Source organism: Eucyclogobius newberryi, unplaced genomic scaffold (assembly GCF_026437365.1).
Source record: "Eucyclogobius newberryi isolate DKJ021-1_F unplaced genomic scaffold, fEucNew1.0.hap1 SCAF_343, whole genome shotgun sequence".
NCBI lineage: Eukaryota > Metazoa > Chordata > Actinopteri > Gobiiformes > Gobiidae > Eucyclogobius > Eucyclogobius newberryi.
Genome location: NW_027315994.1, coordinates 16267 through 81601, shown reverse-complemented (window position 1 = coordinate 81601; position 65335 = coordinate 16267). Strand labels below are relative to the sequence as shown.

At 45.5% G+C, this 65335-nt stretch overlaps 1 protein-coding gene across 1 annotated transcript; it reads right to left on the bottom strand.

Annotated features, from left to right (window-relative positions):
* Window positions 1-4683: 4683 nt before the first annotated feature.
* On the bottom strand, window positions 4684-31165 carry LOC140375887 (MAM domain-containing glycosylphosphatidylinositol anchor protein 2-like; the record flags this gene model as incomplete). Its single annotated transcript, XM_072461931.1, has 12 exons — window positions 4684-4708; window positions 4786-4963; window positions 6743-6891; window positions 12077-12343; window positions 12800-12974; window positions 13371-13489; window positions 14132-14512; window positions 15205-15477; window positions 15799-15931; window positions 16350-16543; window positions 29885-30059; window positions 31026-31165. Coding segments are annotated over 12 exons (2209 nt in total), but the record flags the coding sequence as incomplete, so codon positions are not given.
* Between the last annotated feature and the right edge of the window lie 34170 nt (window positions 31166-65335).

Genomic DNA, 65335 nt, shown 5'->3' with positions numbered 1-65335 from the left:
AGTATAAAGTATAAAGTATAGAGTATAGAGTATAGAGTATAAAGTATAAAGTATAGAGTATAAAGTATAAAGTATAGAAGTATAAAGTATAAAGTATAGAGTATAGAGTATAGAGTATAAGTATAAAGTATAGAGTATAAGTAGAGTATAGAGTATAGAGTATAAAGTATAAAGTTAGAGTATAAAGTATAAGAGTATAGAGTATAGAGTATAGAGTATAAAGTATAAAGTATAGAGTATAGAGTATAGAGTATAGAAGTATAAGTATAAAGTATAAGTATAGAGTATAGAGTATAGAGTATAAAGTATAAAGTATAAAGTATAGAGTATAAGTATAGTATAAAGTATAAAGTATAAGAGTATATAGTATAGAGTATAGAGTATAAGTATAAAGTATAGAGTATAAAGTATAGAGTATAAAGTATAAAGTATAAAGTATAAAGTATAGAGTATAAGTATAAAGTATAGAGTATAGAGTATAAAGTATAAAGTATAAAGTATAAAGTATAGAGTGAGTATAAAGTATAGAGTATAGAGTATAAAGTATAGAGTATAGAGTATAGAGTATAAAGTATAGAGTATAGAGTATAAAGTATAAAGTATAAAGTATAAAGTATATAGTATAGAGTATAGAGTATAGAGTATAAGTATAGAGTATAAAGTATAAGAGTATAGAGTATAGAGTATAAAGTATAAAGTATAGAGTATAAAGTTTAGAGTATAGAGTATAAAGTATGGAGTATAGAGTATAGAGTATAAAGTATAAAGTATAGAGTATAAAGTATAGAGTATAAAGTATAAAGTATAGAGTATAAAGTATAGAGTATAGAGTATAAAGTATAAAGTATAGAGTATAAAGTATAGAGTATAGAGTATAAAGTATAGAGTATAAAGTATGGAGTATAGAGTATAAAGTATAGAGTATAAAGTATGGAGTATAGAGTATAGAGTATAAAGTATAAAGTATAGAGTATAAAGTATAGAGTATAGAGTATAAAGTATAGAGTATAGAGTATAGAGTATAGATTATAAAGTATAAAGTATAAAGTATAAAGTATAGAGTATAAAGTATAAAGTATAGAGTATAGAGTATAAAGTATAAAGTATAAAGTATAAAGTATAGAGTAGAGTATAAAGTATAGAGTATAGAGTATAAAGTATAGAGTATAGAGTATAGAGTATAAAGTATAGAGTATAGAGTAGAGTATAAAGTATAAAGTATAGAGTATAGAGTATAAAGTATAAAGTATAAAGTATAAAGTATAGAGTATAGAGTATAAAGTATGGAGTATAGAGTATAGAGTATAAAGTATAAAGTAGAGTATAAAGTATAGAGTATAGAGTATAGAGTATAGAGTATAAGTATAAAGTATAGAGTATAAAGTATAAAGTATAGAGTAGAGTATAAAGTATAAAGTATAGAGTATAGAGTATAAAGTATAAAGTATAAAGTATAAAGTATAGAGTATAAAGTATGGAGTATAGAGTATAGAGTATAAAGTATAAAGTAGAGTATAAAGTATAGAGTATAGAGTATAGAGTATAGAGTATAAAGTATAGAGTATAAAGTATAAAGTATAGAGTAGAGTATAAAGTATAAAGTATAGAGTATAGAGTATAAAGTATAAAGTATAAAGTATAAAGTATAGAGTATAAAGTATAAAGTATAAAGTATAGAGTAGAGTATAAAGTATAAAGTATAGAGTATAGAGTATAAAGTATAAAGTATAAAGTATAAAGTATAAAGTATAAAGTATAGAGTATAGAGTATAGAGTATAAAGTATAAAGTATAAAGTATAGAGTATAGAGTATAAAGTATAAAGTATAGAGTATAAAGTATAAAGTATAAAGTATAGAGTATAAAGTATAAAGTATAAAGTATAGAGTATAGAGTATAAAGTATAAAGTATAGAGTATAAAGTATAGAGTATAGAGTATAAAGTATAGAGTATAAAGTTTAGAGTATAGAGTATAAAGTATGGAGTATAGAGTATAGAGTATAAAGTATAAAGTATAGAGTATAAAGTATAGAGTATAAAGTATAAAGTATAGAGTATAAAGTATAGAGTATAGAGTATAAAGTATAAAGTATAGAGTATAAAGTATAGAGTATAGAGTATAAAGTATAGAGTATAAAGTATGGAGTATAGAGTATAAAGTATAGAGTATAAAGTATGGAGTATAGAGTATAGAGTATAAAGTATAAAGTATAGAGTATAAAGTATAGAGTATAGAGTATAAAGTATAGAGTATAGAGTATAGAGTATAGATTATAAAGTATAAAGTATAAAGTATAAAGTATAGAGTATAAAGTATAAAGTATAGAGTATAGAGTATAAAGTATAAAGTATAAAGTATAAAGTATAGAGTAGAGTATAAAGTATAGAGTATAGAGTATAAAGTATAGAGTATAGAGTATAGAGTATAAAGTATAGAGTATAGAGTAGAGTATAAAGTATAAAGTATAGAGTATAGAGTATAAAGTATAAAGTATAAAGTATAAAGTATAGAGTATAGAGTATAAAGTATGGAGTATAGAGTATAGAGTATAAAGTATAAAGTAGAGTATAAAGTATAGAGTATAGAGTATAGAGTATAGAGTATAAAGTATAAAGTATAGAGTATAAAGTATAAAGTATAGAGTAGAGTATAAAGTATAAAGTATAGAGTATAGAGTATAAAGTATAAAGTATAAAGTATAAAGTATAGAGTATAAAGTATGGAGTATAGAGTATAGAGTATAAAGTATAAAGTAGAGTATAAAGTATAGAGTATAGAGTATAGAGTATAGAGTATAAAGTATAGAGTATAAAGTATAAAGTATAGAGTAGAGTATAAAGTATAAAGTATAGAGTATAAAGTATAAAGTATAAAGTATAAAGTATAGAGTATAAAGTATAAAGTATAAAGTATAGAGTAGAGTATAAAGTATAAAGTATAGAGTATAGAGTATAAAGTATAAAGTATAAAGTATAAAGTATAAAGTATAAAGTATAGAGTATAGAGTATAGAGTATAAAGTATAAAGTATAAAGTATAGAGTATAGAGTATAAAGTATAAAGTATAGAGTATAAAGTATAAAGTATAAAGTATAGAGTATAAAGTATAAAGTATAAAGTATAGAGTATAGAGTATAAAGTATAAAGTATAGAGTATAAAGTATAGAGTATAGAGTATAAAGTATAGAGTATAGAGTATAGAGTATAGAGTATAAAGTATAAAGTATAGAGTATAAAGTATAGAGTATAGAGTATAGAGTAAAGAGTATAGAGTATAGAGTATAAAGTATAAAGTATAAAGTATAGAGTATAGAGTATAAAGTATAAAGTATAGAGTATAAAGTATAAAGTATAGAGTATAGAGTATAGAGTATAGAGTATAGAGTATAGAGTATAGAGTATAAAGTATAAAGTATAGAGTATAGAGTATAGAGTATAGAGTATAGAGTATAGAGTATAGAGTATAGAGTATAAAGTATAAAGTATAAAGTATAAAGTATAGAGTATAGAGTATAGAGTAAAGAGTATAGAGTATAGAGTATAAAGTATAAAGTATAAAGTATAGAGTATAGAGTATAAAGTATAAAGTATAGAGTATAAAGTATAAAGTATAGAGTATAGAGTATAGAGTATAGAGTATAGAGTATAGAGTATAAAGTATAGAGTATAGAGTATAGAGTATAGAGTATAGAGTATAGAGTATAGAGTATAAAGTATAAAGTATAAAGTATAAAGTATAAAGTATAGAGTATAGAGTATAGAGTATAGAGTATAGAGTATAGAGTATAGAGTATAGAGTATAGAGTATAGAGTATAAAGTATAAAGTATAGAGTATAGAGTATAAAGTATAAAGTATAAAGTATAAAGTATAAAGTATAGAGTATAGAGTATAGAGTAAAGAGTATAGAGTATAGAGTATAAAGTATAAAGTATAAAGTATAGAGTATAGAGTATAAAGTATAAAGTATAGAGTATAAAGTATAAAGTATAGAGTATAAAGTATAAAGTATAAAGTATAGAGTATAGAGTATAGAGTATAGAGTATAGAGTATAAAGTATAGAGTATAAAGTATAAAGTATAGAGTATAAAGTATAAAGTATAAAGTATAAAGTATAAAGTATGGAGTATAGAGTATAAAGTATAGAGTATAAAGTATAAAGTATAGAGTATAGAGTATAAAGTATAGAGTATAAAGTATAAAGTATAGAGTATAAAGTATAAAGTATAAAGTATAGAGTATAAAGTATAAAGTATAAAGTATAGAGTATAAAGTATAAAGTATAAAGTATAAAGTATAAAGTATAAAGTATAGAGTATAAAGTATAAAGTATAAAGTATAAAGTATAGAGTATAAAGTATAAAGTATAGAGTATAAAGTATAAAGTATAGAGTATAAAGTATAAAGTATAGAGTATAGAGTATAAAGTATAGAGTATAAAGTATAAAGTATAAAGTATAAAGTATAAAGTATAGAGTATAAAGTATAAAGTATAAAGTATAGAGTATAAAGTATAAAGTATAAAGTATAAAGTATAGAGTATAAAGTATAAAGTATAGAGTATAAAGTATAAAGTATAGAGTATAAAGTATAAAGTATAGAGTATAGAGTATAAAGTATAAAGTATAGAGTATAAAGTATAAAGTATAAAGTATAAAGTATAAAGTATAGAGTATAAAGTACTCACTGAGATGTGGATTGACTGGAGCTGAGGAAAAACACAAAACACGGTGAGATCCCAGACTCTGACCATGTGACCGTGAGCCGCGCTGTGATTGGCCGCACCTGTGTAGGCGATGATGCGCTCGGAGGCGTCGCCCTCACCGAAGCGTGTGATTGGTGTAAGTCTGACCAGGTACGACTCGGGTTTGACCAGCTCTGTCAGGTTATGGCTCAGCAGCGCCCCCTTCTGGATCACTGCCTCTATGGGGATCTCCTGCTCCCACCAGCGAGTCTGGGACAACTGAGGGGTCAGAGAGGGGTCAGACTGAGGTCAGACTGAGGTCAGACAGAGGTCAGAGAGTGGTCAGAGAGGGGTCAGACTGAGGTCAGACTGAGGTCAGACAGAGGTCAGAGAGTGGTCAGAGAGGGGTCAGACTGAGGTCAGACTGAGGTCAGAGAGTGGTCAGAGAGGGGTCAGACTGAGGTCAGACTGAGGTCAGACAGAGGTCAGAGAGTGGTCAGAGAGGGGTCAGACTGAGGTCAGACTGAGGTCAGAGAGGGGTCAGAGAGGGGTCAGACTGAGGTCAGACAGAGGTCAGACAGAGGTCAGACAGAGGTCAGAGAGGGGTCAGGCTGAGGTCAGACTGAGGTCAGACAGAGGTCAGACAGAGGTCAGAGAGTGGTCAGAGAGGGGTCGGACTGAGGTCAGACTGAGGTCAGAGAGGGGTCAGAGAGGGGTCAGACTCAGGTCAGACTGAGGTCAGACTGAGGTCAGAGAGGGGTCAGGCTGAGGTCAGACTGAGGTCAGACAGAGGTCAGACAGAGGTCAGAGAGTGGTCAGAGAGGGGTCAGACTGAGGTCAGACTGAGGTCAGAGAGGGGTCAGAGAGGGGTCAGACTGAGGTCAGACTGAGGTCAGACTGAGGGGTCAGAGAGGGGTCAGGCTGAGGTCAGACTGAGGTCAGACAGAGGTCAGACTGAGGTCAGAGAGGGGTCAGAGAGGGGTCAGACTGAGGTCAGACTGAGGTCAGACTGAGGTCAGACTCAGGTCAGACTGAGGTCAGACAGAGGTCAGAGAGGGGTCAGAGAGGGGTCAGACTGAGGTCAGAGAGGGGTCAGACTGAGGTCAGAGAGGGGTCAGGCTTAGGTCAGACAGGTCTGACTGAGGTCGGACAGAGTTCGGACAGAGGTCAGAGAGGGGTGAGACTGAGGTCAGAGAGGGGTCAGACTGAGGTCAGACTGAGGTCAGAGAGGGGTCAGACGGAGGTCAGACTGAGGTCAGACTGAGGGGTCAGAGAGGGGTCAGACTGAGGTCAGACCAGGACTAAACCAGGTGTATAAACTTTACGCTGCAGTTTTACATCAGAGTTTCCACGGCAACGATTCATCACCATCAGAAAAATAAGAATGTTTTATTTATACAACGAAAACACCTGAAGTGACTCAGCGTTTGTGAGGACAGAACGAGGACAGAACGAGGACAGACTGAGGACAGAACGAGGACAGAACGAAGACAGAACGAGGACAGAACGAGGACAGAACGAGGACAGAACGAGGACAGAACGAAGACAGAACGAGGACAGAACGAGGACAGAACGAAGACAGAACGAGGACAGAACGAGGACAGAATGAGGACAGAACGAGGACAGAACGAAGACAGAACGAGGACAGAACGAGGACAGAACGAGGACAGAACGAAGACAGAACGAGGACAGAACGAGGACAGAACGAGGACAGAACGAAGACAGAACGAGGACAGAATGAGGACAGAACGAGGACAGAACGAAGACAGAACGAGGACAGAACGAGGACAGAACGAAGACAGAACGAGGACAGAATGAGGACAGAACGAGGACAGAACGAGGACAGAACGAAGACAGAACGAGGACAGAACGAGGACAGAACGAAGACAGAACGAGGACAGAATGAGGACAGAACGAGGACAGAACGAGGACAGAACGAAGACAGAACGAGGACAGAACGAGGACAGAACGAGGACAGAACGAAGACAGAACGAGGACAGAACGAGGACAGAACGAGGACAGAGAAGTCCTGGTCCGGACCCGGTCCTTGTCCCTCACCTGTCTCAGGCCCAGTCTGTAGGCCAGGACCCGGTCCACAGAGTCGGGTTCTCGTTGGGTCCAGAGGAGCCTGAAGCCGTAAACTGAGGCTCGGTTCTGCCACAGACTCGAGTCCAAGTCGTAGTAAAACTCTGGAGCGAAGGCTTTTCCTGCAACACAAGAGTTAAGACACTTACAGAGGGTCAAGGGTCAAACAGAGGAGCCAGCACAACACGGACACTGGCACGACACGGACAATGACACGACATGGACACTGGCACAACACGGACACTGGTACGACATGGACAATGGCACGACACGGACACTGGCACGACATGGACAATGGCACGACACGGACACTGGCACAACACGGACACTGGCACGACACGGACGCCAGCACGACACGGACGCCAGCACGACATGGACACTGGCACGACACGGACACTGGCACAACACGGACACTGGCACGACACGGACGCCAGCACGACATGGACAATGACACGACATGGACACTGGCACAACACGGACACTGGTACGACATGGACAATGGCACGACACGGACACTGACACAACACGGACACTGGCACGACACGGACACTGGCACGACACGGACACTGGCACAACACGGACACTGGCACGACACGGACGCCAGCACGACATGGACACTGACACGATACGGACACTGGCACAACACGGACACTGGCACGACACGGACACTGGTACGACATGGACAATGGCACGACACGGACACTGGCACGACATGGACAATGGCACGACACGGACACTGGCACGACACGGACGCCAGCACGACATGGACAATGGCACGACATGGACACTGGCACGACACGGACACTGGCACAACACGGACACTGGCACGACACGGACGCCAGCACGACACAGACGCCAGCACGACATGGACACTGGCACGACATGGACACTGGCACGACACGGACACTGGCACAACACGGACACTGGCACGACACGGACGCCAGCACGACATGGACACTGACACGATACGGACACTGGCACAACACGGACACTGGCACGACACGGACGCCAGCACGACATGGACAATGGCACGACACGGACAATGGCACGACACGGACACTGGCACGACACGGACGCCAGCACGACATGGACACTGGCACGACACGGACACTGGCACAACACGGACACTGGCACGACACGGACGCCAGCACGACATGGACACTGGCACGATACGGACACTGGCACAACACGGACACTGGCACGACACGGACGCCAGCACGACATGGACAATGGCACGACACGGACAATGGCACGACACGGACACTGGCACGACACGGACGCCAGCACGACATGGACACTGGCACGACACGGACACTGGCACAACACGGACACTGGCACGACACGGACGCCAGCACGACATGGACACTGGCACGATACGGACACTGGCACAACACGGACACTGGCACGACACGGACGCCAGCACGACATGGACAATGACACGACATGGACACTGGCACAACACGGACACTGGTACGACATGGACAATGGCACGACACGGACACTGGCACGACATGGACAATGGCACGACACGGACACTGGCACGACACGGACGCCAGCACGACATGGACAATGGCACGACATGGACAATGGCACGACACGGACACTGGCACGACATGGACAATGGCACGACACGGACACTGGCACGACACGGACGCCAGCACGACATGGACAATGGCACGACATGGACACTGGCACGACACGGACACTGGCACAACACGGACACTGGCACGACACGGACGCCAGCACGACACGGACGCCAGCACGACATGGACACTGGCACGACATGGACACTGGCACGACACGGACACTGGCACAACACGGACACTGGCACGACACGGACGCCAGCACGACATGGACACTGGCACGACACGGACACTGGCACAACACGGACACTGGCACGACACGGACGCCAGCACGACATGGACACTGGCACGATACGGACACTGGCACAACACGGACACTGGCACGACACGGACGCCAGCACGACATGGACAATGGCACGACACGGACAATGGCACGACACGGACACTGGCACGACACGGACGCCAGCACGACATGGACACTGGCACGACACGGACACTGGCACAACACGGACACTGGCACGACACGGACGCCAGCACGACATGGACACTGGCACGATACGGACACTGGCACAACACGGACACTGGCACGACACGGACGCCAGCACGACATGGACAATGACACGACATGGACACTGGCACAACACGGACACTGGTACGACATGGACAATGGCACGACACGGACACTGGCACGACATGGACAATGGCACGACACGGACACTGGCACAACACGGACGCCAGCACGACATGGACAATGGCACGACATGGACAATGGCACGACACGGACACTGGCACGACATGGACAATGGCACGACACGGACACTGGCACGACACGGACGCCAGCACGACATGGACAATGGCACGACATGGACACTGGCACGACACGGACACTGGCACAACACGGACACTGGCACGACACGGACGCCAGCACGACACGGACGCCAGCACGACATGGACACTGGCACGACATGGACACTGGCACGACACGGACACTGGCACAACACGGACACTGGCACGACACGGACGCCAGCACGACATGGACACTGGCACGATACGGACACTGGCACAACACGGACACTGGCACGACACGGACGCCAGCACGACATGGACAATGGCACGACACGGACAATGGCACGACACGGACACTGGCACGACACGGACGCCAGCACGACATGGACACTGGCATGACACGGACACTGGCACAACACGGACACTGGCACGACACGGACGCCAGCACGACATGGACAATGGCACGACACAGACACTGGCACGACACGGACAATGGCACGACACGGACAATGGCACGACACGGACAATGGCACGACATGGACGCCAGCACGACATGGACACTGGCACGACACGGACACTGGCACGACATGGACAATGGCATGACACGGACACTGGCACGACACGGACGCCAGCACGACATGGACAATGGCACGACACGGACACTGGCACGACACGGACACTGGCACAACACGGACACTGGCACGACACGGACGTGAGCACGACATGGACACTGGCACGACACGGACAACGGCACGACACAGACACTGGCACGACACGGACACTGGCACAACACGGACACTGGCACAACACGGACGCCAGCACGACATGGACACTGGCACGACACGGACACTGGCACAACATGGACACTGGCACGACGCGGACAATGGCACGACACGGACACTGGCACGACACGGACGCCAGCACGACATGGACAATGGCACGACATGGACCCTGGCACGACACGGACAATGGCACGACATGGACCCTGGCACGACACGGACACTGGCACGACACGGACGCCAGCACGACACGGACACTGGCACAACACGGACACTGGCACAACACGGACGCCAGCACGACATGGACACTGGCACGACACGGACACTGGCACGACATGGACAATGGCACGACACGGACACTGGCACGACACGGACGCCAGCACGACATGGACAATGGCACGACATGGACACTGGCACGACACGGACACTGGCACAACACGGACACTGGCACGACACGGACGCCAGCACGACACGGACGCCAGCACGACATGGACACTGGCACGACATGGACACTGGCACGACACGGACACTGGCACAAAACGGACACTTGCACGACACGGACACTGGCACGACACGGACACTGGCACGACACGGACACTGGCACGACACGGACGCCAGCACGACATGGACAATGGCACGACATGGACACTGGCACGACACGGACAATGGCACGACACGGACACTGGCACGACACGGACGCCAGCACGACATGGACAATGGCACGACATGGACCCTGGCACGACACGGACAATGGCACGACACGGACACTGGCACGACACGGACACTGGCACGACACGGACACTGGCACGACACGGACGCCAGCACGACATGGACAATGGCACGACATGGACACTGGCACGACACGGACACTGGCACAAAACGGACACTTGCACGACACGGACACTGGCACGACACGGACACTGGCACGACACGGACACTGGCACGACACGGACGCCAGCACGACATGGACAATGGCACGACATGGACACTGGCACGACACGGACACTGGCACGACACGGACACTGGCACGACACGGACACTGGCACGACATGGACAATGGCACGACACGGACACTGGCACGACACGGACGCCAGCACGACATGGACAATGGCACGACATGGACACTGGCACGACACGGACACTGGCACAACACGGACACTGGCACGACACGGACGCCAGCACGACACGGACGCCAGCACGACATGGACACTGGCACGACATGGACACTGGCACGACACGGACACTGGCACAAAACGGACACTTGCATGACACGGACACTGGCACGACACGGACAATGGCACGACACGGACACTGGCACGACACGGACAATGGCATGACACGGACACTGGCACGACACGGACGCCAGCACGACATGGACACTGGCACGACACGGACACTGGCACAACACGGACACTGGCACGACACGGACGCGAGCACGACATGGACAATGGCACGACACGGACACTGGCACGACACGGACACTGGCACAACACGGACACTGGCACAACACGGACGCCAGCACGACATGGACACTGGCACGACACGGACACTGGCACGACACGGACACTGGCACAACACGGACACTGGCACGACACGGACGCGAGCACGACATGGACAATGGCACGACACGGACACTGGCACGACACGGACACTGGCACAACACGGACACTGGCACAACACGGACGCCAGCACGACATGGACACTGGCACGACACGGACACTGGCACAACACGGACACTGGCACGACACGGACGCCAGCACGACATGGACACTGGCACGACATGGACAATGGCACGACACGGACACTGGCACGACACGGACGCCAGCACGACATGGACAATGGCACGACATGGACACTGGCACGACACGGACACTGGCACGACACGGACACTGGCACGACACGGACGCCAGCACGACATGGACAATGGCACGACATGGACACTGGCACGACACGGACACTGGCACGACACGGACACTGGCACGACATGGACACTGGCACGACACGGACAATGGCACGACACGGACGCCAGCACGACATGGACACTGGCACGACACGGACGCCAGCACGACATGGACAATGGCACGACATGGACGCCAGCACGACACGGATGTGGGTTTGACTCCTGGTGTTTGTCATGAGGTCGTGGGACTCAAACTCACCTGTCACGTGGAAGCTGCACCTGCCGGCTCCTGCCTCGTTGCTGATCTCGCAGGTGTAGACTCCGTATCCTTCTCGGTTCAGAGCCCGGACCTGGTACTGGGTCTGGCCCTGGAGCAGTTCTCCCCTCGTCAAGAGCCTCGAGCCCAGTTTCCACTCGAAGCGCAGGCCCCTGGACGGATGGGCCCCCAGGAGCCCACAGGAGAGAGAGAAGGCCCTGCCCAGAGCCTGACGCACCTCAGCGAAGACAGGCTCCACAACCGGAGGATCTGAGGGAGAGCGAGAAGTTAGAGCTGATGTGACACTCCAGGGGACGCTGTCCTCAGACACATGTGAGCGTCCTCCAGGGGACGCTGTCCTGAGACACATGTGACCGTCCTCCAGGGGACGCTGTCCTCAGACACATGTGAGCGTCCTCCAGGGGACGCTGTCCTCAGACACATGTGAGCGTCCTCCAGGGGACGCTGTCCTCAGACACATGAGAGCGTCCTCCAGGGGACGCTGTCCTCAGACACATGAGAGCGTCCTCCAGGGGGCGCTGTCCTCAGACACATGTGAGCGTCCTTCAGGGGGCGCTGTCACATCAGAGCTGCTTTAAACACATTTTACACTTGGACTTTTACTGTAAAAACACAAAATAGTGTTTGTCTTGTATCTGCAGTGGGTCAGTGGGTCAGTGGGTCAGTGGGTCAGTGGGTCAGTGGGAGGGCATCTGATACACTCACAGTGCACGTGCAGCAGGATCAGCGCTTGTCTCGGCCGCACGTTGAATCCGTTCAGTTGACTCGTCTGACAGCGATACACTCCGGACATTCCTCTGGAGACGTTGGACAGACGCAGCAGTCCGTCTGCACTCTCCCACAGGGGGGGCCCCAGGGGGGCCCCGGTGAGCTCAGGGCCGTGGTACGAGTCCAGGGTCGACCCCCCAAGAGGTTGCTCCGAGTCCTCTACTCGCTCCCCCAAAAGTTTGCTTTTGTCCCCCCCAGACATCCTTGCCCGGGCCCCCTGTGTCCCCCCCTGTGGCCCCCCCTGTGTCCCCCCCTGTGTCCCCCCCAGTGTCCCCCCCTGTGGCCCCCCCTGTGGCCCCCCCTCATGTGTGTCCAGGGTCTGGTTGAGCTGTTGGTTGGATTCCTGCTCCTCTGTCTGCTTCAGAGGGCTGGGCTGTGGGTCCTGGTCCTGGTCCTGGTCCTGGTCCTGGTCCTGGTCCTGGTCCTGGTCCTGGTCCTGGTCCCGGTCTCGGTCCTGGTCCTGGTTCTCCAGCGTCTCGAGGATCCTCTGCTCCTCTCGGGGGCCCAGTTTGTACCACAGAACTGTGGGTTTGGGTTTCCCCGACACGAGGCACTGCAGCTCCACAGACTCCGCCTCCTGCACCAGCAACACCGAGCGGCCCCTGGGAACCACCAGCTCTGGAGGGACTGAACCAGGAGAGACAAGGGTTAATGTGAGACACAGACCAGGACTAAACCAGGACTAACCAGGACTAAACCAGGACTAACCAGGACTAAACCAGGTCTAAACCAGGACTAAACCAGGTCTAAACCAGGTCTAAACCAGGACTAAACCAGGACTAAACCAAGTCTGAACCAGGACTAAACCAGGACTAAACCAGGACTAAACCAGGTCTAAACCAGGTCTAAACCAGGACTAAACCAGGACTAAACCAGGACTAAACCAAGTCTGAACCAGGACTAAACCAGGACTAAACCAGGACTAAACCAGGACTAAACCAGGACTAAACCAAGTCTGAACCAGGACTAAACCAGGACTAAACCAGGACTAAACCAGGACTAAACCAGGCCTAAACCAGGACTAAACCAGGTCTAAACCAGGTCTAAACCAGGTCTAAACCAGGACTAAACCAGGACTAAACCAGGACTAAACCAAGTCTGAACCAGGACTAAACCAGGACTAAACCAGGACTAAACCAAGTCTGAACCAGGACTAAACCAGGACTAAACCAGGACTAAACCAGGACTAAACCAAGTCTGAACCAGGACTAAACCAGGACTAAACCAGGACTAAACCAGGACTAAACCAGGACTAAACCAGGACTAAACCTGTGGTGGAGGAGATGTTGACGTCGATGCTGATCTCTGGACTTCCTCCGTTCCTCAAAGAGGCGACGCAGCTGTACGTCCCAAAGTCGGTGAATTTCAGGTCGATGATGTCGAGGCTGGACCGACCCGGGCCCTGACCTGACCCTGGTCCTGACCCGAGTCCTGACCCAAGCCCCGCCCCCAGTGCCGCCGTGTCTGAGTGGGTGATCACCATTCGCTCCGAGCTGCGCAGAGGACGACCATTCTTCAGCCAATCAAACGCCAGCTCCTCTGGGGGTGTGGCCTCCACCTGACATGTGATTTTCACCTCGCGACCAATCTGGATGTGGTCGTCGCCATGGTACGGGTCAGGAGTGATCCAGAACCGGGCGCCGCGCAGACCTGAGGAGACAGGAGAACCATCAACCTCTAAGACCTGAGGAGACAGGAGAACCATCAACCTCTAAGACCTGAGGAGACAGGAGAACCATCAACCTCTAAGACCTGAGGACACAGGAGAACCATCAACCTCTAAGACCTGAGGAGACAGGAGAACCATCAACCTCTAAGACCTGAGGAGACAGGAGAACCATCAACCTCTAAGACCTGAGGAGACAGGAGAACCATCAACCTCTAAGACCTGAGGAGACAGGAGAACCATCAACCTCTAAGACCTGAGGACACAGGAGAACCATCAACCTCTAAGACCTGAGGAGACAGGAGAACCATCAACCTCTAAGACCTGAGGAGACAGGAGAACCATCAACCTCTAAGACCTGAGGAGACAGGAGAACCATCAAACTCTAAGACCTGTGAAGACAGGAGAACCATCAACCTCTAAGACCTGAGGAGAAAGGAGAACCATCAACCTCTAAGACCTGAGGACACAGGAGAACCATCAACCTCTAAGACCTGAGGACACAGGAGAACCATCAACCTCTAAGACCTGAGGACACAGGAGAACCATCAACCTCTAAGACCTGAGGAGACAGGAGAACCATCAACCTCTAAGACCTGAGGAGACAGGAGAACCATCAACCTCTAAGACCTGAGGACACAGGAGAACCATCAGCGTGGGAGGGCATCTGGCTCACCTCGCACTAGAATGGTGGTGCTCTTTTTGGCTGGACTGCCCACGTTGTTCATAGCGATGCAGGTGTACACGCCTCCATCCTCCACCGTTACCGCGGTGACAGTCAGAGCGCCGCGATTGGCCGAGCTGTGTTTGGGAAGCTCCGCCCCTCCAGCGCGCACCCAGGCGAGTGTGGGCGGCGGGTCGCCCGCCGAGGGCACGCAACCCAAGGTCACACTCTCACCCGGGTTCACCACGACCGGGTCAGGCAGCAGCAGACGCACGGCAGGGGGCGCTGTGGAGCACACAGAGGTCAGAGAGGTCAGAGAGGTCAGCAGGGGGCGCTCTTGTCTCTCACCTGTAGTGTTGGTGAGCCTGAAGGGGGCGCTCTTGTCTCTCACCTGTAGTGTTGGTGAGCCTGAAGGGGGCGCTCTTGTCTCTCACCTGTAGTGTTGGTGAGCCTGAAGGGGGCGCTCTTGTCTCTCACCTGTAGTGTTGGTGAGCCTGAAGGGGGCGCTCTTGTCTCTCACCTGTAGTGTTGGTGAGCCTGAAGGGGGCGCTCTTGTCTCTCACCTGTAGTGTTGGTGAGCCTGAAGGGGGCGCTCTTGTCTCTCACCTGTAGTGTTGGTGAGCCTGAAGGGGGCGCTCTTGTCCCTGATGCCGCACACGCCTTTAACTGATGCGACACAACTGTATTCGGAAAAGTCGACCGGCCGAAGGTTCTTCAGCTTCAGGATCTTTGTCTCCCCCTGAGGACGAGACTGGTTATAGACCAGGACTAGGTCCAACCCAGGACTAAACCAGGACTAACCCAGGACTAACCCAGGACTAACCCAGGTCTAAACCAGGACTAACCCAGGACTAACCCAGGACTAACCCAGGACTAACCCAGGACTAACCCAGGACTAAACCAGGACTAAACCAGGACTAACCCAGGTCTAAACCAGGACTAAACCAGGACTAACCCAGGACTAACCCAGGACTAACCCAGGTCTAAACCAGGACTAACCCAGGACTAACCCAGGACTAAACCAGGACTAAACCAGGACTAACCCAGGACTAACCCAGGACTAAACCAGGACTAACCCAGGACTAACCCAGGACTAAACCAGGACTAACCCAGGACTAACCCAGGACTAACCCAGGACTAACCCAGGCCGTTGGTACCTGAGTGAAGAGCGGTTCGTAGATGTCGACTCCTTGGTCGGAGCCTTCGCTCAGAGGCGTCTTCCCTCTGAACCAGGTGTATTCTGGACCCGGGTTGGACCGGGCCTCACAGCGAAGGAACACGGTCCGGTCCGAGTAGAACTGGTCCGTCTCCCCCAGACTCTGATGGACCGAGATCACAGGAGGGTCTAAGTCTGAGGACAAAGAGGACCAGGGTTAGACCGGGGCCTGGACTGGGACCAGGACCAGGACCAGGACCGGGGCCTGGACCAGGACCAGGACCAGGACCAGGACCAGGACCAGGACCGGGACTGGGACCAGGACCAGGACCAGGGCCTGGAACAGGACCAGGACCAGGACCAGGACCAGGACCAGGACCAGGACCAGGACCAGGACCAGGACCAGGACCAGGACCAGGACCAGGACCAGGACCAGGACCAGGACCAGGACCAAGGCCCTAACAGGCTGAGAAATAGATTTTCAAAGTTAGGGGCCTGGGGGGCCAGGGGCCCCCAAGCAATTTCAGGGGCCACAAGCGCGCGGTGTCATAAGAACAAGATAAATGTGTTTTAAAACAGGACGTAGATACCATCCTCATAGCCCCCCGCTGGAGAGTCAAGGTCCCCGTATAAGAAGGGTTATAAAAAACCTGTCTTTCCTAGAGGATTTTTTTAGACGAAATCTTCAGGAGGTATAGACCCCGCCACGAGCCGCACGCACCACGAGCGAGCGGCTCCGCTTCTCCTCCGCTGCACCGGCGTTTCCACGCCCGAACACCGGCTCCGCGCTCCCGCACCCGCCGCCCCGGAGGTCTGTACCTGGGCGAAGGTGTGGCCCCCGCCCGCCACAGGAGCAGACACGGAGAGCGGGGCACCGGCTCCACCCGGAGAAAAGCAGCCCCATACAACCAAGGTACAGCCCCGTTTCTCTGCTTTCCCCGCTCCACAGACGGGGGCGATCTGGTCACAAAACTGGACTCAAATGCGTCTTGATTGGGCTAGAGCAACGCCGGCGTCTGGTATGTGGACTGCCGCTTCTGTCCCAACGTCTTTGTTTTGTTAGTCGTTTCCATTGTTTTGTTTTGTTCCCGCGTCTCTGTGTTGTCTTCTGTCTACATCCCTGTTCCTTAACTTCATCGGACATTACTGCACCGTCCATCGCTCATCTCCTCCCTCACTCCTGGACTATCTACTGCCCTAGCCGCCAGCTAACAGCTGGCTTAACACCTGCTGAGGTCCGTCATGGTATCGCGGGGCCTCCCTGCCGTGCAGACAAGGTCTGGGGCAACCAACGCCACTCACTCCACCAGCTTCAACACCCGGTCCACTGCTGCTTTTTCACAACTCTCTGCCCACCAGCTTCTAGTTAACCAGCTTCTAGCCACCACCAACATTCTAACAGGATTACTCTCATCTGCTGCTACGTTCCATCTCCTCCTCGGACTATCACTCCCACGCCTCCAGGCCACCGCTCCACCAACTTCTCGCCTACTCACCTACACCGCTGCTGACCTTCACCTCCTCAACCATAACCACCGTCTCCCAGCTGCTGCTGCCTCTGCAGCTAGCTCAGCTGGGATCCTTCGCCGGCCCCGCTACATCCACAGGGGCTCTGGTCTCTCCCATAACCAACACTCCAACGACGGCTCACCTATCCCCTCACTCTGGACTAGTTTTCGCCCCCCTGTCACCCCCACCTGCCGCACTGCCAACCTCAGCAACCTCCGCCCCCCCACCCCTGCGCCCCCATCCATCTCCGCGCCCCCATCCATCTCCCTTGCACTGCTGAACTGCCGCTCCCTCTCCAACAAATCACCTGTTATATCTGAACTGCTACTGGACAATAACATTGATCTGCTTCTCCTCTGTGAAACATGGCAACAGCCCCTGGACTTCTATGCTCTCAACCAAGCCACTCCCTCCAACTACACTTACACTGCCAAACCCCGCCTCTCCGGGCGTGGGGGAGGTCTTGCTGTTATTCATAAAAAATCTACATCCATCACTGAACTGAACCTCAACCTTCCATCCATCTCATCATTTGAATACCTCGCCTTCTCCCTCCCCAACTCTATCACCGCTATCCTGATCTATCGTCCCCCAAAGCCCCACCCCTCTTTCCTCACTGAATTGTCTGAACTCCTCACCATGGCATCCTCTCTCTCTGCCCGCCTCCTACTCACTGGTGACTTCAACATCCACATTGACTGCCCCAACGCCCCACTGACATCCGACTTCCTCTCTCTCCTGGACTGCTTCCATCTCACCCAACATATTGACTTCCCCACCCATACCAAAGGCCACACTCTGGACTTAGTCTGTTCCTCTCTCCTACCCATATCTAAGCCCCACCCCCTCCCCTTCCCACTCTCTGATCATCTCTGCATCCTTTTCTCCGCCCCCCTACCCTCGCCCCACAACCCCAAAAAACGCACCATCACCTACCGCAATATCAAGTCAGTCAACCCCCTCACGCTCTCCCAGCTCATATCCTCTGCTTTCCCCCCTGACTCCCCCCCCTCTTCCCCCGACGACTATGCTGTCATGCTCAACACCACCCTCTCCGACTCCCTTGACTCCCTAGCCCCCTGGAAAACCTCCTCCGTCTCATACATCAACCCCGCCCCCTGGTACACCCCTGAACTCCGCACCATGAAGCAGACTGGCCGCCAACTCGAACGACTCCTCAAAAGAACCCGCCTCACCGTCCACGCCGAAGCTTTCAAATTACACATCTCCTCCTACCGTGACGCTCTCCAAGCCGCCAAATCTGCCCACCTCTCCACCCTCATCAACAGCTCCCACCGGAGCCCTCGCACCCTGTTCTCCACCGTCAACAAGCTGCTCCAGCCACCGGACATCACTCCACCCTCCTCCCCTGACCTCTGCAACTCTTTCCTCCTTGCCTTCAATGACAAAATTTCCAAAATCAACAGCTCCATGACTGCCGTCTCCATTAACTCCATCACCACCCCCACCTCTGCCCCCCCTCCTCTCCCTGACCACCCACCCTTCCCTCCCCTCACCACCTTCTCCTCTGTTAACTCCTCTCATATCATAGACCTCATCACCGCTTCCAAAACCACCACCTGCTCTCTCGACCTCCTCCCAACGACTCTAACCAAGGCCTGCCTCCCTGTTCTCATCCCCCATCTCACCACCCTCTTCAACCAGTCTTTATCCCTCGGCCATGTTCCTTCCATCTACAAACTGGCCTCCATCACCCCCATCCTCAAAAAACCCACCCTAGACTCCGCCAACCTCTCCAACTACCGCCCCATCTCCAACCTGCCGTTCCTCTCAAAAACGCTGGAACGCATCGTCGCCGCCCAACTTCACACCCACCTCCAGTCAAACAACCTCTATGAACCCCTCCAATCTGGCTTCCGCCCACTTCACAGCACTGAAACAGCCCTGGTCAAAGCACTCAACGATCTCCTCACCTCTGCAGACTCCGGGGCCCTCAACATCCTGTTACTACTAGACCTCAGCGCAGCCTTTGACACTATAAACCATTCCATCCTCCTACAAAGGCTGCGCCAACTGGGTGTTGAGGGCTCTGCACTCGACTGGCTCACATCCTACCTCACCAACAGGCAAGAGTTCATTTCCCTCTCTGGTCACTCATCCACCCTCTCCCCAGTAACGCAGGGGTCCCCCAGGGCTCAGTCCTCGGCCCCCTCCTCTTCATCTGCTACCTCTTCCCCCTTGGTCACATCCTCCGCCAACTCAACCTGGACTTTCACTGCTACGCTGACGACACCCAGATATACCTCACCACCAAATCCACCCAAAACCCTCCCCTCAGCCACATCCAAACCTGCATCTCTACAATAAAATCATGGCTCACTCTCAACTTCCTCAAACTGAACAGTGACAAAACAGAGCTCCTCCTCATTGGCACCAAATCCACTCTCAATAAAACTGGTCCCTTTTCACTCAGCATCGACACCTCGACCATCACCCCCTCTACCCTGGTACGCAATCTGGGTGTCATCATGGACCCCACCCTCTCCTTCACTCCCCATATCAGCCACATCGTCAAGACCTCATACTTCCACCTCCGCCGCATCGCCAAAATCCGACACTGCCTCACCCTCCCCGCTGCTGAATCCCTCATCCATGCCTTCACCTCCTCCCGCCTCGACTACTGCACCTCCCTCCTCACTGGCATCTCCTCCCATTCCCTCCACAGACTCCAAATGGTCCAAAACTCCGCTGCCCGCCTCCTCACCCACACCCGCCTCCTCACCCACACCCTCCTCCTCACCCACACCCGCCTCCTCACCCACACCCTCCTCCTCACCCACACCCGCCTCCTCACCCACACCCTCCTCACCCACACCCTCCTCACCCACACCCGCCTCCTCACCCACACCCTCCTCACCCACACCCGCCTCCTCACCCACACCCTCCTCACCCACACCCTCCTCACCCACACCCGCCTCCTCACCCACACCCGCCTCCTCACCCACACCCTCCTCACCCACACCCTCCTCACCCACACCCGCCTCCTCACCCACACCCGCCTCCTCACCCACACCCTCCTCACCCACACCCGCCTCCTCACCCACACCCGCCTCCTCACCCACACCCTCCTCACCCACACCCTCCTCACCCACACCCGCCTCCTCACCCACACCCTCCTCACCCACACCCGCCTCCTCACCCACACCCGCCTCCTCACCCACACCCTCCTCACCCACACCCTCCTCACCCACACCCGCCTCCTCACCCACACCCGCCTCCTCACCCACACCCGGTCCCGTGATCACATCACTCCCGTTCTCCTCTCTCTCCACTCTCTCCCCATCAAGCAGCGCATAAACTTTAAAATACTCCTCCTCAAAGCTCTTCACCACCGCCCCCCCTACCTGTCTGACCTCCTCCTCCCCCACCGCCCCCCCCTACCTGTCTGACCTCCTCCTCCCCCACCGCCCCCCCCTACCTGTCTGACCTCCTCCTCCCCCACTGCCCCCCCCCTTCCTGTCTGACCTCCTCATCCCCCACCGCCCCCCCCCTACCTGTCTGACCTCCTCATCCCCCACCGCCCCACCCGAGCTCTCCGATCCTCCTCCTCTCTCACCCTGACTGCACCAACATCCCGACTCAAAACTTTTGGCGACAGAGCATTCTCCCGAACAGCACCCCGACTCTGGAACTCCCTCCCCCAACCTGTCCGCCACTCTCCCTCACTCACAACATTCAAATCCCGCCTAAAAACATGACCTCTTCACCCAAGCCTATGACCTCCCCTACCCCTAGCCTCCTCTACCCCATTGCCTACTCTTCTACCCCCTGTTACATCCCCATCTTTTTCTCTCTACTTCTTCTGTCTTGTTCATTTTATCTGTATATTAATGTGTTCTGTACGTGTTGTCCCCCCTGTCTGTAAATACACCCCCTTTTTTATTATGGTCAGCGTCTTTGGGTCACTGAAAAGTGCTATATAAATAAAAGTTATTATTATTATTATTATTAGGCCCGAGCGCCACAAGCTGTGAGAGGCCTATTAATCTCGTAAGGCCGTGTGAAGCATGGCTGCGAAAGTGCGCACGTAGTGCGCACGAAATCGAGCACGAAGCGCTCGCCCACTTCCAAACACTCACTAACGCACTCCTTCACTCACGCACGCCCCGTGCATATTAATTATTAGTAGGAAAATGGAACATTACCGTTGTAAACGGGCGAAGCCCGTGCAAAAGTTCGCACTAAACGAGCACTTTACATTGGGATGACGTCATCCCCATATAAAGCACTCGTTTGCTCTAAGTGTCTCACGAACACGTTCCATCTCCTGCATGTTTCGTTCATATAAACATGTGATGCAAAAATGTAACATTATTACTGTTTAGAGGGCCAAAAACACAAAGTGGGCGGAGCCCACTCAAAATTAAGGAAAGTACCCGTCAGTGACCAGGGACCCACACCATGAGGTAGAAAATGTATAGTTTATGATATTTGAAAAATGGGAAACATTGTTTTCGCATCGGAATATTCTTCTTCTTCTTCTTCTTCTTCTTCTTCTTCTTCTTCTTCTTCTTCTTCTTCTTCTTCTTCTTCTTCTTCTTCTTCTTCTTCTTCTTCTTCTTCTTCTTCTTCTTCTTCTTCTTCTTCTTCTTCTTCTTCTCCTCCTCCTCCTCCTCCTCCTCGGGACCACCCAGAGACATTGACGAAAAGTCACAAAAATGTTCACACCTCTAAAAATCGTGCCTCTTTCCCTTTTCTATAATAAAATAATGTGCTCGTCAGCGCCCCCAAATGTACCAAAAATGCATTGAGAGATGGGAAATGACCCAAAAAAAATCTGATCGTAGAATCATGAAATTTGGCGCAGAGGAAGATGGTGACAAGAGAAGTAAAAAATATTATTACGACAACGCCGTCCGCCCAACCAAATGTCGGCCATATTGCTTCAAAAATGGCTAAACATGACTTTGGAGTTTTTCCAAACTTTTACAAACTCCTCCCCCTCAGGGCGTTGGAGCTAAAAAGCTGAAATTGTGTGAAAATGCTACTGAGGAGTGGGACATCAAAAGTTATCAAATGACATTGACCCTGTCACGGTCTCTGAGCGGCGAAGCCACAAACTGTAGCTAGAATTTCAGAAATCTCCCAAATTTAACATTTCTGCCGTTTGCACAGATAAAGTCCGAATTGCGTCAAATTAGAATCAGTTGTTAAACTCTTTGCCCTAAACCTACTTGAAGTGAAATAAATTAATTTGGAGCTACAGCGCCCCCTACAGATTTTATATGGAGGTTAAATGTTTAGTTTTGCGAAATTATATGAAATTTGACACAAAACTCAATTTTGGCCCCATCAAAAAAGTCAATGACTCATGTCATAATTGTTATGGCGTTGTCGTAGCGATGACCAAAACCTTTCATGTTATTCCAATGGGGAAATCGCCAGAACATGTTTACACCTTAGACTTTCACAAACTCCTCCCCCTCAGGGCGTTGGCCCTATTAACCTGAAATTTGGTGAGACTCATCTTCAGGACCATCAAAAGTGATCCACATTTTTATTCAAAGAGTCACGGTCTCTGTGCGCTCTTCTCTTTGCCGCACGTTTTGCCAAGAATTCAAAATAAAATAGCTTTTTGATGTAAAACAAAGGGGAGAAGATGTGACAGCGTCACAGATTCAGCAGTAGGCGTAATAAAAGGACCATTGGGGCGTGTTAGCCACGCCCCCTCCTCTTGCGGCGTGGCGAGGGCCGATCATTGCCGCTTGCGGCTTTAATAATTATTATTATTATTAGCTGTAAAACAATGTAAAGTACTTTGATCTGTTCTTTGATATGAAGAGCACAAATACTGCATCATATACATATATACATATATACATATATACATATATACATCATATACATATATACATCATATACATCATATAAACCACAGATCATGATCTTTACCGTTTCATTCAATATCATCATATATATATATATATATATATATATATATATATATATATATATATATATATATATATATGTGTATATATACATACATACACATATACATTATAAACATATATACATTATATACATATATACATTATATACATATATACATTTGTAGGGGACCCATATGTCCCAAAAAGACGATTGAAAGACAGCACCTTTTCACAGCTCAACACACTGTTGCAGAAATCAAAGCTAGTGTTGGTGTAAAGGAACGTCCCCCACGGAGAGGACACTGTCCTCACCGGAGCCCCGCCCCCTGGATCTGATAAGAGACATTCCTCAGGACTAAGTTTCTTAATGACTATATTTCACATCTAAACTGACTGTGTGATCGAAACTAAATCATGTTTTAGTTTTGTTTGCCACAGGAACTGGTTTGAAGTGTTCATGTCGTACTTCATGTACTTTCTCATTACCACATATTGTTGTGTATTTTATTATGGTCACATGTCATTTTTGCTGGTTTGAGTTAAATTTGCCCAAACTGAGAATAAGTTTGACCAAGAGTTAAAGCCACTCCCATTAGGCCACTCCCCCAAGGTCAATAAAAGAGCAGACTCAGTTCTGCTCTCTCCCTCTTCTTCCCATCGGCACGTGACCTGCCAGGACGACACACCGGGTTGGGGACCCCCGCAGGGGCCCCTCCCCCACCAGAGAGGCTGCATTGTCTCCCAAACTCGGCTTTCACCAAACAACCCGAACATCTTCATCAAAAAATGCACAATTCAACGAACCCTGGACTCATCAAACTCTTCGAATGCTAAACTTGCTCAAGCATCAGCACCGCGGACAGCTCCAAGGACGCAAAGGACTCTGAGAACACAAAGACGTGGGAGGCCTCGCTCCACACCTTCCTTGGACACGTGAGACCTGAGAGGGGCTGATTACAGAGCGGCATTTAAAGACCTTGAATTATTCCCCAAAACCAAATTCTTACACCAGCATTTATTGACCTGCATCGAGCCACAGCCTGTGAAGCCAATGTCTATGAAACCACTGGTTTATAGAGACATTATCCTTTATAGAGACTTTATCCTTTATAGAGACATTATCCTTTATAGAGACTTTATCCTTTATAGAGACATTATCCTTTATAGAGACTTTATCCTTTATAGAGACTTTATCCTTTATAGAGACATTATCCTTTATAGAGACTTTATCCTTTATAGAGACTTTATCCTTTATAGAGACTTTATCCTTTATAGAGACATTATCCTTTATAGAGACTTTATCCTTTATAGAGACATTATCCTTTATAGAGACTTTATCCTTTATAGAGACTTTATCCTTTATAGAGACTTTATCCTTTATAGAGACTTTATCCTTTATAGAGACATTATCCTTTATAGAGACTTTATCCTTTATAGAGACATTATCCTTTATAGAGACTTTATCCTTTATAGAGACTTTATCCTTTATAGAGACATTATCCTTTATAGAGACTTTATCCTTTATAGAGACATTATCCTTTATAGAGACTTTATCCTTTATAGAGACATTATCCTTTATAGAGACTTTATCCTTTATAGAGACTTTATCCTTTATAGAGACATTATCCTTTATAGAGACTTTATCCTTTATAGAGACATTATCCTTTATAGAGACTTTATCCTTTATAGAGACATTATCCTTTATAGAGACTTTATCCTTTATAGAGACTTTATCCTTTATAGAGACATTATCCTTTATAGAGACTTTATCCTTTATAGAGACATTATCCTTTATAGAGACTTTATCCTTTATAGAGACATTATCCTTTATAGAGACTTTATCCTTTATAGAGACTTTATCCTTTATAGAGACATTATCCTTTATAGAGACATTATCCTTTATAGAGACTTTATCCTTTATAGAGACTTTATCCTTTATAGAGACATTATCCTTTATAGAGACATTATCCTTTATAGAGACTTTATCCTTTATAGAGACATTATCCTTTATAGAGACTTTATCCTTTATAGAGACTTTATCCTTTATAGAGACTTTATCCTTTATAGAGACTTTATCCTTTATAGAGACATTATCCTTTATAGAGACTTTATCCTTTATAGAGACTTTATCCTTTATAGAGAAATTATCCTTTATAGAGACATTATCCTTTATAGAGACATTATCCTTTATAGAGACTTTATCCTTTATAGAGACATTATCCTTTATAGAGACTTTATCCTTTATAGAGACATTATCCTTTATAGAGACTTTATCCTTTATAGAGACTTTATCCTTTATAGAGACTTTATCCTTTATAGAGACTTTATCCTTTATAGAGACTTTATCCTTTATAGAGACATTATCCTTTATAGAGACATTATCCTTTATAGAGACATTATCCTTTATAGAGACTTTATCCTTTATAGAGACTTTATCCTTTATAGAGACATTATCCTTTATAGAGACTTTATCCTTTATAGAGACTTTATCCTTTATAGAGACTTTATCCTTTATAGAGACATTATCCTTTATAGAGACTTTATCCTTTATAGAGACTTTATCCTTTATAGAGACATTATCCTTTATAGAGACTTTATCCTTTATAGAGACATTATCCTTTATAGAGACTTTATCCTTTATAGAGACTTTATCCTTTATAGAGACTTTATCCTTTATAGAGACATTATCCTTTATAGAGACTTTATCCTTTATAGAGACATTATCCTTTATAGAGACTTTATCCTTTATAGAGACATTATCCTTTATAGAGACATTATCGTTTATAGAGACATTATCCTTTATAGAGACATTATCCTTTATAGAGACTTTATCCTTTATAGAGACATTATCCTTTATAGAGACATTATCCTTTATAGAGACTTTATCCTTTATAGAGACATTATCCTTTATAGAGACATTATCCTTTATAGAGACATTATCCTTTATAGAGACATTATCCTTTATAGAGACTTTATCCTTTATAGAGACATTATCCTTTATAGAGACTTTATCCTTTATAGAGACTTTATCCTTTATAGAGACATTATCCTTTATAGAGACTTTATCCTTTATAGAGACATTATCCTTTATAGAGACTTTATCCTTTATAGAGACTTTATCCTTTATAGAGACATTATCCTTTATAGAGACTTTATCCTTTATAGAGACATTATCCTTTATAGAGACTTTATCCTTTATAGAGACTTTATCCTTTATAGAGACATTATCCTTTATAGAGACTTTATCCTTTATAGAGACTTTATCCTTTATAGAGACATTATCCTTTATAGAGACATTATCCTTTATAGAGACTTTATCCTTTATAGAGACATTATCCTTTATAGAGACTTTATCCTTTATAGAGACATTATCCTTTATAGAGACTTTATCCTTTATAGAGACATTATCCTTTATAGAGACTTTATCCTTTATAGAGACTTTATCCTTTATAGAGACTTTATCCTTTATAGAGACATTATCCTTTATAGAGACTTTATCCTTTATAGAGACTTTATCCTTTATAGAGACATTATCCTTTATAGAGACATTATCCTTTATAGAGACTTTATCCTTTATAGAGACATTATCGTTTATAGAGACTTTATCCTTTATAGAGACATTATCCTTTATAGAGACTTTATCATTGTCGGTCAATGAATCGTGTTCTTCAGAGAATGAGACGAGGCGATGTTCATGTTTTGCCACTTTAAATATAAATATGAACATTAAGTACATAAAGTGCTGCACGTGTCGTCCACGATGACATGGCTCGTCCCAGAGAATATACTTTACATCTTTGTACAAATGTGTGAGCAAGAAACGAGTATAATTACCCTACACATTATATACATATAAACATTATATACATATATACATTATATACATATATACATTATATACATATAAACATTATATACATATATACATTATATACATATAAACATTATATACATATAAACATTATATACATATATACATATATACATATATACATTATATACATATAAACATTATATACATATATACATATATACATATATACATTATATACATATAAACATTATATACATATATACATTATATAGATATAAACATTATATACATATATACATATATACATTATATACATATATATACATTATATACATATAAACATTATATAGATATAAACATTATATACATATATACATATATACATTATATACATATATATACATTATATACATATATACATTATATACATACATACATTATATACATATATACATTATATAGATATAAACATTATATACATATATACATATATACATTATATAGATATAAACATTATATACATATATACATTATATACATATATACATTATATAGATATAAACATTATATACATATATACATATATACATTATATACATATATATACATTATATACATATAAACATTATATACATATATACATTATATACATATATACATTATATAGATATAAACATTATATACATATATACATATATACATTATATACATATATATACATTATATACATATATACATTATATACATACATACATTATATACATATATACATTATATAGATATAAACATTATATACATATATACATATATACATTATATAGATATAAACATTATATACATATATACATTATATACATATATACATTATATACATATAAAAATTATATACATATATACATTATATACATTAAATACATATAAACATTATATACATATAAACATTATATACATATATACATTATATAGATATAAACATTATATACATATATACATCATATAGATATAAACATTATATACATATATAAATTATATACATTATATACATATATACATTATATACATATAAACATTATATACATATATACATTATATAGATATAAACATTATATACATATAAACATTATATACATATAAACATTATATACATATAAACATTATATACATATATACATCATATAGATATAAACATTATATACATATATAAATTATATACATTATATACATATATACATTATATACATATAAACATTATATACATATATACATTATATAGATATAAACATTATATACATATATACATCATATAGATATAAACATTATATACATATAAACATTATATACATATAAACATTATATACATATATACATTATATACATATAAAATTATATACACATATACATTATATACATATAAACATTATATACATATATATATTATATACATATAAACATTATATACAGATATACATTATATACATATAAATATTATGTACATATATACATTATATACATATAAACATTATATACATATAAACATTATATACATATATACATTATATACATATAAACATTATATACATATAAACATTATATACATAATATACATATATACATTATATACATATAAACATTATATACATATATACATTATATACATATAAACATTATATACATATATACATTATATACATATGAACATTGCCCCGAAAATTAGAGCGGGCATTTCCGAGGACACGTGAACGCAACACGAACACAGCGGCCAATCAGATGTCGGCTTTCATCGATATTACATCACGGAGACCGCTCGGCCAATGAGAAACGAGAAGACGTGCGAAGTGGGCGTGTCTGTCAAAACCAAACTTAAGCGATGAAAATGCCCCGAATATGAACAAATTACTAGTTAAATCTTGATTTTTTTGGAAGAGGGCCCCGGGGGGCCCCGGGGGGCCCCCTCCTATTTCAAACCACGGGCCCGCCGGATATTCTACTGCTTGTGGGCCCCGGGCCCCTGTCTATTTTGCAGCCTGCCTAACTACACCTGTGGACAGATATAAGAGCTACTTTTACCTAAATCAAACATTTAAAATAAAGAAAAACAATAGCAGTATTTACAGTAGTAATAGTAGTAGTAGTAGTAGTATTTGATGTAATAGTATTTTCAGTAGTAGTAGTAGTATTTACAGTAATAGTAGTAGTAGTAGTAGTAGTAGTAGTAGTAGTAGTAGTATTTGCAGTAATAGTATTTTCAGTAGTAGTAGTAGTATTTGATGTAATAGTATTTTCAGTAGTAGTAGTAGTATTTGCAGTAGTAGTACTCACAGTACACGTCGACCCTGACGGAGCGTATCGCTGGTGATCCTTGTCCGTTCTCAGCCTTGCAGTAGTAGCGCCCCCCCTGGTGGCGGCTGATGGACTCGATCCTCAGAGTGTCGTTGGGCGGAGCCGCGTCGCCAAGACGATCAAGAGCCCCGCCCGCAGTCTTCGTCCACCGGATCTGCATCAGGACCGTGGACGTATGAATATAATATGATAAGACACGCCCCCTTTGCCCAGGATCCAAAGTGAGTAGTGGCCGCTCCCGGTACTGCAGCCTCACGGCCCAGACATGACCCACAATGCAATGCACTCTAAAATCCTTCAATCACATTTTTGACATCACGGTGAACGGTGTGTGTAATCCAGGTCTAAACCAGGACTAAACCAGGACTAAACCAGGTCTAAACCAAGACTAAAGCAGGTCTAAACCAGGTCTAAACCAGGACTAAACCAGGTCTAAACCAGGTCTAAACCAAGACTAAAGCAGGTCTAAACCAGGTCTAAACCAGGTCTAAACCAAGGCTAAAGCAGGTCTAAACCAGGTCTAAACCAGGACTAAACCAGGTCTAAACCAAGACTAAAGCAGGTCTAAACCAGGTCTAAACCAGGACTAAACCAGGTCTAAACCAAGACTAAAGCAGGTCTAAACCAGGTCTAAACCAGGACTAAACCAGGTCTAAACCAGGTCTAAACCAAGACTAAACCAGGTCTAAACCAGGTCTAAACCAAGACTAAACCAGGTCTAAACCAGGTCTAAACCAGGACTAAACCAGGTCTAAACCAAGACTAAAGCAGGTCTAAACCAGGTCTAAACCAGGACTAAACCAGGTCTAAACCAAGACTAAAGCAGGTCTAAACCAGGTCTAAACCAGGACTAAACCAGGTCTAAACCAGGTCTAAACCAGGACTAAACCAGGTCTAAACCAGGTCTAAACCAGGTCTAAACCAGGACTAAACCAGGACTAAACCAGGTCTAAACCAGGTCTAAACCAGGTCTAAACCAGGTCTAAACCAGGACTAAACCAGGTCTAAAGCAGGTCTAAACCAGGTCTAAACCAGGTCTAAACCAGGTCTAAACCAGGTCTAAACCAGGACTAAACCAGGTCTAAAGCAGGACTAAACCAGGTCTAAAGCAGGACTTTACCTGAGGTCGTGGATGTCCCGACACGAGGCACAGCAGCTCCAGAGTTTGTCCTTCTCTGATGCTGTGAACTCTCTCAGTGAAACGCTCCTCGTCCACGTCACAGGCCGGAGCCGCGTGCACGATCCGCACAGTAGGGGGCGCTGCAACCGCGAGAGAGAGAGGCCAGGGTTAGACCAAGGTCAGACAAGGACCAGCGCCCGGCCATTTCAGCACCCCGGACAGCTCTGGTGTTGGTCAAGTCCATCTGAAAGTTTCTTAGTTTGGTGCAGACACAGGGAGAACATGCAAACTCCCCAGGACCCTCTCGCTGTGAGGCTAGAACAGTGAAAGCAATAACAAAGGAGTTTGATCCCGTTTGGATTTCACTTTCAACTCGTGACGTAACTTACCCAGAATGCACTGTGCTCAGCTCAAACCACAGATCAGACGTATCGAGCCACAAACCGTCAGGAACTCACAGTCGTGTCAAAAACGTGGACTAAAACTCAACAGTCTGTGATCAAATATCTGTTGTGGCCACTTACTGAGCTGAGCACGGGTTCAGCACCACGGACAGCTCCCGGTCCTGACGCAGACGCGGAACAAAGCAACACATTTGATGCATTTGTCATTTCAGCACCAGAAACTCTCCAAAAGCAAATCATGAGGAACGACACGAGGCACTGAACACGCTGAACACGCTGAACACGCTGAACACGCTGAACACGCTGAACACATACTAAACACACTGAACACACTGAACACGCTGAACACACTGAACACGCTGAACACATACTAAACACACTGAACACACTGAACACGCTGAACACTCTGAACATACTGAACTCACTGAACACTCTGAACACTCTGAACACACTGAACACTCTGAACATACTGAACTCACTGAACACTCTGAACACTCTGAACACACTGAACACTCTGAACACGCTGAACACATACTAAACACACTGAACACGCTGAACACGCTGAACACACTGAACACATACTAAACACACTGAACACACTGAACACGCTGAACACACTGAACACGCTGAACACATACTAAACACACTGAACACACTGAACACGCTGAACACGCTGAACACATACTAAACACACTGAACACACTGAACACGCTGAACACGCTGAACACGCTGAACACATACTAAACACACTGAACACGCTGAACACGCTGAACACGCTGAACACATACTAAACACACTGAACACGCTGAACACGCTGAACACGCTGAACACATACTAAACACACTGAACACACTGAACACGCTGAACACACTGAACACGCTGAACACATACTAAACACACTGAACACACTGAACACGCTGAACACTCTGAACACGCTGAAAACACTGAACACACTGAACACTCTGAACATACTGAACTCACTGAACACTCTGAACACTCTGAACACACTGAACACTCTGAACATACTGAACTCACTGAACACTCTGAACACTCTGAACACACTGAACACTGAACACGCTGAACACATACTAAACACACTGAACACGCTGAACACGCTGAACACACTGAACACATACTAAACACACTGAACACACTGAACACGCTGAACACGCTGAACACACTGAACACGCTGAACACATACTAAACACACTGAACACACTGAACACGCTGAACACGCTGAACACATACTAAACACACTGAACACGCTGAACACGCTGAACACATACTAAACACACTGAACACGCTGAACACGCTGAACACGCTGAACACGCTGAACACATACTAAACACACTGAACACACTGAACACGCTGAACACACTGAACACGCTGAACACATACTAAACACACTGAACACGCTGAACACGCTGAACACGCTGAACACATACTAAACACACTGAACACACTGAACACGCTGAACACACTGAACACGCTGAACACATACTAAACACACTGAACACACTGAACACGCTGAACACTCTGAACACGCTGAAAACACTGAACACTCTGAACACACTGAACACTCTGAACACACTGAACACTCTGAACACGCTGAACACACTGAACACACTTTAAACGCTGAACACGCTGAACACACTGAACACGCTGAACACGCTGAACACACTGAACACGCTGAACACTCTGAATAATATGAACACACTGAACACTCTGAACACACTGAACACTCTGAACACACTGAACTCACTGAACACTCTGAACACTCTGAACACACTGAACACTCTGAACACAATGAACACTCTGAACACTCTGAACACGCTGAACACGCCGAACATGCCGAACACGCCGAACCACGGAACACTCCGAACACACCGAACACGCCGAACACGCTGAACACGGTGAACACGCTGAACACACTGAACACACTGAACACGCTGAACACGCTGAACACACTGAACACACTGAAAACTCTGAACACACTGAACACACTGTACACATACTAAACACACTGAACACACTGAACACGCTGAACACTCTGAACACTCTGAACACGCTGAACACACTGAACACTCTGAACACACTGAACACTCTGAACACACTGAACGCTCTGAACACACTGTACACACACTAAACACGCTGAACAGGCTGAACACGCTGAACACACTGAACAAACTGAACACGCTGAACACGCTGAACACACTGAACAAACTGAACACACTGAACACACTGTACACACACTGAACACATTGAACACACTGAACACTCTGAACACGCTGAACACACTGAACACTCTGAACACGCTGAACACGCTGAACACGCTGAACACGCTGAACACTCTGAACACACTGAACACACTGAACGCTCTGAAAACACTGTACACACACTAAACACGCTGAACAGGCTGAACACGCTGAACACACTGAACAAACTGAACACGCTGAACACGCTGAACACATACTAAACACACTGAACACACTGAACACGCTGAACACACTGAACACGCTGAACACATACTAAACACACTGAACACACTGAACACGCTGAACACTCTGAACACGCTGAAAACACTGAACACTCTGAACACACTGAACACTCTGAACACACTGAACACTCTGAACACGCTGAACACACTGAACACGCTGAACACACTGAACACACTTAACACGCTGAACACGCTGAACACACTGAACACACTGAACACGCTGAACACACTGAACACGCTGAACACTCTGAATAATATGAACACACTGAACACTCTGAACACACTGAACTCACTGAACACTCTGAACACTCTGAACACACTGAACACTCTGAACACAATGAACACTCTGAACACTCTGAACACGCTGAACACGCCGAACATGCCGAACACGCCGAACCACGGAACACTCCGAACACACCGAACACGCCGAACACGCTGAACACGGTGAACACGCTGAACACACTGAACACACTGAACACGCTGAACACGCTGAACACACTGAACACACTGAAAACTCTGAACACACTGAACACACTGTACACATACTAAACACACTGAACACACTGAACACGCTGAACACTCTGAACACGCTGAACACTCTGAACACACTGAACACTCTGAACACACTGAACACACTGTACACACACTAAACACGCTGAACAGGCTGAACACGCTGAACACACTGAACAAACTGAACACGCTGAACACGCTGAACACACTGAAAAACTGAACACACTGAACACACTGTACACACACTGAACACATTGAACACACTGAACACACTGAACACTCTGAACACGCTGAACACACTGAACACTCTGAACACGCTGAACACGCTGAACACGCTGAACACTCTGAACACACTGAACACTCTGAACACACTGAACGCTCTGAAAACACTGTACACACACTAAACACGCTGAACAGGCTGAACACGCTGAACACACTGAACAAACTGAACACGCTGAACACGCTGAACACACACTGAACACACTGAACACACTGAACACGCTGAACACACTGAACACACTGAACACGCTGAACACACTGAACACGCTGAACAAACTGAACAAACTGTACACAGACTAAACACACTGAAAACACTGTACACACTGAACACACTGAACACTCTGAACACACTGAACACTCTGAACACGCTGAAAACACTGAACACTCTGAACACATGGAACACACTGAACACTGAATAATATGAACACTCTGAACACACTGAACACTCTGAACACATTGAACACTCTGAACACAATGAACACTCTGAACACAATGAACACTCTGAACACGCTGAACACGCCGAACATGCCGAACACGCCGAACACGCCGAACACACTGAACACGCTGAACACGCTGAACACACTGAACACACTGAACACACTGAACACTCTGAACAATCTGAACACACTGAACACACTAAACACACTGAATACACTGTACACACACTGAACACATTGAACACACTGAACACACTGAACACACTGAACACTCTGAACACTCTGAACACACTGAACACACTGTACACAAACTAAACAGGCTGAACACACTGAACACTGTGAACACACTGAAAACTCTGAACACACTGAACACATTGAACACGCTGAAAACTCTTAACACTCTGAACACACTGAACACGCTGAACACGCTGAACACGCTGAACACACTGAACACACTGAAAACTCTGAACACACTGAACACACTGTACACATACTAAACACACTGAACACGCTGAACACTCTGAACACTCTGAACACGCTGAACACACTGAACACACTGAACACTCTGAACACACTGAACACTCTGAACACACTGAACGCTCTGAACACACTGTACACACACTAAACACGCTGAACAGGCTGAACACGCTGAACACACTGAACAAACTGAACACGCTGAACACGCTGAACACACTGAACAAACTGAACACACTGAACACACTGTACACACACTGAACACACTGAACACACTGAACACACTGAACACACTGAACACTCTGAACACTCTGAACACGCTGAACACGCTGAACACGCTGAGCACGCTGAACACTCTGAACACGCTGAACACACTGAAAACTCTGAACACACTGAACACTCTGAACACACTGAACGCTCTGAAAACACTGTACACACACTAAACACGCTGAACAGGCTGAATACGCTGAACACACTGAACAAACTGAACACGCTGAACACGCTGAACACACTGAACACACTGAACACACTGTACACATACTGAACACACTGAACACTCTGAACACGCTGAACACACTGAACACTCTGAACACGCTGAACACACTGAACACGCTGAACAAACTGAACACACTGTACACAGACTAAACACACTGAAAACACTGTACACACTGAACACACTGAACACTCTGAACACACTGAACACTCTGAACACGCTGAACACACTGAACACTCTGAACACACTGAACACTCTGAACACATGGAACACACTGAACACTCTGAATAATATGAACACTCTGAACACACTGAACACTCTGAACACAATGAACACTCTGAACACAATGAACACTCTGAACACAATGAACACTCTGAACACGCTGAACACGCCGAACCACGGAACACTCCGAACACACCGAACACACTGAACACACTGAAAACTCTGAACACACTGAACACACTGTACACATACTAAACACACTGAACACACTGAACACGCTGAACACTCTGAACACTCTGAACACGCTGAACACACTGAACACTCTGAACACACTGAACACTCTGAACACACTGAATACTCTGAACACACTGAAAACTCTGAACATGCTGAACACACTGAACACTCTGAACACACTGAACACGCTGAACACACTGAACACGCTGAACAAACTGAACACACTGTACAGAGACTAAACACACTGAAAACACTGTACACACTGAACACACTGAACACTCTGAACACGCTGAACACACTGAACACACTGAACACTCTGAACACACTGAACACTCTGAACAAACTGAACACTCTGAAAACTCTGAACACTCTGAACACACTGAACACACTGAACACTCTGAATAATATGAACACTCTGAACACACTGAACACTCTAAACACACTGAACACTCTGAACACACTGAACTCACTGAACACTCTGAACACTCTGAACACACTGAACACTCTGAACACAATGAACACTCTGAACACAATGAACACTCTGAACACAATGAACACTCTGAACACTCTGAACACGCTGAACACGCCGAACATGCCGAACACGCCGAACCACGGAACACGGTGAACACGCTGAACACACTGAACACGCTGAACACGCTGAACACGCTGAACACACTGAACACACTGAAAACTCTGAACACACTGAACACACTGTACACATACTAAACACACTGAACACACTGAACACGCTGAACACTCTGAACACTCTGAACACGCTGAACACACTGAACACTCTGAACACACTGAACACTCTGAACACACTGAACGCTCTGAACACACTGTACACACACTAAACACGCTGAACAGGCTGAACACGCTGAACACACTGAACAAACTGAACACACTGAACACACTGTACACACACTGAACACATTGAACACACTGAACACACTGAACACTTTGAACACACTGAACACTCTGAACAGGCTGAACACGCTGAACACGCTGAACACGCTGAACACTCTGAACACGCTGAACACACTGAACACTCTGAACACACTGAACACTCTGAACACACTGAACGCTCTGAAAACACTGTACACACACTAAACACGCTGAACAGGCTGAACACGCTGAACACACTGAACAAACTGAACACGCTGAACACGCTGAACACACTGAACAAACTGAACACACTGAAAACACTGTACACATACTGAACACACTGAACACACTGAACACTCTGAACACGCTGAACACACTGAACACTCTGAACACACTGAACACGCTGAACACACTGAACACGCTGAACAAACTGAACACACTGTACACAGACTAAACACACTGAAAACACTGTACACACTGAACACACTGAACAAACTGAACACGCTGAACACTCTGAACACTGTACACACACTAAACATACTGAACACACTGAACACGCTGAACAATCTGAACATGCTGAACACACTGAACACACTGAACACACTGAACACTCTGAACACTCTGAACACACTGAACACAATGAACACTCTGAACACACTGAACACAATGAACACACAAAACACTCTGAACACGCCGAACACGCCGAACACGCCGAACACTCCGAACACTCTGAACACACTTAACACTCTGAACACTCTGAACACTCTGAACACTCTGAACACACTGAACACACTGAACACTCTGAATAATCTGAACACTCTGAACACACTGAACACTCTGAACACAATGAACACTCTAAACACACTGAAAACTCTGAACATGCCGAACACGCCGAACCACGGAACACTCCGAACACACCGAACACGCTGAACACGCTGAAGACGTTGAAAACGCTGAACACGCTGAACATGCTGAAAACGCTGAACACGCTGAACACTTTGAAAACGCTGAACACGCTGAACACTCCGAACACGCTGAGCACACTGAACACTCTGAACACTCTGAACACTCTGAACACACTGAACACTATGAACACACTGAACACTCTGAACACTCTGAACACACTGAACACTCTGAACACACTGAACACACTGAACACTCTGAACACACTGAACACACTGAACACTCTGAACACACTGAACACTCTGAACACACTGAACACTCTGAACACACTGAACACTCCGAACACACTGAACACTCCGAACACTCTGAACACACTGAACACATTGAACACACTGAACACACTGAATACTCTGAACAAACTGAACACTCTGAACACGCTGAACACACTGAACACTCTGAACACACTGAACACTCTGAACACACTGTACACACACTAAACACGCTGAACACGCTGAACACACTGAACACTCTGAACACACTGTACACAAACTAAACACGCTGAACACGCTGAACACTCTGAACACACTGAACACTCTGAACACACTGAACACAGTGAACACACTGGACACTCTGAACACGCTGAACACACACTAAACACACTGAACACACTGAACACTCTGAACACACTGAACACTCTGAACACACTGAACACTCTGAACACACTGAACACATTGAACACGCTGAAAACGCTGAACACTCTGAACAATCTGAACACTCTGAACACACTGTAAACACACTAAACACGCTGAACACGCTGAACACACTGAACACTCTGAACACACTGAACACACTGTACACAAACTAAACACGCTGAACACTCTGAACACACTGAACACTCTGAACACACTGAACGCTCTGAAAACACTGTACACACACTAAACACGCTGAACAGGCTGAACACGCTGAACACACTGAACAAACTGAACACGCTGAACACGCTGAACACACTGAACACACACTGAACACACTGAACACACTGAACACGCTGAACACACTGAACACACTGAACACGCTGAACACACTGAACACGCTGAACAAACTGAACACACTGTACACAGACTAAACACACTGAAAACACTGTACACACTGAACACACTGAACACTCTGAACACACTGAACACTCTGAACACGCTGAACACACTGAACACACTGAAGACTCTGAACACATGGAACACACTGAACACTCTGAATAATATGAACACTCTGAACACACTGAACACTCTGAACACATTGAACACTCTGAACACAATGAACACTCTGAACACAATGAACACTCTGAACACGCTGAACACGCCGAACATGCCGAACACGCCGAACACGCCGAACACACTGAACACGCTGAACACGCTGAACACACTGAACACACTGAACACACTGAACACTCTGAACAATCTGAACACACTGAACACACTAAACACACTGAATACACTGTACACACACTGAACACATTGAACACACTGAACACACTGAACACACTAAACACACTGAATACACTGTACACACACTGAACACATTGAACACACTGAACACACTGAACACACTGAACACTCTGAACACTCTGAACACACTGAACACACTGTACACAAACTAAACAGGCTGAACACACTGAACACTGTGAACACACTGAAAACTCTGAACACACTGAACACATTGAACACGCTGAAAACTCTTAACACTCTGAACACACTGAACACGCTGAACACGCTGAACACGCTGAACACGCTGAACACACTGAAAACTCTGAACACACTGAACACACTGTACACATACTAAACACACTGAACACGCTGAACACTCTGAACACTCTGAACACGCTGAACACACTGAACACACTGAACACTCTGAACACACTGAACGCTCTGAACACACTGTACACACACTAAACACGCTGAACAGGCTGAACACGCTGAACACACTGAACACGCTGAACACGCTGAACACACTGAACAAACTGAACACACTGAACACACTGTACACACACTGAACACATTGAACACACTGAACACACTGAACACTCTGAACACTCTGAACACGCTGAACACGCTGAACACGCTGAGCACGCTGAACACTCTGAACACGCTGAACACACTGAAAACTCTGAACACACTGAACACTCTGAACACACTGAACGCTCTGAAAACACTGTACACACACTAAACACGCTGAACAGGCTGAATACACTGAACACACTGAACAAACTGAACACGCTGAACACGCTGAACACACTGAACACACTGTACACACACTGAACACACTGAACACTCTGAACACGCTGAACACACTGAACACTCTGAACACACTGAACACGCTGAACACACTGAACACGCTGAACAAACTGAACACACTGTACACAGACTAAACACACTGAAAACACTGTACACACTGAACACACTGAACACTCTGAACATACTGAACACTCTGAACACGCTGAACACACTGAACACTCTGAACACATGGAACACACTGAACACTCTGAATAATATGAACACTCTGAACACACTGAACACTCTGAACACAATGAACACTCTGAACACAATGAACACTCTGAACACAATGAACACTCTGAACACGCTGAACACGCCGAACCACGGAACACTCCGAACACACCGAACACACTGAACACACTGAAAACTCTGAACACACTGAACACACTGTACACATACTAAACACACTGAACACACTGAACACGCTGAACACTCTGAACACGCTGAACACACTGAACACTCTGAACACACTGAATACTCTGAACACACTGAAAACTCTGAACATGCTGAACACACTGAACACACTGAACACTCTGAACACGCTGAACACACTGAACACACTGAACACTCTGAACACACTGAACACTCTGAACAAACTGAACACTCTGAAAACTCTGAACACTCTGAACACACTGAACACACTGAACACTCTGAATAATATGAACACTCTGAACACACTGAACACTCTGAACACACTGAACACTCTGAACACACTGAACTCACTGAACACTCTGAACACACTGAACACTCTGAACACAATGAACACTCTGAACACAATGAACACTCTGAACACAATGAACACTCTGAACACTCTGAACACGCTGAACACGCCGAACATGCCGAACACGCCGAACCACGGAACACTCCGAACACACCGAACACGCCGAACACGCTGAACACGGTGAAAGCGCTGAACACACTGAACACGCTGAACACGCTGAACACACTGAACACACTGAAAACTCTGAACACACTGAACACACTGTACACATACTAAACACACTGAACACACTGAACACGCTGAACACTCTGAACACTCTGAACACGCTGAACACACTGAACACTCTGAACACACTGAACACTCTGAACACACACTAAACACGCTGAACAGGCTGAACACGCTGAACACACTGAACAAACTGAACACGCTGAACACGCTGAACACGCTGAACAAACTGAACACACTGTACACACACTGAACACATTGAACACACTGAACACACTGAACACTCTGAACACGCTGAACACTCTGAACACAATGAACACTCTGAACACAATGAACACTCTGAACACGCTGAACACGCCGAACATGCCGAACATGCCGAACACGCCGAACCACGGTGAACACGGTGAACACGCTGAACACACTGAACACGCTGAACACGCTGAACACACTGAACACACTGAAAATTCTGAACACACTGAACACACTGTACACATACTAAACACACTGAACACACTGAACACGCTGAACACTCTGAACACTCTGAACACACTGAACACTCTGAACACACTGAACGCTCTGAACACACTGTACACACACTAAACACGCTGAACAGGCTGAACACGCTGAACACACTGAACAAACTGAACACGCTGAACACGCTGAACACACTGAACAAACTGAACACACTGAACACACTGTACACACACTGAACACATTGAACACACTGAACACACTGAACACTTTGAACACACTGAACACTCTGAACACGCTGAACACGCTGAACACGCTGAACACGCTGAACACACTCAACACTCTGAACACGCTGAACACACTGAACACTCTGAACACACTGAACACTCTGAACACACTGAACGCTCTGAAAACACTGTACACACACTAAACACGCTGAACAGGCTGAACACGCTGAACACACTGAACAAACTGAACACGCTGAACACGCTGAACACACTGAACAAACTGAACACACTGAAAACACTGTACACATACTGAACACACTGAACACACTGAACACTCTGAACACGCTGAACACACTGAACACTCTGAACACACTGAACACGCTGAACACACTGAACACGCTGAACAAACTGAACACACTGTACACAGACTAAACACACTGAAAACACTGTACACACTGAACACACTGAACAAACTGAACACGCTGAACACTCTGAACACTGTACACACACTAAACACACTGAACACACTGAACACGCTGAACAATCTGAACATGCTGAACACACTGAACACACTGAACACACTGAACACTCTGAACACTCTGAACACACTGAACACAATGAACACTCTGAACACACTGAACACTCTGAACACAATGAACACACAAAACACTCTGAACACGCCGAACACGCCGAACACGCCGAACACTCCGAACACTCTGAACACACTTAACACTCTGAACACTCTGAACACTCTGAACACACTGAACACACTGAACACTCTGAATAATCTGAACACTCTGAACACACTGAACACTCTGAACACAATGAACACTCTAAACACACTGAAAACTCTGAACATGCCGAACACGCCGAACCACGGAACACTCCGAACACACCGAACACGCTGAACACGCTGAAGACGTTGAAAACGCTGAACACGCTGAACATGCTGAAAACGCTGAACACGCTGAACACTTTGAAAACGCTGAACACGCTGAACACTCCGAACACGCTGAGCACACTGAACACTCTGAACACTCTGAACACACTGAACACTATGAACACACTGAACACTCTGAACACTCTGAACACACTGAACACTCTGAACACACTGAACACACTGAACAAACTGAACACACTGAACACACTGAACACTCTGAACACACTGAACACTCTGAACACACTGAACACTCCGAACACACTGAACACTCCGAACACTCTGAACACACTGAACACATTGAACACACTGAACACACTGAATACTCTGAACAAACTGAACACTCTGAACACGCTGAACACACTGAACACTCTGAACACACTGAACACTCTGAACACACTGTACACACACTAAACACGCTGAACACGCTGAACACACTGAACACTCTGAACACACTGTACACAAACTAAACACGCTGAACACTCTGAACACACTGAACACTCTGAACACACTGAACACAGTGAACACACTGGACACTCTGAACACGCTGAACACACACTAAACACACTGAACACACTGAACACTCTGAACACACTGAACACTCTGAACACACTGAACACTCTGAAGACACTGAACACATTGAACATGCTGAAAACGCTGAAAACGCTGAACACTCTGAACACTCTGAACACACTGTACACACACTAAACACGTTGAACACGCTGAACACACTGAACGCTCTGAACACACTGAACGCTCTGAAAACACTGTACACACACTAAACACGCTGAACAGGCTGAACACGCTGAACACACTGAACAAACTGAACACGCTGAACACGCTGAACACACTGAACAAACTGAACACACTGAAAACACTGTACACATACTGAACACACTGAACACACTGAACACTCTGAACACGCTGAACACACTGAACACTCTGAACACACTGAACACGCTGAACACACTGAACACGCTGAACAAACTGAACACACTGTACACAGACTAAACACACTGAAAACACTGTACACACTGAACACACTGAACAAACTGAACACGCTGAACACTCTGAACACTGTACACACACTAAACACACTGAACACACTGAACACGCTGAACAATCTGAACATGCTGAACACACTGAACACACTGAACACACTGAACACACTGAACACTCTGAACACTCTGAACACTCTGAACACACTGAACACTCTGAACACACTGTACACACACTAAACACGCTGAACACGCTGAACACACTGAACACTCTGAACACACTGTACACAAACTAAACACGCTGAACACTCTGAACACACTGAACACACTGAACACAGTGAACACACTGGACACTCTGAACACGCTGAACACACACTAAACACACTGAACACACTGAACACTCTGAACACACTGAACACTCTGAACACACTGAACACTCTGAAGACACTGAACACATTGAACATGCTGAAAACGCTGAACACTCTGAACACTCTGAACACTCTGAACACACTGTACACACACTAAACACGTTGAACACGCTGAACACACTGAACACTCTGAACACACTGAACACTCTGAACACTCTGAACACGCTGAACAAACTGAACACTATGAACAAGCTGAACACACTGAACACTATGAACACGCTGAACACTGAACACATTGAACACGCTGATTACGCTGAACACGCTGAACACTCTGAACACTCTGAACACAATGAACACTCTGAACACACTGAACACTCTGAACACACTGAACACACTGAACACTCTGAACACACTGTACACACACTAAACACGCTGAACACACTGAACACTCTGAACACACTGAACACACTGTACACAAACTAAACACGCTGAACACGCTGAACACTCTGAACGCACTGAACACTCTGAACACGCTGAAAACGCTGAACACTCTGAATACTCTGAACATACTGAACACGCTGAACACTCTGAAATCTCTGAACACTCTGAACACCCTGAACACAATGAACACGCTGAACACGCTGAACACACTGAACACGCTGAACACACTGAACACTCCGAACACACTGAACACTCCGAACACTCCGAACACTCCGAACACACTGAACACACTGAACACACTGAACACGCTGAACACGCTGAACACTCTGAACACGGTGAACACGCTGAACACGCTGAACACGTTGAACACGCTGAACACTCTGAACACTTTGAACACGCTGAACACGCTGAACACACTGAACACACTGAACACTCTGAACACACTGAACGCTCTGAACACACTGTACACACACTAAACACGCTGAACAGGCTGAACACACTGAACAAACTGAACACGCTGAACACACTGAACACACTGAACACTCTGAACACACTGAACACTCTGAACACGCTGAACACTCTGAACACTCTGAACACACTGAACACACTGAACACTATGAACACGCTGAACACATTGAGCACACTGAACACTTTGAACACGCTGAACACACTGAACACACTGAACATTCTGAACACTCTGAACACTCTGAACACGCTGAACACGCTGAACACACTGAACACTCTGAACACTATGAACACGCTGAACACTCTGAACACTCTGAACACACTGAACACACTGAACACTATGAACACGCTGAACACATTGAACATATTGAACACCCTGAACACGCTGAACACGCTGAACACTCTGAACACAATGAACACACTGAACACTCTGAACACTCTGATCACGCCGAACACGCCGAACACGCCGAACACCCTGAACACGCTGAACACGCTGAACACGCTGAACACGCTGAACATTTTGAACACGCTGAACACGCTGAACACGCTGAACACACTGAACACTATGAACACGCTGTACACGCTGAACACATTGAGCACGCTGAACACTTTGAACACGCTGAACACACTGAACACACTGAACATTCTGAACACTCTGAACACACTGAACACTCTGAACACGCTGAACACACTGAACACACTGAACACACTGAACACGCTGAACACTCTGAACACTCTGAACACATTGAACACAATGAACACTCTGAACACACTGAACACGCCGAACACGCCGAACACTCTGAACACTCTGAACACACTGAACACTTTGAACACAATGAACACTCTGAACACACTGAACACTCTGAACACAATGAACACACTGAACACTCTGAACACGCCGAACACGCCGAACACGCCGAACACGCCGAACACGCCGAACACTCTGAACACGCTGAACACGCAGAACACACTGAACACTCTGAACACACTGAACACTCTGAACACGCTGAACATGCTGAACACACTGAACACTCTGAACACGCTGAACACACTGAACACTATGAACACGCTGAACACTGAACACATTGAACATATTGAACACGCTGAACACACTGAACACATTGAACACGCTGATTACGCTGAACACGCTGAACACTCTGAACACAATGAACACTCTGAACACACTGAACACTCTGAACACAATGAACACACTGAACACTCTGAACACGCCGAACACGCCGAACACGCCGAACACGCCGAACACGCCGAACACTCTGAACACCCTGAACACGCTGAACAAGCTGAACACGCTGAACACCCTGAACACGCTGAACAAGCTGAACACGCTGAACACGCTGAACATTTTGAACACGCGGAACACACTGAACACTCTGAACACGCTGAACACACTGAACACTATGAACACGCTGAACACGCTGAACACGCTGAACACTCTGAACACTCTGAACACTCTGAACACACTGAACACTCTGAACACGCTGAACACACTGAACACTATGAACACGCTGAACACTCTGAACACTCTGAACACGCTGAACACACTGAACACTATGAACACTCTGAACACGCTGAACACATTGAACACTCTGAACACACTGAACACACTGAACACTCTGAACACGCTGAACACGCTGAACACGTTGAACACTCTGAACACCCTGAACACGCTGAACACGTTGAACACGCTGAACACGCTGAACATTTTGAACACGCTGAACACACTGAACACTCTGAACACACTGAACACTCTGAACACTCTGAACACGCTGAACAAACTGAACACTATGAACACGCCGAACACGCCGAACACTCTGAACACCCTGAACACGCTGAACAAGCTGAACACGCTGAACACCCTGAACACGCTGAACAAGCTGAACACGCTGAACACGCTGAACATTTTGAACACGCTGAACACGCGGAACACACTGAACACTCTGAACACGCTGAACACACTGAACACTATGAACACGCTGAACACGCTGAACACGCTGAACACTCTGAACACTCTGAACACAATGAACACTCTGAACACACTGAACACTCTGAACACGCTGAACACACTGAACACTATGAACACGCTGAACACTCTGAACACTCTGAACACGCTGAATACTCTGAACACACTGAAAACTCTGAACATGCTGAACACACTGAACACTCTGAACACACTGAACACGCTGAACACACTGAACACGCTGAACAAACTGAACACACTGTACAGAGACTAAACACACTGAAAACACTGTACACACTGAACACACTGAACACTCTGAACACGCTGAACACACTGAACACACTGAACACTCTGAACACACTGAACACTCTGAACAAACTGAACACTCTGAAAACTCTGAACACTCTGAACACACTGAACACACATAACACTCTGAATAATATGAACACTCTGAACACACTGAACACTCTGAACACACTGAACACTCTGAACACACTGAACTCACTGAACACTCTGAACACTCTGAACACACTGAACACTCTGAACACAATGAACACTCTGAACACAATGAACACTCTGAACACAATGAACACTCTGAACACTCTGAACACGCTGAACACGCCGAACATGCCGAACACGCCGAACCACGGAACACGGTGAACACGCTGAACACACTGAACACGCTGAACACGCTGAACACGCTGAACACACTGAACACACTGAAAACTCTGAACACACTGAACACACTGTACACATACTAAACACACTGAACACACTGAACACGCTGAACACTCTGAACACTCTGAACACGCTGAACACACTGAACACTCTGAACACACTGAACACTCTGAACACACTGAACGCTCTGAACACACTGTACACATACTAAACACGCTGAACAGGCTGAACACGCTGAACACACTGAACAAACTGAACACGCTGAACACGCTGAACACGCTGAACAAACTGAACACACTGTACACACACTGAACACATTGAACACACTGAACACTCTGAACACGCTGAACACTCTGAACACAATGAACACTCTGAACACAATGAACACTCTGAACACTCTGAACACGCTGAACACGCCGAACACGCCGAACCACGGAACACTCCGAACACACCGAACACGCCGAACACGGTGAACACGGTGAACACGCTGAACACACTGAACACGCTGAACACGCTGAACACACTGAACACACTGAAAACTCTGAACACACTGAACACACTGTACACATACTAAACACACTGAACACACTGAACACGCTGAACACTCTGAACACTCTGAACACACTGAACACTCTGAACACACTGAACGCTCTGAACACACTGTACACACACTAAACACGCTGAACAGGCTGAACACGCTGAACACACTGAACAAACTGAACACGCTGAACACGCTGAACACACTGAACAAACTGAACACACTGAACACACTGTACACACACTGAACACATTGAACACACTGAACACACTGAACACTTTGAACACACTGAACACTCTGAACAGGCTGAACACGCTGAACACGCTGAACACGCTGAACACTCTGAACACGCTGAACACACTGAACACTCTGAACACACTGAACACTCTGAACACACTGAACGCTCTGAAAACACTGTACACACACTAAACACGCTGAACAGGCTGAACACGCTGAACACACTGAACAAACTGAACACGCTGAACACGCTGAACACACTGAACAAACTGAACACACTGAAAACACTGTACACATACTGAACACACTGAACACACTGAACACTCTGAACACGCTGAACACACTGAACACTCTGAACACACTGAACACGCTGAACACACTGAACACGCTGAACAAACTGAACACACTGTACACAGACTAAACACACTGAAAACACTGTACACACTGAACACACTGAACAAACTGAACACGCTGAACACTCTGAACACTGTACACACACTAAACACACTGAACACACTGAACACGCTGAACAATCTGAACATGCTGAACACACTGAACACACTGAACACACTGAACACTCTGAACACTCTGAACACTCTGAACACAATGAACACTCTGAACACACTGAACACAATGAACACACAAAACACTCTGAACACGCCGAACACGCCGAACACGCCGAACACTCCGAACACTCTGAACACACTTAACACTCTGAACACTCTGAACACTCTGAACACTCTGAACACACTGAACACACTGAACACTCTGAATAATCTGAACACTCTGAACACACTGAACACTCTGAACACAATGAACACTCTAAACACACTGAAAACTCTGAACATGCCGAACACGCCGAACCACGGAACACTCCGAACACACCGAACACGCTGAACACGCTGAAGACGTTGAAAACGCTGAACACGCTGAACACTTTGAAAACGCTGAACACGCTGAACACTTTGAAAACGCTGAACACGCTGAACACTCCGAACACGCTGAGCACACTGAACACTCTGAACACTCTGAACACACTGAACACTATGAACACACTGAACACTCTGAACACTCTGAACACACTGAACACTCTGAACACACTGAACACACTGAACAAACTGAACACACTGAACACACTGAACACTCTGAACACACTGAACACTCTGAACACACTGAACACTCCGAACACACTGAACACTCCGAACACTCTGAACACACTGAACACATTGAACACACTGAACACACTGAATACTCTGAACAAACTGAACACTCTGAACACGCTGAACACACTGAACACTCTGAACACACTGAACACTCTGAACACACTGTACACACACTAAACACGCTGAACACGCTGAACACACTGAACACTCTGAACACACTGTACACAAACTAAACACGCTGAACACGCTGAACACTCTGAACACACTGAACACTCTGAACACACTGAACACAGTGAACACACTGGACACTCTGAACACGCTGAACACACACTAAACACACTGAACACACTGAACACTCTGAACACACTGAACACTCTGAACACACTGAACACTCTGAAGACACTGAACACATTGAACATGCTGAAAACGCTGAAAACGCTGAACACTCTGAACACTCTGAACACACTGTACACACACTAAACACGTTGAACACGCTGAACACACTGAACGCTCTGAACACACTGAACGCTCTGAAAACACTGTACACACACTAAACACGCTGAACAGGCTGAACACGCTGAACACACTGAACAAACTGAACACGCTGAACACGCTGAACACACTGAACAAACTGAACACACTGAAAACACTGTACACATACTGAACACACTGAACACACTGAACACTCTGAACACGCTGAACACACTGAACACTCTGAACACACTGAACACGCTGAACACACTGAACACGCTGAACAAACTGAACACACTGTACACAGACTAAACACACTGAAAACACTGTACACACTGAACACACTGAACAAACTGAACACGCTGAACACTCTGAACACTGTACACACACTAAACACACTGAACACACTGAACACGCTGAACAATCTGAACATGCTGAACACACTGAACACACTGAACACACTGAACACACTGAACACTCTGAACACTCTGAACACTCTGAACACACTGAACACTCTGAACACACTGTACACACACTAAACACGCTGAACACGCTGAACACACTGAACACTCTGAACACACTGTACACAAACTAAACACGCTGAACACGCTGAACACTCTGAACACACTGAACACTCTGAACACACTGAACACAGTGAACACACTGGACACTCTGAACACGCTGAACACACACTAAACACACTGAACACACTGAACACTCTGAACACACTGAACACTCTGAACACACTGAACACTCTGAAGACACTGAACACATTGAACATGCTGAAAACGCTGAACACTCTGAACACTCTGAACACTCTGAACACACTGTACACACACTAAACACGTTGAACACGCTGAACACACTGAACACTCTGAACACACTGAACACTCTGAACACTCTGAACACGCTGAACAAACTGAACACTATGAACAAGCTGAACACACTGAACACTATGAACACGTTGAACACTGAACACATTGAACACGCTGATTACGCTGAACACGCTGAACACTCTGAACACTCTGAACACAATGAACACTCTGAACACACTGAACACTCTGAACACACTGAACACACTGAACACTCTGAACACACTGTACACACACTAAACACGCTGAACACACTGAACACTCTGAACACACTGAACACACTGTACACAAACTAAACACGCTGAACACGCTGAACACTCTGAACGCACTGAACACTCTGAACACACTGAACACAGTGAACACACTGGACACTCTGAACACGCTGAACACACACTAAACACACTGAACACACTGAACACTCTGAACACACTGAACACTCCAAACACACTGAACACTCTGAACACACTGAACACATTGAACACGCTGAAAACGCTGAACACTCTGAATACTCTGAACATACTGAACACGCTGAACACTCTGAAATCTCTGAACACTCTGAACACCCTGAACACAATGAACACGCTGAACACGCTGAACACACTGAACACGCTGAACACACTGAACACTCCGAACACACTGAACACTCCGAACACTCCGAACACTCCGAACACACTGAACACACTGAACACACTGAACACGCTGAACACGCTGAACACTCTGAACACGGTGAACACGCTGAACACGCTGAACACGTTGAACACGCTGAACACTCTGAACACTTTGAACACGCTGAACACGCTGAACACACTGAACACACTGAACACTCTGAACACACTGAACGCTCTGAACACACTGTACACACACTAAACACGCTGAACAGGCTGAACACACTGAACAAACTGAACACGCTGAACACACTGAACACACTGAACACTCTGAACACACTGAACACTCTGAACACGCTGAACACTCTGAACACTCTGAACACACTGAACACACTGAACACTATGAACACGCTGAACACATTGAGCACACTGAACACTTTGAACACGCTGAACACACTGAACACACTGAACATTCTGAACACTCTGAACACTCTGAACACGCTGAACACGCTGAACACACTGAACACTCTGAACACTATGAACACGCTGAACACTCTGAACACTCTGAACACACTGAACACACTGAACACTATGAACACGCTGAACACATTGAACATATTGAACACGCTGAACACGCTGAACACGCCGAACACGCCGAACACGCCGAACACCCTGAACACGCTGAACACGCTGAACACGCTGAACACGCTGAACATTTTGAACACGCTGAACACGCTGAACACGCTGAACACACTGAACACTATGAACACGCTGTACACGCTGAACACATTGAGCACGCTGAACACTTTGAACACGCTGAACACACTGAACACACTGAACATTCTGAACACTCTGAACACACTGAACACTCTGAACACGCTGAACACACTGAACACACTGAACACTATGAACACGCTGAACACTCTGAACACTCTGAACACATTGAACACAATGAACACTCTGAACACACTGAACACGCCGAACACGCCGAACACTCTGAACACTCTGAACACACTGAACACTTTGAACACAATGAACACTCTGAACACACTGAACACTCTGAACACAATGAACACACTGAACACTCTGAACACGCCGAACACGCCGAACACGCCGAACACGCCGAACACGCCGAACACTCTGAACACGCTGAACACGCAGAACACACTGAACACTCTGAACACACTGAACACTCTGAACACGCTGAACATGCTGAACACACTGAACACTCTGAACACGCTGAACACACTGAACACTATGAACACGCTGAACACTGAACACATTGAACATATTGAACACGCTGAACACACTGAACACATTGAACACGCTGATTACGCTGAACACGCTGAACACTCTGAACACAATGAACACTCTGAACACACTGAACACTCTGAACACAATGAACACACTGAACACTCTGAACACGCCGAACACGCCGAACACGCCGAACACGCCGAACACGCCGAACACTCTGAACACCCTGAACACGCTGAACAAGCTGAACACGCTGAACACCCTGAACACGCTGAACAAGCTGAACACGCTGAACACGCTGAACATTTTGAACACGCTGAACACGCGGAACACACTGAACACTCTGAACACGCTGAACACACTGAACACTATGAACACGCTGAACACGCTGAACACGCTGAACACTCTGAACACTCTGAACACTCTGAACACACTGAACACTCTGAACACGCTGAACACACTGAACACTATGAACACGCTGAACACTCTGAACACTCTGAACACGCTGAACACACTGAACACTATGAACACTCTGAACACGCTGAACACATTGAACACTCTGAACACACTGAACACACTGAACACTCTGAACACGCTGAACACGCTGAACACGTTGAACACTCTGAACACCCTGAACACGCTGAACACGTTGAACACGCTGAACACGCTGAACATTTTGAACACGCTGAACACACTGAACACTCTGAACACACTGAACACTCTGAACACTCTGAACACGCTGAACAAACTGAACACTATGAACACGCCGAACACGCCGAACACTCTGAACACCCTGAACACGCTGAACAAGCTGAACACGCTGAACACCCTGAACACGCTGAACAAGCTGAACACGCTGAACACGCTGAACATTTTGAACACGCTGAACACGCGGAACACACTGAACACTCTGAACACGCTGAACACACTGAACACTATGAACACGCTGAACACGCTGAACACGCTGAACACTCTGAACACTCTGAACACAATGAACACTCTGAACACACTGAACACTCTGAACACGCTGAACACACTGAACACTATGAACACGCTGAACACTCTGAACACTCTGAACACGCTGAATACTCTGAACACACTGAAAACTCTGAACATGCTGAACACACTGAACACTCTGAACACACTGAACACGCTGAACACACTGAACACGCTGAACAAACTGAACACACTGTACAGAGACTAAACACACTGAAACACTGTACACACTGAACACACTGAACACTCTGAACACGCTGAACACACTGAACACACTGAACACTCTGAACACACTGAACACTCTGAACAAACTGAACACTCTGAAAACTCTGAACACTCTGAACACACTGAACACACATAACACTCTGAATAATATGAACACTCTGAACACACTGAACACTCTGAACACACTGAACACTCTGAACACACTGAACTCACTGAACACTCTGAACACTCTGAACACACTGAACACTCTGAACACAATGAACACTCTGAACACAATGAACACTCTGAACACAATGAACACTCTGAACACTCTGAACACGCTGAACACGCCGAACATGCCGAACACGCCGAACCACGGAACACGGTGAACACGCTGAACACACTGAACACGCTGAACACGCTGAACACGCTGAACACACTGAACACACTGAAAACTCTGAACACACTGAACACACTGTACACATACTAAACACACTGAACACACTGAACACGCTGAACACTCTGAACACTCTGAACACGCTGAACACACTGAACACTCTGAACACACTGAACACTCTGAACACACTGAACGCTCTGAACACACTGTACACATACTAAACACGCTGAACAGGCTGAACACGCTGAACACACTGAACAAACTGAACACGCTGAACACGCTGAACACGCTGAACAAACTGAACACACTGTACACACACTGAACACATTGAACACACTGAACACTCTGAACACGCTGAACACTCTGAACACAATGAACACTCTGAACACAATGAACACTCTGAACACTCTGAACACGCTGAACACGCCGAACACGCCGAACCACGGAACACTCCGAACACACCGAACACGCCGAACACGGTGAACACGGTGAACACGCTGAACACACTGAACACGCTGAACACGCTGAACACACTGAACACACTGAAAACTCTGAACACACTGAACACACTGTACACATACTAAACACACTGAACACACTGAACACGCTGAACACTCTGAACACTCTGAACACACTGAACACTCTGAACACACTGAACGCTCTGAACACACTGTACACACACTAAACACGCTGAACAGGCTGAACACGCTGAACACACTGAACAAACTGAACACGCTGAACACGCTGAACACACTGAACAAACTGAACACACTGAACACACTGTACACACACTGAACACATTGAACACACTGAACACACTGAACACTTTGAACACACTGAACACTCTGAACAGGCTGAACACGCTGAACACGCTGAACACGCTGAACACTCTGAACACGCTGAACACACTGAACACTCTGAACACACTGAACACTCTGAACACACTGAACGCTCTGAAAACACTGTACACACACTAAACACGCTGAACAGGCTGAACACGCTGAACACACTGAACAAACTGAACACGCTGAACACGCTGAACACACTGAACAAACTGAACACACTGAAAACACTGTACACATACTGAACACACTGAACACACTGAACACTCTGAACACGCTGAACACACTGAACACTCTGAACACACTGAACACGCTGAACACACTGAACACGCTGAACAAACTGAACACACTGTACACAGACTAAACACACTGAAAACACTGTACACACTGAACACACTGAACAAACTGAACACGCTGAACACTCTGAACACTGTACACACACTAAACACACTGAACACACTGAACACGCTGAACAATCTGAACATGCTGAACACACTGAACACACTGAACACACTGAACACTCTGAACACTCTGAACACTCTGAACACAATGAACACTCTGAACACACTGAACACAATGAACACACAAAACACTCTGAACACGCCGAACACGCCGAACACGCCGAACACTCCGAACACTCTGAACACACTTAACACTCTGAACACTCTGAACACTCTGAACACTCTGAACACACTGAACACACTGAACACTCTGAATAATCTGAACACTCTGAACACACTGAACACTCTGAACACAATGAACACTCTAAACACACTGAAAACTCTGAACATGCCGAACACGCCGAACCACGGAACACTCCGAACACACCGAACACGCTGAACACGCTGAAGACGTTGAAAACGCTGAACACGCTGAACATGCTGAAAACGCTGAACACGCTGAACACTTTGAAAACGCTGAACACGCTGAACACTCCGAACACGCTGAGCACACTGAACACTCTGAACACTCTGAACACACTGAACACTATGAACACACTGAACACTCTGAACACTCTGAACACTCTGAACACACTGAACACTATGAACACACTGAACACTCTGAACACTCTGAACACACTGAACACTCTGAACACACTGAACACACTGAACACTCTGAACACACTGAACACACTGAACACTCTGAACACACTGAACACTCTGAACACACTGAACACTCTGAACACACTGAACACTCCGAACACACTGAACACTCCGAACACTCTGAACACACTGAACACATTGAACACACTGAACACACTGAATACTCTGAACAAACTGAACACGCTGAACACACTGAACACTCTGAACACACTGAACACTCTGAACACACTGTACACACACTAAACACGCTGAACACGCTGAACACACTGAACACTCTGAACACACTGTACACAAACTAAACACGCTGAACACGCTGAACACTCTGAACACACTGAACACTCTGAACACACTGAACACAGTGAACACACTGGACACTCTGAACACGCTGAACACACACTAAACACACTGAACACACTGAACACTCTGAACACACTGAACACTCTGAACACACTGAACACTCTGAACACACTGAACACATTGAACACGCTGAAAACGCTGAACACTCTGAACACTCTGAACACTCTGAACACACTGTAAACACACTAAACACGCTGAACACGCTGAACACACTGAACACTCTGAACACACTGAACACACTGTACACAAACTAAACACGCTGAACACTCTGAACACACTGAACACTCTGAACACACTGAACACTCTGAACACACTGAACGCTCTGAAAACACTGTACACACACTAAACACGCTGAACAGGCTGAACACGCTGAACACACTGAACAAACTGAACACGCTGAACACGCTGAACACACTGAACACACACTGAACACACTGAACACACTGAACACGCTGAACACACTGAACACACTGAACACGCTGAACACACTGAACACGCTGAACAAACTGAACACACTGTACACAGACTAAACACACTGAAAACACTGTACACACTGAACACACTGAACACTCTGAACACACTGAACACTCTGAACACGCTGAACACACTGAACACACTGAAGACTCTGAACACATGGAACACACTGAACACTCTGAATAATATGAACACTCTGAACACACTGAACACTCTGAACACATTGAACACTCTGAACACGCTGAACACTCTGAACACAATGAACACTCTGAACACGCTGAACACGCCGAACATGCCGAACACGCCGAACACGCCGAACACACTGAACACGCTGAACACGCTGAACACACTGAACACACTGAACACTCTGAACACTCTGAACAATCTGAACACACTGAACACACTAAACACACTGAATACACTGTACACACACTGAACACATTGAACACACTGAACACACTGAACACACTAAACACACTGAATACACTGTACACACACTGAACACATTGAACACACTGAACACACTGAACACACTGAACACTCTGAACACTCTGAACACACTGAACACACTGTACACAAACTAAACAGGCTGAACACACTGAACACTGTGAACACACTGAAAACTCTGAACACACTGAACACATTGAACACGCTGAAAACTCTTAACACTCTGAACACACTGAACACGCTGAACACGCTGAACACGCTGAACACGCTGAACACACTGAAAACTCTGAACACACTGAACACACTGTACACATACTAAACACACTGAACACGCTGAACACTCTGAACACTCTGAACACGCTGAACACACTGAACACACTGAACACTCTGAACACACTGAACGCTCTGAACACACTGTACACACACTAAACACGCTGAACAGGCTGAACACGCTGAACACACTGAACAAACTGAACACGCTGAACACGCTGAACACACTGAACAAACTGAACACACTGAACACACTGTACACACACTGAACACATTGAACACACTGAACACACTGAACACTCTGAACACTCTGAACACGCTGAACACGCTGAACACGCTGAGCACGCTGAACACTCTGAACACGCTGAACACACTGAAAACTCTGAACACACTGAACACTCTGAACACACTGAACGCTCTGAAAACACTGTACACACACTAAACACGCTGAACAGGCTGAATACGCTGAACACACTGAACAAACTGAACACGCTGAACACGCTGAACACACTGAACACACTGTACACACACTGAACACACTGAACACTCTGAACACGCTGAACACACTGAACACTCTGAACACACTGAACACGCTGAACACACTGAACACGCTGAACAAACTGAACACACTGTACACAGACTAAACACACTGAAAACACTGTACACACTGAACACACTGAACACTCTGAACATACTGAACACTCTGAACACGCTGAACACTCTGAACACACTGAACACTCTGAACACATGGAACACACTGAACACTCTGAATAATATGAACACTCTGAACACACTGAACACTCTGAACACAATGAACACTCTGAACACAATGAACACTCTGAACACAATGAACACTCTGAACACGCTGAACACGCCGAACCACGGAACACTCCGAACACACCGGACACACTGAACACACTGAAAACTCTGAACACACTGAACACACTGTACACATACTAAACACACTGAACACACTGAACACGCTGAACACTCTGAACACTCTGAACACGCTGAACACACTGAACACTCTGAACACACTGAATACTCTGAACACACTGAAAACTCTGAACATGCTGAACACACTGAACACACTGAACACTCTGAACACGCTGAACACACTGAACACACTGAACACTCTGAACACACTGAACACTCTGAACAAACTGAACACTCTGAAAACTCTGAACACTCTGAACACACTGAACACTCTGAATAATATGAACACACTGAACACTCTGAACACACTGAACACTCTGAACACACTGAACTCACTGAACACTCTGAACACACTGAACACTCTGAACACAATGAACACTCTGAACACAATGAACACTCTGAACACAATGAACACTCTGAACACTCTGAACACGCTGAACACGCCGAACATGCCGAACACGCCGAACACGCTGAACACGGTGAAAGCGCTGAACACACTGAACACGCTGAACACGCTGAACACGCTGAACACACTGAACACACTGAAAACTCTGAACACACTGAACACACTGTACACATACTAAACACACTGAACACACTGAACACGCTGAACACTCTGAACACTCTGAACACGCTGAACACACTGAACACTCTGAACACACTGAACACTCTGAACACACTGAACGCTCTGAACACACTGTACACACACTAAACACGCTGAACAGGCTGAACACGCTGAACACACTGAACAAACTGAACACGCTGAACACGCTGAACACGCTGAACAAACTGAACACACTGTACACACACTGAACACATTGAACACACTGAACACGCTGAACACTCTGAACACGCTGAACACTCTGAACACAATGAACACTCTGAACACAATGAACACTCTGAACACTCTGAACACGCTGAACACGCCGAACATGCCGAACATGCCGAACACGCCGAACCACGGTGAACACGGTGAACACGCTGAACACACTGAACACGCTGAACACGCTGAACACACTGAACACACTGAAAATTCTGAACACACTGAACACACTGTACACATACTAAACACACTGAACACACTGAACACGCTGAACACTCTGAACACTCTGAACACACTGAACACTCTGAACACACTGAACGCTCTGAACACACTGTACACACACTAAACACGCTGAACAGGCTGAACACGCTGAACACACTGAACAAACTGAACACGCTGAACACGCTGAACACACTGAACAAACTGAACACACTGAACACACTGTACACACACTGAACACATTGAACACACTGAACACACTGAACACTTTGAACACACTGAACACTCTGAACACGCTGAACACGCTGAACACGCTGAACACGCTGAACACACTCAACACTCTGAACACGCTGAACACACTGAACACTCTGAACACACTGAACACTCTGAACACACTGAACGCTCTGAAAACACTGTACACACACTAAACACGCTGAACAGGCTGAACACGCTGAACACACTGAACAAACTGAACACGCTGAACACGCTGAACACACTGAACAAACTGAACACACTGAAAACACTGTACACATACTGAACACACTGAACACACTGAACACTCTGAACACGCTGAACACACTGAACACTCTGAACACACTGAACACGCTGAACACACTGAACACGCTGAACAAACTGAACACACTGTACACAGACTAAACACACTGAAAACACTGTACACACTGAACACACTGAACAAACTGAACACGCTGAACACTCTGAACACTGTACACACACTAAACACACTGAACACACTGAACACGCTGAACACACTGAACACACTGAACACACTGAACACTCTGAACACTCTGAACACACTGAACACAATGAACACTCTGAACACACTGAACACTCTGAACACAATGAACACACAAAACACTCTGAACACGCCGAACACGCCGAACACGCCGAACACTCCGAACACTCTGAACACACTTAACACTCTGAACACTCTGAACACTCTGAACACACTGAACACACTGAACACTCTGAATAATCTGAACACTCTGAACACACTGAACACTCTGAACACAATGAACACTCTAAACACACTGAAAACTCTGAACATGCCGAACACGCCGAACCACGGAACACTCCGAACACACCGAACACGCTGAACACGCTGAAGACGTTGAAAACGCTGAACACGCTGAACATGCTGAAAACGCTGAACACGCTGAACACTTTGAAAACGCTGAACACGCTGAACACTCCGAACACGCTGAGCACACTGAACACTCTGAACACTCTGAACACACTGAACACTATGAACACACTGAACACTCTGAACACTCTGAACACACTGAACACTCTGAACACACTGAACACACTGAACAAACTGAACACACTGAACACACTGAACACTCTGAACACACTGAACACTCTGAACACACTGAACACTCCGAACACACTGAACACTCCGAACACTCTGAACACACTGAACACATTGAACACACTGAACACACTGAATACTCTGAACAAACTGAACACTCTGAACACGCTGAACACACTGAACACTCTGAACACACTGAACACTCTGAACACACTGTACACACACTAAACACGCTGAACACGCTGAACACACTGAACACTCTGAACACACTGTACACAAACTAAACACGCTGAACACGCTGAACACTCTGAACACACTGAACACTCTGAACACACTGAACACAGTGAACACACTGGACACTCTGAACACGCTGAACACACACTAAACACACTGAACACACTGAACACTCTGAACACACTGAACACTCTGAACACACTGAACACTCTGAAGACACTGAACACATTGAACATGCTGAAAACGCTGAACACTCTGAACACTCTGAACACACTGTACACACACTAAACACGTTGAACACGCTGAACACACTGAACGCTCTGAACACACTGAACGCTCTGAAAACACTGTACACACACTAAACACGCTGAACAGGCTGAACACGCTGAACACACTGAACAAACTGAACACGCTGAACACGCTGAACACACTGAACAAACTGAACACACTGAAAACACTGTACACATACTGAACACACTGAACACACTGAACACTCTGAACACGCTGAACACACTGAACACTCTGAACACACTGAACACGCTGAACACACTGAACACGCTGAACAAACTGAACACACTGTACACAGACTAAACACACTGAAAACACTGTACACACTGAACACACTGAACAAACTGAACACGCTGAACACTCTGAACACTGTACACACACTAAACACACTGAACACACTGAACACGCTGAACAATCTGAACATGCTGAACACACTGAACACACTGAACACACTGAACACACTGAACACTCTGAACACTCTGAACACTCTGAACACACTGAACACTCTGAACACACTGTACACACACTAAACACGCTGAACACGCTGAACACACTGAACACTCTGAACACACTGTACACAAACTAAACACGCTGAACACGCTGAACACTCTGAACACACTGAACACTCTGAACACACTGAACACAGTGAACACACTGGACACTCTGAACACGCTGAACACACACTAAACACACTGAACACACTGAACACTCTGAACACACTGAACACTCTGAACACACTGAACACTCTGAAGACACTGAACACATTGAACATGCTGAAAACGCTGAACACTCTGAACACACTGAACACTCTGAACACACTGAACACAGTGAACACACTGGACACTCTGAACACGCTGAACACACACTAAACACACTGAACACACTGAACACTCTGAACACACTGAACACTCTGAACACACTGAACACGCTGAACACACTGAACACACTGAACACGCTGAACACACTGAACACGCTGAACAAACTGAACACACTGTACACAGACTAAACACACTGAAAACACTGTACACACTGAACACACTGAACACTCTGAACACACTGAACACTCTGAACACGCTGAACACACTGAACACACTGAAGACTCTGAACACATGGAACACACTGAACACTCTGAATAATATGAACACTCTGAACACACTGAACACTCTGAACACATTGAACACTCTGAACACGCTGAACACTCTGAACACAATGAACACTCTGAACACGCTGAACACGCCGAACATGCCGAACACGCCGAACACGCCGAACACACTGAACACGCTGAACACGCTGAACACACTGAACACACTGAACACTCTGAACACTCTGAACAATCTGAACACACTGAACACACTAAACACACTGAATACACTGTACACACACTGAACACATTGAACACACTGAACACACTGAACACACTAAACACACTGAATACACTGTACACACACTGAACACATTGAACACACTGAACACACTGAACACACTGAACACTCTGAACACTCTGAACACACTGAACACACTGTACACAAACTAAACAGGCTGAACACACTGAACACTGTGAACACACTGAAAACTCTGAACACACTGAACACATTGAACACGCTGAAAACTCTTAACACTCTGAACACACTGAACACGCTGAACACGCTGAACACGCTGAACACGCTGAACACACTGAAAACTCTGAACACACTGAACACACTGTACACATACTAAACACACTGAACACGCTGAACACTCTGAACACTCTGAACACGCTGGACACACTGAACACACTGAACACTCTGAACACACTGAACGCTCTGAACACACTGTACACACACTAAACACGCTGAACAGGCTGAACACGCTGAACACACTGAACAAACTGAACACGCTGAACACGCTGAACACACTGAACAAACTGAACACACTGAACACACTGTACACACACTGAACACATTGAACACACTGAACACACTGAACACTCTGAACACTCTGAACACGCTGAACACGCTGAACACGCTGAGCACGCTGAACACTCTGAACACGCTGAACACACTGAAAACTCTGAACACACTGAACACTCTGAACACACTGAACGCTCTGAAAACACTGTACACACACTAAACACGCTGAACAGGCTGAATACGCTGAACACACTGAACAAACTGAACACGCTGAACACGCTGAACACACTGAACACACTGTACACACACTGAACACACTGAACACTCTGAACACGCTGAACACACTGAAAACTCTGAACACACTGAACACGCTGAACACACTGAACACGCTGAACAAACTGAACACACTGTACACAGACTAAACACACTGAAAACACTGTACACACTGAACACACTGAACACTCTGAACATACTGAACACTCTGAACACGCTGAACACTCTGAACACACTGAACACTCTGAACACATGGAACACACTGAACACTCTGAATAATATGAACACTCTGAACACACTGAACACTCTGAACACAATGAACACTCTGAACACAATGAACACTCTGAACACAATGAACACTCTGAACACGCTGAACACGCCGAACCACGGAACACTCCGAACACACCGGACACACTGAACACACTGAAAACTCTGAACACACTGAACACACTGTACACATACTAAACACACTGAACACACTGAACACGCTGAACACTCTGAACACTCTGAACACGCTGAACACACTGAACACTCTGAACACACTGAATACTCTGAACACACTGAAAACTCTGAACATGCTGAACACACTGAACACACTGAACACTCTGAACACGCTGAACACACTGAACACACTGAACACTCTGAACACACTGAACACTCTGAACAAACTGAACACTCTGAAAACTCTGAACACTCTGAACACACTGAACACTCTGAATAATATGAACACACTGAACACTCTGAACACACTGAACACTCTGAACACACTGAACTCACTGAACACTCTGAACACACTGAACACTCTGAACACAATGAACACTCTGAACACAATGAACACTCTGAACACAATGAACACTCTGAACACTCTGAACACGCTGAACACGCCGAACATGCCGAACACGCCGAACCACGGAACA